Source organism: Cucumis melo, chromosome 5, assembly GCF_025177605.1.
Source record: "Cucumis melo cultivar AY chromosome 5, USDA_Cmelo_AY_1.0, whole genome shotgun sequence".
Taxonomy (NCBI): domain Eukaryota; kingdom Viridiplantae; phylum Streptophyta; class Magnoliopsida; order Cucurbitales; family Cucurbitaceae; genus Cucumis; species Cucumis melo.
In genome coordinates, this window is record NC_066861.1 from 4,081,053 (window position 1) to 4,153,141 (window position 72,089).

Sequence of the window (72,089 nt, forward strand, 5' to 3'; positions counted from 1 at the left end):
AGTAATAATAAGGAGAAAAAGTATAAAAGGTTAATTGATGGCCCAAATATAAAAACTAAATTCAAATTTGTTTTGTTTTGTTTTTATAAAAATGTGACATTTGTGTGTTGTTAGATTAGTTATAATTTTGAATTTTAGAAGAAGGATAAATATAGTTTGAGAGAGAGAGAGAGAGAGAGAGAAGAATGAAGAAGTGGGATAATGAGTGGTGTGTACTGTGTGCATCCTTACTGTATGTCTCTCTGGGAACTCCAAAATGCAACTCTAAAACAACTAATATAAATCAATTAAACAAATATTATTATTAACTCAACAACTTTGAAGTTTCTTTTGTTTGTTATATATCTTTAAAATGTTTTTATTAAGATTTTTCAAGATTGATCGATGGTGATCAAAGGTTGGTTTGCGACGGTCGATGAAGTTGGTTGTTAGAAATTTGCTGGTGGAGTCAACATAGGATGTGGTCAAAAATTGACCTAAACCCTGAAAATGTTTTTATTAAAAGATTTTTAAAGTTGATCCATAGTGGTCAGAGGTTGGTTGGCCACAATCGTCAGAGTTGGTTTTTGAAAATTTACGGTGGAGTCACCAAAAGTGTAATTGGAGAGTGACCGACGACGATCAACAAAGGCTTTCCAACCCTTAAAACAAGTATTCCGTTGAAGAATAGTAAGAGCATGTAAGATATTTTAAACCCTAATTCTAATCTCCAACTAAAACTAAACATTACTTTAAACAAGTGGTGGACTATTACAAAACACCTCCACTCCTAACCCCAAATATAGCCTAACATTTTATAACTCAACCAAGTGTTGTAAGCACTTTAATTTTGAGACTTAAAAAAAAAGTCATTTTCCCAAAAACAAAATCAACCCTCTTTCTTTCCCTCTCTCTCTCTCTCTCTAAACTTCTGAACTTCAAATCAGATAAAGAATTTTGAAAGTATTTAAATAAGGAAGGTGGGAAAAAGAGAAAAAGAAAAATTAAAGAAAGAAACATTGTAGTTTTTGGCTCTGCCTTCTTCAGGGAGTTGGGTTCTCTTCTCAAGCCAGACAAAAGAAAAAGCAAAAGCACAACACCAACAACAAAAAAGAAGGAAAAAAAAAAAAGTCTTATTTTTCACACTTAGACCAAAATCATGGAAGTTTTTGTTTAGGGTTTTCAGAAACTTACACGCTCTGTTTTTCTTGTTTTTTTCCTTTTTGTTTCTTACAATTCTTCCAATTTCAACCCTTCTCATGATTCTACGTCTTTTGTTTCTTCCTTTTTATTTTCTGAGTTTTTAGTTCTTTTTTTTCTTCATTCATTTTCTTCTTAAGAGTTTTTTTTCGTTTGTTTTTCTTTTCAAATATGGAAGAGGTTGAAGAAGCTACCAAATCAGCCATTGAGAGCTGCCATGGAGTTTTGAATCTTTTACTTCAACCTCCTCCTTCTCCTCCTCATCAACACCATTTCAAAAATTTAATGGTTGAAACTAAAGAAGCTGTTTTCAAGTTCAAGAAAGTGATTTCTCTTTTGAATTCTGATTTTAGTCATCCAAGATTTAGAAATTTCAACAAAATCCCTCTCCCTTTACCTCAAAATTCCCTATTGGATTCCCCTAATTACACTCTACATCCTCCAAACAAAAATCTTTTCAATTTCCCCCCTGGTTCTAATAGTAAAGTTTCAATTTTTTTGGGAAACCCAGATTTAGAATTGAGTCAAAATGATAAGAATACCCTTCATATCCCCAAACAATCTCCTTCTTTGAACTTTAGCTTCCCCCATCATCATCATCATCAACAACAACAACAACAACAGAGCGTTCTAGCTCATCAGAAACAAATGAAACAGCAAGCTGAAATGACGTTTCTTAGGAATAACAATGGGATGAATCTGAATTTTGATACATCTAACTGTACATTGACAATGTCATCAGCTAGATCTTTCATTTCTTCATTGAGTATGGATGGCAGCGTCATTGGCGACAGAAGCTCGTTTCATTTGATTGGACCGTCGACCACGACCACGACAACGTCGGGCAATAGCAAGAGGAAGTTTTCTGCTAGAGGAGAAGAAGGGAGCTTGAAATGTGGAAGCACTAGTAAATGCCATTGTTCAAAGAAGAGGTTGGATTGATATATCTCTCTTTTTTTTTTTCATCACAAAAATCTTTATTTTTTCTATTGCCTATTGCTTTACTAATTATTTTGATTCTTTTTTTTTTTTTTTTTTTTTCGTTTAGGAAACATAGAGTGAAGAGATCAATAAAAGTACCTGCCATAAGTAACAAACTTGCAGATATTCCTTCCGATGATTATTCATGGAGAAAATATGGGCAGAAGCCAATTAAGGGTTCTCCTCATCCAAGGTATAATTAAATCCCAAAACGTATATCATGATATTGTCTACTTTTTGCATATTCGATGAAAAAAGGTACCTGTTTACTATGTCATTAGATGAAGATGTTCATATAAGATATAACAGTTTAATTTGCTTACTTACCAACAAAAAGAAAAAGAAAAAGCTCCAATTTGTTTTGTTGTTTTTCAACAACTCAGAAACACGAAAACTTTGGGCGATCATTGAAACAAATGTATGTCTGTTTTGTTAAGATTGCTGATGAATCTGTTTGTTGCTAAAAGATACAAACTTTTATGCGATTCTTATCCATTGTTCTTATGCATTATACATATGTGATGTGATAACTGAATTTTATATTTGAAACTATAGAATGCAATGTGAATTGGTGTATATTATGCTGCTGCTGCCGCTTCTTATATAGAAATCATTTCCATTTTCGTCTCTTCGGACCAATTTCGATCTCAAAAAATTCTTCATCTTTGAGGAGCTTTGTAAAATCTGTGCAGGGGTTACTACAAATGCAGCAGCATAAGAGGTTGTCCGGCAAGAAAGCATGTCGAGCGGTGCTTAGAAGATCCGTCGATGCTTATTGTAACGTACGAAGGAGAACATAGTCACCCGAAAATGTTGACGCAATCTGCACACACTTAGCCTACAAGCTCAAATTAACCAAGATTGGGAACCTCCACTTTTTCTTCTGTTATTCAAAACCCAGTTTGGGATTGGTGTTGGTGCTTCTTTTGTACATATTTTTGGTGCTCAACATTTGAACCAAGCTCTTTAATTTGGATGAGTTTCCTTTTACAAATTAAAAATGAAGACACTGAGTCCAAAATTTGACCACAGATTTCTATAGAATAGATATTGTATAATTGTAACAGCTTCTTCTTTTGACTATTCTTTTTCTAATTTTTCCTTCTTAATCTAGCGAGATTGTGTTGAGGGATGAAAATTTGCGTTCCTTTTGTTAGAAAATCTTGGCTCTAAGTTCTCTTGGTTTCTTTGTGATGCGATCTATGAGATGTAAATATTTGATTTTGAAAAAGTTTGAACTTTTCTTGAGGAAATTTTCCTGTTAAATTTATTGAATATCCTCTTTAATTTGCCCAAGTAATGAGCTTTGGCCATTTTGCCTCATTATGCATGGTTCATATTCTATTTGTTAGAGATTCTATTTTAGGTTTGGTTGATTTTCGAACTTTCAAGTTTTGTTTAGTGTAGATTATAATAAGTGTATCGTTGATGTGTTATGAGTAATGTTGGACGTAAGAATCTAATGGTGAAATAAAAAAAAGTTACCTTATCTCAATAAATTTTAAATAGACAACAAACAAATCTAGGAGACATACAAGTACTTTGAATAAATCAGTCAAAGCAATTGGTCACTTGACACAATTGAATCACTTTGACCAGCTCGCCCATACACTTTAGAAAGGTGACAAAGAAGAGAGGACAAAACAATTGAATGAATCAGCTGCCTTAGCCTTTATAGTGAGGCCAACATGCCCCTCTTTTGGGGCTTATTTTTGGTAGGTCTCTTTACTTGAGATCTCTAATGCAACATGATCCAACCCTTGAGGATCATCTTTGTAAGTCCTGGACTTAGGCACCCCTAAGTCTTCAAAGAGTTATAATGGAAGAGTTGGAAGCTAAAATTTGTTTTGAGTTTAGAGTAGAAAATATGGAAGAAAATTCTTATTAAAAGTTGGTTGTTACCCAAGTGTTATGGTTTGTGTGTCATTGTAGCCAAGATGGCTTTGAGGTAGAAATTTTGACTAAGTATGGATGTTAAATAGAGGTTATCAAGGTGGAAAGGGGCTAAGTGTTTAACTAGGCGTTTTGAGGCAAGGCTAGGTGGCTAAAGTTGTCAAAATAACCTCTAAGGACATGAATTAGGCGGCCACAAATATCATGGGTTGAGTATGGTTGGGCGACTAACCATGTCAAGACAAGCTGTAAGAACAAAAGGTTGGACGACAAAGACACACCATAGGCGAGGAAAGCTTTGCTAGCCAGACTAATCATGCCAAGAACCTCTAAGGCAAGGCTACACAGCCAACCATGCTGCCAAGGGTTGGCAAGCTTTGCTAGGCGAGAAGAGTCACGCTAGGCATTTAAGTGAGGCAAGCAACCAAGGATATAAGGTGTGCTAGGCGAGTTGCACCACATGACTAAGACAAGAAGCAAGCGTGTAAGGGCTACACGAGATAGATCTTGCAGCTAAGAGAGGTCCAAGGTGTTCTAAGCAAGACGTGGAGTGGAATCCACGTGTCATCAAACACTTAGATTTTGGCAAGCAGGAGGTGTTAAATGCTAGGCATGCAAGGTTCATTATAAATAAGTAACTTTGGACTATCAGAACTTCCATTCTACTCATGAGATTTACTCAAATTAGTCCCAAAAGAACCGTGAGTGAGTCTTTTTGTTGAGATTAGGCATCCAGACTGAAAAGTGTTGAGGAAGAAGTTCAACTTTTGAGCTAAAGCACCAAAGGTCATTATTCAGACAAGATTGAGAAATGTTTAGTTCTTGGAACTACAAAACACATTACTTGGAATCTTAAGCTGGAATTTGGAGGTAAGATACTTAAGACAATTCTAAACAACTTTATAACAGGAAGTCTTCTAATTTGAGATAAGATTTTGAGCTATTGACCTACAAAGTTGGGTTTAGGTTCTGGACGGAAAAAGAAAATCTTGGCAAAGTTGAAAGTTGGCTGAGTGACAAGGAAGATAAGGCGAGCTGAACATGCAAGATAGACAAAAGAGGTTAGTATGGGCTTTGGAGCATGGAAGTAAAAGGGCTAGTGCACGATCAGTCGACGTGAGGCACACACCTAGGCCACATGGCATGCCCTGCGCACGTTGATGCACGTAACGCACAAGGCATGTGACCATGAGCAACAAGCCCAGGCATGAGGGTAGCACGAGGCTAGGTTAATCAAAATTTTGTGCGCACGTGTGCACCCTACCGCCCTTGCCCTGCCCACCAGCCCAGCCTATATGCCATTTTTAGGCCTTTTTAGCATTTTGGAAATTTTACTCAATGTTTGGTTAATTTTTGGATAAAAAGAACTTATTGGAGATTTAATATGATTGTTTCAGGACAAAAGGAGTTAGGAGGATTACTAAGCAAAGGGGTTCAGCCACAAGTCTTGTGAGTGACAAAATAAATTTCAATGTTTCTTTATGAACTCAAGTTTAAAGCAAATAGTTTATTTACATGTTTAAGATTTTAAATGATATTCATCTACTAATTTAGTAAATGATTTGCAAAGCATAAGTTTAATGCATGTAAGAAAATTATGAGTTTATAAGCATGACTTTAATAAAGAGTTTATGTTAAGTATGTTTTACAAGCTATTTCCAAGCATGAATTATAAAACATAAGAGTTGAATGCTAGACTCTAATAAGACTTAAAGCAAGCATGTTTTAAAACTATTAAGTGATTTGAGTAAAGCAAGAATTTAGTTAAGCATGTGTCCAAGTGAAGATTTCAAGTATGTTTTCATAAATCTATGCTCGTATGTTATATGTTACTCTCTATGACCAATTTATATGCACATGGTGTTTTCCGTTTTTGTTGTGAAGGTTGACGAGCATGTGTTCTTTGTACATTAGTGAAAGTACAATTTATTGTGTATATGGGAAAAGGTTACAGTTAGTGCCTATGATGAGAGAATTACATCATTGATGGTGAGGTGTAGTAATACCCATGTTCCATATGTATGGTCGAGTTATAGAGTAATGATCAAGTAAAGTTTAGAAAATGTATTTCAAACGTTTGTAAGTTTCAAGCTACATGTTTATGAAATGCTATTTAATTGTTTGAATGTTTCCAAAAGCTAAAACTTTATGCATAACGTATAACTATTTAGAAAAGCGTGTTTTATAAAACCGTTGCTCACTAAGTCTTCCAACTTATTCTTTCAAAATGTTTTCTTACTTTCTAAGTAGTGATCATTGTGTGAGCTTGCTCTACAGCTGCTTATTCACTATTTGTTAGTTGGGGTTATTTTATCTTTATAATTAGCACGTTTACGCTTTTAGCATGAGTTGCAAGTTGTGGGCCTAGTTTGTAAGTTGTTGTTAAGTCTGTGTTTTCGCTAAATTTCTGTCAAGAGTTGCAGTTAGTAGTACAAGTTGTTAGTAAATATTTAGCTTGTGTTGCTTCTTTCAAGCATATTAAGTCAGATTAGGTTGGTTAGGGAGTGTTGTCAGAATAGCCATGCTTGTCAACCTTCCACACCCTCTTTTGAGACCAAACTAAGAGTTAGAGAAGAGGCTCTTAGAGAAGGTGTGACAATATTTCTAAAGGATAAAGAAAATATGAATTCTTTTAAAAAAAGGATAAATGAAATCCCAAGTTCAGCTTCACTGTAGTTATAGTATAATAGTTTCATATCAAGTAAGTTCAATCTTCTTTCCTAAAAAACTTTCTAAAGACTAACTCAAGAAGTATTTGTTGGTGGGTTATTCTAACTGCTTTTAGGTGGCCTCTTTTCCAAAATACAAATTCACCGTGATCAACAAATGAAGGTCAAGTAAGTTTTCTTGGCCGATTTTGCCATCAACAATTTAATTTCAGAGATTTGGTGAAAAATAATGTAGAATTACAAATGTAATTAATACCTAAGCTTTAAAACATGTATCTATTAGTATTTAGAACATTGAAAAGTATTTAATAAGTCTTAAACTTTTAAATTTGTGTTTAATAAGCACTTGAAGCTAAAAGTATAGTCCTTGATTCTCCATTTTTCCAATAAATCCCTAATGTTGAATTTTGAGTTTAATAAGTTTTTTAGTTGTTGAATATTATTAAATAGTCATGGATATATTATACACACAATTAAAACATAGCATTTTAATAAATCCATTAATCTTTAAAAATGATAATGATGAATATGACAACAACCAATTACGAGAAACTTGATGGACCTATTAGACATTTTTTTAAAATGCAACAACTTATTAAACACAAAAAGTTAAGAAACTTGCACTCCAATAAATATCGCTTACGATAGCGTTAAAAAATGCTATTGCAGATTTTCCATAGCGTTTTCAAAATGCTGTTATAACCTATGTTATCGAAAGTCTTTAACATTTTATAGTGTTTTTTCACGGTGATAAACAATGTGTTATAAAAGGCACTTCTAATAGCTCAAAAATACTGCTGTGAAAACTCTTCATGGTATTAAGAAATACAGTATTAGAAAAACCGGTCATAGAAAGTCTTTTATAGCGATTTTGATAGCTGCAAAAAAATGCAATAAAAGACGTTCAATTACATTTAAAATCTAGGTGAGATTGCTGTATAAAACACCAGCCTAAAGTGTTGCACTTTGTATTATAGTGCCGGATGCGAGGCCCAACTCCCTTCTTATAATGTGCAGGTAGATAGACCATTTCAAAGTTCCAACCAAATAGGAAGAATCAATCATCAACAGTTTACAAGCATTTGTTATATAGCTCCACGATGGCCATGCTTCACTTTTCCATACATAAATAGACTCGTAAATTTAAAAACATTTTGATGTTGGACAAGTTTGGCAATGAAAATTGGTGGCCTCCTCACAAAACACCAATGAATGTTTCTTAAAAAAGCATTCAACAAAGGTCAAAACCAACCTATTTAATGTATAAGTAAAATAAAAGTAAGTCTCACTCGATAACTAACAAAAAAAAAAAAGGTAGTTAGGTTTAGTCGGATCTAAAACAATAGTTGCTTAATGAAGATTGTTCTTTAGTGATCCATTTATCCTTGTCCAAGACATATCACTTGGTCTAAATGTAGTTTGTATGCGGGTTGACAAGTACTTAATTTCTTCTTATGGAGACCTGTTCTTGTCATTTGTGTAAGAAACTTTAATTTATTTACTATATTTTGTGAACTTGGGCTTATTTACTTCATTGATTAATCTATTATTTTAGAGCTAGATCATAATGATTTGTAAACACTGTTTATCTTTGTATTTCTTATTTAGTGATTGAAATGAAAACCAAAGAGGTATGTAAAACTGTTGAGAATCTTGATAACTAAAATTGAAAAACCCGATCTTGTGATTGCAAACTATTTGAGATTATATACTTATTTTATTTGAATTAAAAATTTGCAAATGGTTATATATTAGATAAGACTTTTGGTAGAAGATACTTTTTTATGCTAATGCTTTCATATACTACTCTAAGAAAAAAAATATCAATTGATATACTCTATTTTAGGAGTCATATCAAATAAAATTTTAAAGAGTTTTAAATGATCGTATAAATCTTTTTAAACGAGTTAAAAAAAAAGCATAGAAGACGAGCATATATTTTAATTTTAAAAAATTAATTGTATTAATTTGATTCTCTAATTTTTTTTTTTAAATTTACATTAATCGTTGTATTTAAATATATATATATATATATATATATATAATATATATATATATATATATATATATTTATACCCTGGAAAAGTGAAACGAAAAGTCTACCTATTTGAATTGTTTTGGGCTTTAACCTTAGACAAACATTGGGCTTCGGCCTCACAGACTGTTTAGAAAATGGGCCGAGGAAGTAAAATGAGGAGCTCAATATGAGCAAGCGTGAGGCCCAAACAACTCTAAATAGCACAAAATTAAAATAGTAAAGATCAGCCATCAGGTATATACACTCACATTTTGCAAAAAATAGCAAACCACGAAATTCTTTTGAAACATACCAAACTGGGTCTGGTATTCAAAAAAATGTCTTAGATTTTTTCTAAATCCGTCCTAGGTTGGAGTCTAAATATGGTGTCGAATCCCCCCGCTCTTACTAAATAAATTTATCTTTTATCCGTATTTCAATTCAAACTAATGGTAGTTTAGGGAAAGTGTAGAGTTGATCCACGTGGAGTAGCTCACTAGATGGTGAAATATTTATTGGTTGGAACCCCAAACTAATAATGTAATTCAACTCGACTCTTTGCTTTTAGGCGAATCACCCTAACAATTACATATTAGAAGCGAAATTTTAAAGCAATCAATTAGACATGCATGGTAGAATTGTCAAATCATTCACATAAGTAAGATTTACGAATAAAATCAAGTAACACTTGTATACTTGAAGAATCACAACGTTTAAGAAGAATAAATCTGAAGGAGAAGACAAGAAATTCGATAGTGTAAACCCTGAGTTAAGCTATATCTGTTTAGCCAAGCAAACACATGATCAAAAGCATAAATCTTGAATTGTTGAACCAATGCAGTAAAGAAGTTTTAGTACTGAGCAAGAAATTAAGTCCTAATTGGATAATGACAACTCTCTTCGAATCAAATATTGTCAGGGCACCACAACCGACAAACGTCTTCGAAGCACAAGGAAACGTCACAGCGCCTACGGGCGAATGTCTTCCATTGGAGTTCAAAACACAACGGTGCATAGGATTGTGCATATTTATATTAATAGAATGATTACGTGACACTCCAACACATATCAAATTGTGACTAACTATTGTTCAACGTAAAATTAAATTTATAATAAAATTGTTATTTATACAGAGAAGAAAATTAAAAGTGAAGAGATTGTGAGAAATAACAGAGGTGAAGGTTTTTGTATGTTACAGAATAGCACATATATTTGTTTCCAATTGTGTTTACTTGCTCAGCATCTTTCCCATATTCACCAAAACAAAAATCAAAACTTTTTAAATCACACATCCAAACCAAACCAACAACTTTTTCTTTCTTAACCCAATATCCGTCAATACCAAAACTAAGATGGAATGTTATTATTTTACCTCATTAAAAAAAAAAACCTTACATAACCATTCCTTCAGATTAATCCTATTTCGGTAGATCTTTTGCGATATATGGCAAAATAAGTTTAAAAAATTAACTTCATAGCTGAACCTTATTTACTTTGGCAAAAATGGCAAAGTCAATCCCATGTGATATATTAGATATACCCGATATACACTTGTTACACATGATACATCTAATACAACTTGATACACCATCGATACATACTCGACACACTATTTATATAGCTTAATATACTATTGATATCCACTTTGATATACCCGATACACTTGTGATATACACTTGATATATGTGATGTTCTTCTAATAGGCACTTGATAGACATTTCGTATACACTTAATACACTCTTGATACACGTGAGATACACTTTGTGCACATTTGATACGCATTTGATATACACTTGGTACACGCTTGAAATACCAAATATTTGAAGTTATGATAGATTTTTCAATTTTTGCTAAAGAATTGGAAAAAGAAAAAAAATATATTTATTGTAAATGTATAAACCACAAATGTAACACATACTATTATAATTCAAACTAAGGTAATCTACATCATATACAAACTATAACCCGAGTATAGTAACCTAGGACTAATAAAATAACTCACTTTTTGTCTCAAATATCAAAGATGATAAAGATAAACTTATTTACAAAATGTTACATTGCTTTATTTACCAAAATGTCATTAAGCATATTTACTAAATTACCATTAAATTAATATTTTATCATTTCTATATTTATGTATATAAATATGTTTGTCAAGTATATTAAGTGTAGATCGGGTGTATTATGTGCATTACTTGAGTTGGACTTTTTTTTCTTGTTACATTTGCAAATTGGAAAAAGTACGTGACAAGTTTACAAATTACTAAACGCGTATTGTGATCGAGGGTAATTTATTATTTTATATTTTATTTCATTTAAGTATTATTTTTAACAGCTATATATTTTTTTTTCTTTACCAATAGAATCACAACAGGACAAAGATGAAAGATCTACCATTGATTTACACAATTTCAAATCTTACATTATTTTTCTCCCAAATCTTATTTAACTTCATATTAACTTTTTTTTTTTGTTGGAAAGGTGAAATTTATGAGAAGGATGCTTTGTAAATAACTTTTGCAGGGTTTAGATCCACGGGAGCAATAGAAGGATCAACATAAATAGCCTTAAGAAACGATTCGTCGTTCTCAAGATAAGCCTTCAAAGAAGCAACCACAAGCCCACTACAGCACTCCCTCATAAGTTTCCTTGGGCCCTTACCATTCTTACAAGCAATGTTCGTCAATAACCCAGTAATCCCGGGTGGATTGTCGTTCAAAATGTCCATATGACCATAGTCCACAGCCACAAAATGGGCACAAGTAGGCCTACATTTTTTGAAAAATGCAACATGGTTGAAGCCATCAGGGGCGCAGGGGCATGTGATCGGACTCGCCGACTTGGGACCCAGCCCAGTCCCAATGACTGTAATGGGTGCAGAAATTTTGAAGGGTTCAGAGAGAGGTGTTAGGATGTGGGGTTGGGGTTGGAAGCATTTAGTTCCGGCGACTGGGTCGATGCCGATTACAGCAGAGAAGGGGAGGGAAGGGCGAGAGATGCCTAAGGCTAAGGAGAAGGCGGTTTTTCCACCTCGGCTGTGGCCTACTAGACTTAGCTTTGAAATGTCTCCTTCCACGTTGGTTGGGAGTAATGGGTTAAGTCCTGATGGTAACCATTTTATTACTTCTGTGGCTGACTTTATTTCTTGCATTTGATTTGTAGTTGGCATCACATACAACTGAAATTATAATCAAAATTTTCAACCTTTGTTAATATATACCTTTTTTTTTTTTTTTTTTTTTCATATTAGAGCTGTGGTTTGCACTTTTGTTTATTGTTAAAATAACAGTTTGTTTTACTCTAATAACCCAATCATTTAGCCAAAAATAATAACAAAATTGAAAAAGTCAAGTGTTTTTAAGAAAAGTTTAATTATCTTTTCGGCCATTGAGTTTTAAAAAAATATGTGTTTGTCCCGTGAATTTTTAAAATACGAACTTTTTTTACTTCTCCCAAGTATTTTAGAATTGGTTCGTTTGATTCTTGAACTTTCAAAATATACATTCTTTTCCTTTTTTAAGTTTTTAAGAATAGGTTGAAAAGAACTGTGAAATATTTAAATAACCGTAAAACATTTTAAGTTTTAAAACAAGTTAAAATTATTTTAAAAAGGAATATATGCTAAAATTTTGGGACGAAACGTCAGCTACAAAGGTACAATGTGAAACAACTCATTCTTCAAAGCTTTGTGACTAATTTTATAGGAAATTTTTTTATAATTACCGTAGATAGCAATTTTAGGACTAAATTAAGTTTAGAGCAACATTTCAAAGGAATATTGCATATAAAATAAAAATCTATGAACTCTATCTTGAAACTAAAATTTATTATGTCTGTAATTGTACTTTTGCAATGTGTTCTATATATGTTAATACATTAAGTTTGATTGTCACATTGGTAACCGACCGAAATAATGTATTACTCTTTAAAAAGTAATAAAATATTATTATAGAGATCATTGAAACTAAAATTTTGTTTAATGAAAATTGAGGTATCCAAAGAGTTTTTATAAATAAAATCGAAAAATTGAGTTGAGTTGAGTCGATAATAATTATAGGAAAGTAATTTGAGAAGTTGAAACAAATAACGAAGTGAGGAATGTGAGTTGATGCGAATAACAAGATAATAAACTTCTTAAATTATTGGTAAAACAAACAATAAGTTGATTTTTTTAATCCATCTAATTCAACTCTTTCAAATTACACAAATCGTGAATGACTCGATAATATTATCATATTATTGGAAGGGGTTTGATTTTACCTGTGGGGCAGCAATAACGTAGCCATGGGAAGCTATAAGGTTGAGGAAATCAGAGTAGAAGGATCCGACACAGCTGAAGCCATGAAAGAACAAAATGACTGGATAGGAACCTGGAGTTGTGGGTGTGAAGATAAACAGTGGCTTTAAACTTGAAAATATGCCTGATTTCGTGGTGATTGAACTTACTTCAAATTTTCCTTTCTCAAAAACTTCACGTGGATCCACTGCAGATGAAACTGATTTACCTTCTTCTTTCACCACTACTCCTGCCGCCGCCATTGCTGCTCTCTGAACTAATAACCTTTGAATTTGGTAACCTTCTTCAATGCTTTTAATTCTGAAGAGAGATTCATTTATATAGCCAAAAAATCTGCTACTGCCCCACTATGGATTCCATTATTGTTATGAAAATAAAACTTCCTTTTTTTTTTTTTTTAAGAAAAAAAATTGCCCATGGCACATTTTTATTAGGAAAAAATATATTTGAATGAAAAATCTTTAAATATACAAAATATAGTCATCTAAGATTTTGAAAATGACTCAAAGTTTCTATCTACGAATGAGTGAAAGTTGTACTATCTTAGTATTAGAAAAATGAAACGGTAACTATTGAAAAGCTATTCTCTATATTTATTTTGGTTGAGTAGATTATGTTTGAATTTGATTAGACGAGGTTTTGAGAGAAATGATCACTAGAGATTAACTGTATGAATAAACAAGAAAGGACAAAATGTTCTAAGTTTTGAAATCTTTGTGAAAAAATGGAAAAATTATTTGGGTCAAAAACACAACTTTTACGATCATATAATTCGTTTTAAGTTTTTTTATTTTTATTTTTATTTTCAGGTCAACAAATGAAATTCATTTTAAATTAAAATCTTAACAAACGTTGTGTGGTTCCAGAATAAACTTAGGATTCATAAATTAAAACAATATATCATCTAATGACATGCCAAAAATACGAGTAGAATGAATATCTACTATATTAACAGGAGAATTTTTTTATTGATTATTGCAAAAGGATTGTGAAAATGTGGTAATTAATTAACAACATTGCTATTGAAAAATATATATAAATGTATTATATAAATTACACTCATCTTTATGTATTTTACATGCATGTTGTCATGAACCGTTCGTGAAACTCTTTTTTATTTCTTTAATAAAAGAAATATTTATTATTTTCATTATTATCATGTGATTGTAATTTACTATCTCTCTAAGTAAATTATAATGGACAAGTATAAAGTAAACAATACACATATATATTGGTAAAATAACTAATTATGGTCTATCAAAAGGGTAAAAGGGTTATTGTATTCTTACCATTATGATTGTGGTATTTATAAAATATAGCAAATTTTTAGATTTATTGTTAATGGATACTCACAAACTTCTATCAGTGTTTTATCATTCATTGAATATGAAATTTTGCTGTATTTTGTAAATATTTTTTAGAGTTTTTTCAAATATAGAAAAATTACACAAACTATCTGCACTCCATAGAACAAAACTACTAAAAGACAATTTTTACACTTGATTTTCCTACGAAGTATAAGTATTTTATTAAATGTTTTCTTTTTTAACAATTTTTCTATTTTTTCCAACAATTTTATTATTTAAAATAATTTTCATTAAAAAATTACATATAATAACGATAAATAAAATCTAATTATTGTTATTATTATTTTGTCTCAATCAATTGATTGAGACAAGAAATACAACACCTAAGAAAAAAAGAGATGAATTGACAAAAGTAGGCCACGTTATTTGAATAAACAGATAATATTTGTATACATTACTTCTACCTCCAATTTCTTCTTTCGTTATCGACCTTCTACCAATTGTTTAAAAAAAATAACTCAAATTTTAAAAACTAAAGCATAATTTTTAAAATATTGTTTTTTCTTTCCTTTTAAAATTTGGTTAAGAATTTAATCATTATACTTAAGAAATTTACAGATTATCATAAAACGTAAAAATATTTAAATTTCAAAGACAAAAATAAAAACGAAATGATTACTAAACAAAACCTTAACTATTGTGCATGTACATGTGATGTTAAATTTATATTGACATGTCACGATGGTTAACATTCTAGATCTAAGATTTGAAATTCAAATTTGAATCGCAATATTTCTTTTTTCTTTTTGCATCTAGCCTTTTCATGATGTTTTGTCATCTTTATACTTGTTATAAAGTTTTTCACGTTAGGTCACCCACGTTTCTAATTTTTAACTTTTAGTTTTTAGACGTTGAGTTTAGTTTCAATTTAGTTCTTAGATTTTTTTTTTTAAAAAAATAAAATTTTAACTTAGAGGACTTGAGTTTTGATTTAATTTAGTTCCTAAATTTCAAGATTTACACTTTTAATTTCGAGTTTTCCTTAAATTGCTAGTTTCATATTTAATGTTCATATCTATTAACTAAGAATATCGAATATAGTAAAATGAACTAAAATATTTACAAAATTTTAGGTTCTATCAATTATAAGTATCAATAGATTATCTGTGTCTATCAAGAAGTTCGTAAGTGCCTGTAATTAATAGAATTTAGAATTTTACTATATTTTATAAATATTTTCAACATATTCATCATTTACGATAATTTCCCGATTAACAAATTTTTTTTGAAAAAATCATGAAATTTTAATTTAAAGTGTGGAAACATTAAAATTGACCCAAACCTTAATAAGAAAAGTAGAAAAGTATTTAGTGATGAATAAAAAAAACAAGTTGGTGATATTAATTATATTATTGAAGTACCTCCTTAACATCTCAACATAAGATGGGTCCTCTTGACACAATTGGCATTTTGGAATCTTCCTTCTACAAACAATTTTGTTTGTTTTCTAAAGATAGTTTGAGTTGCAATTCTCATCTACAAGATAATGTCAATGTCATACAAATAATTCTCAACCTTACACTCTTCTTCCTAAACTACCCCTCATTTGTATTTATTTGAGAATATTGTAAACGTGAGAGAAACTTTTGACCTTAGACTCTTCTTCCTTATCTCCACTCATTTTGTTCTATTAATTAATTGTTTTCCTTTTTGGAGAATGTTGTAAACGTGAGAGAAATCATAAAAATCAGCAATTTAGTAACCAAATTTGATGTAATATCATCTTTCGTCTAGAGTAGTGTGAGTTTAATTTCATTATAGTTCCTTGAGTTTCAAAATGTGTGTTGAGAATACACGCCACCAAGTTATGTTACCCACTTGTTATGATTATATCAAGCTCCCAACTATTTGGTATAATTTCCTGCACTAGACCATAGAACACAATGTCAAACCGATTCGAACGCAATAACCAGATAACCATAAAGTAAGCGATAAAAGAACAAACGACATAAATATATATAGTGGTTCGACCAATTCAATCTACATTCACTTTGAGAACTAGCTTGGAGGGATTTTATTAAGAGCAATATCAATCAAGATACAAATTACATATATCAACTCAATTAGCAATTTGTAATTAATCAAGACAAACTCGACTATACCGTCAACCCAAACCACGATAAGAATATGAGAGATACACGTGCTGAAGTATACCTCTGAATCTAAGACCCAAATATAGAACAACCATTGCACAACTGAATAACCCACGACAGAACCCTTTCACCACCAAACCTGTCAGAAAAACGATAATGTCATTACTTACCAGCGTCGCCATTAAACCTCACCACGAGAATGTCAAAAGAACATCGTTGAACCCAACCCATCGAAAGAATACGACGTTAATAGAGATGTCCATTTAACTTGTAGGACCGAGGCGCCGCGGGGACCCGCCTCGAACGGGGCGGGCAATCTTTGATTACACGAGGAATGGGGGAGGGAGTGGAATTTTTTTTTTCCGTTGGCAACACAAGGTCGAGGATGGGGAATACATTCCTCAACCCTGACCCCGACCCGATTCCTCGCCTCGTCCCAAACATAAATATAATTAATATATATATATGTAATTAAATATAAATATAATATTTATTTGTGTACTTATTTAATAATATGTAAAAGAGAAAAAAAAACTATTTTGATATTCTTTCTTTCTTTTTTTCTCTATTCCATTTCTTTATTTTTTTTGCTCTAATTTCATTTCTATGTTGTGAACTTTTCTGAAAGAGTATATATATATATGTTGTGCCTTGATTTATGATTTGCAAACTTTTCTTTAAAAAAATATGTTGTTGTGTCTTAAAAAAAAGATTTTTGAATTTTACGGATGAATTTCTAAATGTATCTTCTAATAGTTGAACTTTTATTTTTATCAACAATGAGAAGTGGATATTTTGAATTGTTTTAAATAAGAAAATTGATAATTTTTTATCGAAAATAAAACTACAGTGGAAATGTATATACGTTTCAAGTAAATGTGGATTGGGAAATGAGATTAAACTTAAAAAAAATGAGGAATATTTTCCCACGGGGAACTCAATCTCTGTAAAATCCTTGTCTTGTTCCCCCACGGAAAAATTGGTGTGGATGAGGAATGAGATAGGGGGCGGGGACGGGGAGTGGCATCCCCGACCTTGTCCCTGTAACGACCCAACTCTATATACTAAGTTGAGGTCATTACTACTAAAAGGAATTTAATTTTTTCTTAACAAAATGAGAAAACAACAATAATTTTGAATGAAACCCTCAAATGCTCATTAAAATTATAATTAAATAAATGTATGTAAAAATAAATCTAAAATAAATTTCTAATTCAGGCACTGTCTACTTTAAAAAAAAATAGTCAAAGAATACAAAAATTCTAGAATCATAACTTTAAAGTAAAAATAGAAGTTTTCCTATGGCACGTCACGGTCACTTCTTATCATTCGCCAGATTTTCTCTACCTTTACCTCTACCTTTACCTCTACCTGTACCTAAAAGATTAAACATAGAAAGAGTGAGTATAAACATATAGTAAGGGACCTACTACTAGTCCCGCTAGACGTCTGTTAACTTTTCACTAGAGTCCTGTTAAGAAGTACCCCTAAACTAGCACGTTTCCGAACACATGCAATCTAATGATCTCGTAGGAACATCTCCGGTCTCCGGTGAACCCAAAGGAACACCTAGGACAAAATTGTTCATTGATGAACTTGAAAGAACACCTAGGACAAACTGGTCTTCAGTGAACCCGAAGGAACACTTAAGATAATCGGGTTATAAGTGATCCAGTCGAACCACTCATATACATGACATCTCATAAACTTGATAATCCCATCGGACCACAGAATCATAAAAAAGTGGTGATCTCGAGGGACACCCATATGTGTACGACTCTAATGGATAAAGTTAACAGAACACCCTATCCGTAGCATGTAGCACATCATAATATCATAAACATGAAATGAATAATAATAATAACGTTCTTAATCATGAGATTAATATTTCATGCATCAACATTAACATAATCAGTCATCATCAACATAACTCAGTCATGACTATCAGTCATCAATACATTATGCATTTTAGCTACATCAATGCATAATAGGGGAAATCACATGCAGACTTTTAATTTTAGTACGAGGGTCTAGTAGAAGAATCTCTTACATGGAGATTAGCTTAACAAAAAATATTCCTAACAACAATAACCAAGTTTTTCCAAACAATCAAGTTCTAAAGACAGACAATTGATTTATAATTTTATTAACCAATATCTACCAAAATTTAATTGAGGTTTCCAATGTATCGACAAATAGGGTTGAAACCAACTCAACCTTAGGCAGAATTTCTCAAGTAACTACTTCCAACATTCAACTAAAAATCCTTAAAAAAAAAATAATCCAACTTAAATTCAAAATTAGGTTATTTATTGTCCAAAATTAATATTTGTTGGGCAATACCTAAAACTCAATCAAAACTTACCAAAAATAGGTGGAAAAATGACCAACACATAGGCTGGCGGCTCGACTTAAGGAAAATGACTCGGGTGGCTAAGTAAATGACTAGTTGGCTTAGTGAAGAAGAAATCAGCTCGAAATGGGTGGCGGCTCGCGTGCGGTTCGTAAAGGATGAAGGCGCACGCGACTCGACTTACACAAGGACAAAGCTCGGGTTGCTGATAGAGCTTGGACGCAACGAAGACTCGACTCGACATTTGGTTGCGAGAGAAGAACCGACTCGAGTTCATGCAGACGATCAGTGACTGGAGTGAACAGCTCGTCGACTGCACGACGTTGATTGGAACTAAGGGGCGAACAGAGACGTTTACGATTGAAGAAGCTCGGCTCGACGGCCGACGATGGAGAAGACTCAAAACGGAGGAGAATGAAGGAGGAAGACGACAGAAGTGGCGACGTGCGACGAAGGCGATCGGAGCACAACGACAGACGACGACCTTGAATGGCGGCGACTAGGGTTTTGTGGAGCTAAAATTAGGGTTTTTTTTTTTTTTTTTTTTTGTCTTGGAGAAGAAAAAGATGAATAGTAATGGACATGCTCCTCGAGATCTATTTAAAGAAAATAATAATAATATAATAATAATTATTTTTCTTTTCTTTTTCCAAAACAAATCCCAAATCTTCTCTTTTCATTTAATACCAATTCGATTTTTATCTTATCTTTCTCTTCTCCAAAAAATAATATCAAATATTTATCTTTCCTCAATCACGTCAACTTTTATTTTCCTAAAATAATATATATCCTTAAATAATTATATTATCTTCGTAATATAATTATCTTAAAACTTCATAACTTAATTATATAATCATATAAATATAATTGCATATAATCTCCCCTCTTTAAATCAACCAATAACAGTCAACTTAAATATCTTTCAAAACCAAAAGTTCCAAATTTCAAATAATTAATTAAATATTTTCCCTAAAATATCTAATTAATTTTAATTTCTACAAAAATCAAATAATTCTCAATAATATCTCAATTTATCTCCAATTAACACCTCAATAATTCCAACATAACTAAAATTATTTCAAGATAATTAGAAATTAAAAATCACCTTATTTTGGGGCGTTATACCGCTACCTCGTGGAGATCTCTAGACGTTACTGCCCAAAAACCCGAGACCCAAATTTTCGAAAACGCAAAAGCCTTCTCTCTTCCCCAAAAAACGCCAAGAGCGCCGAACTTGAACTCACCATCGAACGCCTTCAATGGAGCGTCGTAATCTCTCTCTTTCTCCTTTGGTGACTGTTGGTTGCCCCTCTCTCATTCCTTCTTTTCTTTTCTCTACTAAAACCTAAAAGAAGAAGATATGGATATTTGCAAAAAAGCCGTTGAGACATAATTACAATTCTACTCTCAACATAAAACCCAATTTTAACCACTTAAATATTGGTCATTTTTCTATAATGTGTTACAATTTGAGTTTGGTTTCAATTTATTCTTTGATTTATACTTCCAACTTTGATTCATTTTTCATTTTTAATGTTAATGTTTATTCATTAATTTAAACAATTATATAATTTTAATTAATCATGTTTCACTATTTCATCGTTATTAAAATTAATATTTTACTACATAATTATTTTAAATAAGTTAATATATACATACGCCAATGATTGTGCGTATTTAATGAAAAATCAATATAGAAGGTGTAGAATCTTAAAACCTATGGATCGAATTGAAACACACTCAAATACTAAAAGAAATTTCCAACAATTCAAAACTTAAAGATTATGGTCATGTTTACTTGAATCTGGTGGTAATAAACTAATAGTAGTTTAAAAATAGGACTCATTTTATTACATTTAGTGTTGTTTACTTGTGTCTTGCAATCTTACTAACACGTGAGACCCACATCTAAATCTATAAATAAAAAATGCAAATCGATCAGCGAATGAAGGTTGATCAATTTGATTGAATCTAAAAATTACATCATACCATTACCACTATCGTCATAGTTATGGTCATGATTATTATTATGCTTATAATTGTTTAAAAGAAAAAAAACTATGAAATTTGACACATTCAATTTGCCATTACTGTTATAAACTTAACAAAATATCTAATATTTAGTAAATACAATCGAAAGCAATCCAATCATGTGCATGTGATTTGATCTATTTATAAAATTTCATTACGAATACATTAGTTTTGATGCATAATAAATTTAAACTAAATCCAAAACAGAAACCAATCGTACTCCATAGCATCAGCTCGTGTGTATGCTATTAATATCCAATGGGAAGGAGTTGGGGTGAGCCTACGAGACTTCAAACTGAGGCTATGGGCCGCTGGCCCAGTTTTCATTAAACTTTTTGTTAGGTCCCCAAAAGTTGGATATCAAATCCATACCCCCACGTTGAAATCTTTTGAAATTACCGCTCCCTCCCCTGAAAATCAATATTAATTAAGAAAGGAATAACAAAAGTTTAAACGACATGGAAAAGTAAATTTATTTTAACAAAAATTGTTAAAATAGAAAAAAATGACAAAATAATGTAATTTTCTTTTTAGTGATTTTTCAAATATAGTTTTTTTTCTTTCTATTTTTAGAAAAATCTCCCAAAATTCAAACTACAGACAAATTAAAAAGTATTACATCCATACCTAAGTTGTATTCTTATATATATATATATCATTTTTTCATTTCTTCAATGTTAAGATAACTCTTTTTAAAATTGAATAAATAATAGATAACTAAATCAATAGTACTCTCTGGTTTAGACACGATTTCTCGAGAACTCTCGGGTTTACCAGAATTCTTCCATTTTATACCCTCTCCAACAATCCAACCGAAACTCGAATTTGTGACAAACTTTGCCTTTTGATTCAAAGCTTTGTTTCTCTGTTTTTCTTGTATTTGGCGTTTCTAAAATGTGGAATCATCAGCGGAAGTATGATGTGGAGGGCGGAGCAACACCGCTGTACCCCACGATGTTGGAGAGTCCACAGCTCCGATGGGCTTTCATTCGGAAGATTTACTCTATTATTACCATACAACTGCTCGCCACCGTTGCCGTTGCCGCTACTGTTGTTTACGTCCGACCAATTTCTACTTTCTTTAACTCAACTGGGGCGGGCCTGGCTTTATACATCATTCTCATTCTTACGCCTTTTATAAGTTAGGGTTTTTCCTTTGCTACTGAAATTGATGATCTTTTTTCTTTTTAAAGGGTTTTACTGATTTCTGTTTTGGGTTTTTGTTTGGAATTCTCCACAGCGATGATACCACTGTCTTGCTACTACCAGAAGCATCCCGTCAATCTTCTTCTTTTGGGTATTTTCACGATATCTTTTGCGTTCGCGATTGGGTTGACTTGCGCGTATACAAGCGGTGAGTTAGAGTATTCTTCAATTTGACCCTTTTTGTTCAGTTAATATTTATTATTAGCTTCTGCTTTTAGGTGAGTTGAGATTAGAGTATAAGTTCTTGCCTTTTTGGTTGAGTGACGCTTTGTAAATTTTTTTATTCTTGAATAGCTTCACAAGTATGCTGTATATAGTAAATGCCCTTGTTGTTGTCGTTTTTTTTTTCTTCTTTTTGCGTTTAGTGTCTTTTGCATTCCGCCTTTAGGAGTAAGGAATTGGTATTAAATAACATAGATTCCATCTTAAGCCAATCCTCAGTGATAGGGGTATCTATCTATCTTAGGAAAAGTGTGAGTTGCTTGTCATGCTCCCCGAAATGGTGCCTCCTTCGAGTTCACCATTCTTGAATTGGATCTTAATGTTATGTTTGGACAGAATGGGACTCGATGGACCTCTTTACTATGTTATATTACATAGATTCCATTTCAAAATTAATTACCAATGAGAGGAGTACATAATCTATCTTATCTTATCTTATGAAGAGTGAGGTGCTTTTTTTTCACTCTCAACATAATGGCTGTAAATTTAGTTTCGGTGTAAGTTTTTGGTTCAGTTCTAGTTTCTCTGAAAAATTAAGTATTGTCTTTTGGAATATGATGTTTTGTACTTGGTTTGCAAATGCCAAATAGTTCCTTGTGTCTGAGCTTTGAACAAATCATAAACAGGGAAAGTCATTCTTGAGGCTGCAGCTCTAACTGCTGTGGTTGTGGTGAGTCTCACTCTGTACACGTTTTGGGCTGCCAAAAGAGGCCATGACTTCAGCTTTCTTGGTCCATTTCTATTTGGTGCTCTGATTGTCCTCCTGATATTTGGTCTGATTCAGGTATGCTCATTATCATAACCCTCAGTTCAAATATGATATGAATATACTTTGAAATTAGTTTCTCATTAACATAATTTGAACTTCATTTATTGGGTGCAGGCCTTCTTTCCATTGGGTCGGACCTCTATTATGGTTTATGGATGTCTAGCGTCCATCATTTTCTGTGGATACATCGTCTACGACACAGACAATCTCATAAAAAGATACTCATACGACGAGTACATATGGGCATCCATTGCCTTGTATTTGGACATCATCAACCTTTTCCTCTCCCTACTGTCGATCTTCCGAGCAGCTGACAATTGAAGGGGGTTTTGGTGACAATTGAAGGGGGTTTTGGTTTGCTATGTAGTTAGACGTTCCCCGGATTTTCCCCTTGTGAAACAGGATCATTGTTATTAATAAATGGTGTGGTATGCTTCATATCTGTCTTCCTCTATGGTTAATAGACCATTATGACAAGAATCAAATTGTAAGGTTTCTATTGCTATTGACCAGGAGAGGGATTGAATCTCCCGCCAATTGTAAGTTGTTGTACCTAAACATAATAGTATTCCGAAATGCACATACTTTCTTTCTACTTCCCTATGCAAATGCACGTACGTTCTTACTTGCTACTTCTCTTCTATGTGCCTGTGTTGACGTATCACACGAATCCAATCTAAATGGAATTTGATCTGTATCTTTTTGTATTTTTATGGTGGTCTAAGTCATTCTCAAAGCATTTACCATAAAAAGAATGGTTGTTAATAAAGCGTGCCAACTCAAAAAGGAATAGATTGACGAAACGAAATTAAAATGAAAAGTCAAGGAAGATTGTCTAGATTGTCTTCTGTCAAATAATATTAGTTGGTTTGAATTTACATCTTCTCGAGAGTATTTTCAACCATAACAGGGGTTTCAATTAGTTGCTGCGTTGTACTTGTGATAAAATTTTGCATCTTAAACCTCTGGCATGTTGGATTCAAGAAATGTTCAACTTTCACAAATCTGATATCACAATCCTCAGGCTCTTCTTGAGAATTAGACTAACCAATTCAATGGTATTTATTGTGATTCAGATCTCCCCTGCCCTCCCCCTCTTTACCTGTGTCCACTCTTCCTAGGACAAGTCAGAGTACTAGAACCAACCACCTTGAACTAAACTACGAACTATCTAAGTCACAAGAGAGATAATACATTAAAACATTCCTAATATCTGCCCTTTGAATCAGCTACCAGTGAAAGAAGCTTTGAAACGCCTTGTGTCCACTGATCATACTCTCTCTGGCTCCTGCACTCAAACTCTACTATGCCTCGCATTTCTGTCTTCAATCCAAAGTAACGCCGCTGCTCCCCTCCCTCGAACAAGTGTCGTCCTGGCCATGCGGGTACATTCCTGCATACACCCAACACCACATCTGCGGTGCCAGAAACATATATCAACACCAAGGTCCAACTCTAATACCTAAGTTGTTACTAAGACAGTAAAAAGACTCACTCTTTTTCTTCTTTGTGATTGTTCCTGCAACATGTCTGCTCTTCATCTTCAACATCACCTGTCCGGTGCGGTGAATGTAAACAGACACTATTTTCCAGTGAAGATCCCCTGCATTATCAATCCAAACCCATCAAATGACTGTCTTGAACTTCCATTTTGTTGTTTCGACATCAAGAGAATTAGGTACCTTTTCGAGTGCGCTTGAGGAGCTCGGTGCCTCTCGCGAGGAAATCTTGAGTGTGAGCAAAGAGGAAATTCTCAGGTTGATGATGCTCTGGATCTTGGTTATGACCATCGTTGGAATGATGAATGTGGCCTTTGCTACTACCATTAGTACCCATCGGTATTCCTTTCTCTACTGGTAATACTGATGAGATATTCCATACTTCCTTTAGTGCTCTTGCTTTCAGTGTTGCTGCTCCTCGTAGAGCTACAAAATGATGGTGTTTCAATTTTTTAGTTTTTACAGTCACTTCCCCTGTTTTGGGGTTTTGTAGTTACAAATCTTTATTATTCATGGAAGTAAAGACTATGTTAAATGTTATTTCTAGTTCGTGAAAATTCATAAAAGTAACCCTTTGGTTTCCGAAATTTAGTCTGTAACGATTTAATTTTATATTAGTTTAGTTCTTTTGAACTTTACTATCTAATAATTTAATCCCTATATTTTAAAATTGGTTTATAGTTGCTATCATAGAAATGAATGTCCAGATTTAGCGATATTTTTTGTCTAAATGAATCAATAAACTAATTAGAGGTCTAATAAATTTGTAATATATATAAGTTCACTTTGTTAAAATTGTTTCATGAGGTTTTCACAGCAAGTTATTGTGTTAAGGACTACATTGTTATAAATTAAACTTCAAAAGCTAAATTGTTCGAGATTAAAAGTATTTTTCGTATGGAAGATTAAGGTCTTACCCGTGGCTGCTGCAGCAGTGAGAGTAGAGATATCATCATGAGATCTAACATTCACAGCAGAGCTAATAACCGAAGCAAGATGATCTCTTTCAGCCCCCATTGCCTCTGCTGCCTCCACACACTGAGCAGCCACCAAGGTGGCGGCAGAGGCCACAGCCATATCAGTCTTAGCCGTGTGCTCGTTCTTCTTTGACGAAGAAGAGGCAGCTTGGAAAGCTGCAATGGCCGCCACAGCGGCAGCCACTGCAGCAACCGAAACGGCAGCATGTAGTTGGGCATTGTGGGCTCTATGTTCTTCCTTTTTCTTCTCTTTTCTGTCCTTGAGCCACCTTCCCACCGTTTTTGATCCCCCGCCGGTAGTTCCCCCAACATTGCCAGCACTGGCACGGCCATTCGTGAAAAGGGGTTGAATGCTGTGATTGGCTCGAAAGAACTATAGAGGAGGATTGAAGAAATCAGTTATAGGGTGGTCTTATCTTTGATAGGTAGTTGTATGTTGAGTTGCAGTCATGATGTCATGCAGCAAATTTTCTTTATCTCTTGTAAAAATTTAGAACTTATATTTTAATATTATATGGTATTTAAGAATTTAGAAAAGAAAAGAATTAGAATTAAAAAGAAAAGCAATGGTTAAGGTAGTAATGGATGAATAAAGGGAGGGCACAGCAAGCAAAGCAAGAGAGGGGCAGAAGTTTGCCGGCTGCCAATATATATGAAGATTAGAAAGAGACGGATGCGGTAAAAGTAGAATCACATGAATTACTCTTTCCTTTTTTCTTTTACTGCTGCTTCTGCATAAGAGCCTCGGCGATAACTACTTTTAATTACCCATGTCCAAGCTAACTTTATAATTTTAACCTATATTTAACTTATTACTTAACCAACATTTCAAAACTATCATCTTTACAAAATATAGTGTAATATTACGACCTATTTATAATAGGTTGTTGTAGATCAAGATAGACTACTATTTATTTATTTACATTATATTATAATAAATACATATAGTTGTTTATTTTGATATATTGTAGACTATCACAAATACATTAGAATTTTTTGTTATATTTGTAATAGTTCCGTTTAAAATATTTTTTTCACATTGTCGTATCAATTTTGTAGATTTTAGAATATCAAAATTATTTGAAAATTTTATAGGATGTCAAAATTTTAGATTATGCCAACATCAATATCTATCCGTATTTTTAGCGGCAGATCTGAAATATTTTAATTCATTTTGTTATATTATTGCAACAAAATAAATATTTTTTCAAATGGCATTTTTTTTTTGTCTTTTAATTTATATAAATCAAACCAAGTTGTTTCTTCATATATTTAAATTAGTTAAAAAAAATAAAAGAAGGGGGAAAAAATAGTTTAAAAATAAAGCTATATACTTTCAAATTTCAAAAATTGACTTTAAAAAAAACTTCATTTTGAGTGTTGTTGAAGTTTAATTTATAATCTTAATTTTTGTTGGGATAAGGGGAGATTCAACAAATTATGATAAAAATTTACAAGTGTAAGAACAAAAAAGAAAAAAAAAAAAAGAGAAAGTAAAATAACAAAATTTATGTAAATTCAAACCAAAATTCTATATATTATTTAAAAGTATTATCTAAAAAATTGGAAATAAAAATTGAAAAAAGAAAAGCTGCAAAAAAGCAAGAGAGCACAGGCGAGCTGCCTTAGAACACACTACAAAGCAGAGTGCCGAACAAAAGGCTGCCAAAAACAGAGAAAAACAGAGTCATTGTCTCCTACATTCCAAATTTTGTTCTTTACCTTAACAACGTCGTCAAACTCATCGGACGGTGACACCGGCGGACTGTCCGTTTCCGTCAATGACCCACCGTTCAACGGCCCACTACTATGCGAAAGCCTCCCGGACGTCAACGGCGACACTTCCTGTAGAGCAACACAAAACCAAAATTTCAGAAAGAAGTAACCCAAAAACCAAATCCAAATTCAAATAGAAATTTAGCTTAATTTGATTGTGATTGAATTTTATGACCTCTCTAACGGACTGTGACATAATGCGATCAAGCACAAGTTGAGAAGTAGCGGAAGAAGAGAAAGAGAAGTGATTTCCATTGGCGTGAGGAAGAGGAAACTCTTCGAATTCTCCAGTGACGTCTTCGGGTATAGAAGACGTAGTACACGAAGAGCTACTAGCAGATTTTGGAGGCAAAGGCATTGAAGGAGAAGGAGCGGCTAAAGCTTTAGAAACTTCAAGAGCAGAGGCACTCCATGAACGAGAGAGGAACTCCATTGGAGCTCTTGGGCTTTCTGGTAAGTGAGTTCTAGAAGGTTTAAATGAGTAAGAATCATCCATTGAAGAGTAAAATAGTGAGAGAATAAGAATGAAGAAAAACAGAGTAAGTGAGGATTTGGTTTGTGGTGAGTTTGGGTTTTATGCTATGTGTGTTTGGGTTTTAATGTTTGTTAAAATCATGAAGAAGATGGTCAAATTGGGAATACAATGTGGGGTATAGGTTAGTCAAATTTTGCATGTGGCCTTTAAAGGAAAAAAAAAAAAAAAAAAAAGAGAGGATAGATAGAATGAGAAGGAAAAATAAATAAGTAAATAAAGATAAAGGTTTTCACTCTCAAAGCTAAGCTTTACTTTGTTTATGAGATTGAAAAAGTATTGGTTTTATTTCAAAAGTTATTATTAAAACTATGTTTGAGCTTCAAATTTATTAGAATTTTAATGTAAATTAACTCAAAAAAGTATGATGAGATCTAAAACCAAGATTGGGACCGCAACACTATTTTAGATCTTAATTTCTTTTCCAATAGATTGTATTCGATAGTTTTAAAATGTTTAGAATACTCAAAAGTAATATCAAAACATAAATCTTTCTTATAGATTAGAAGAAAGTTAAAATGATTATGAAAAAAATTGGGTGCATCATGAATTACACTCATCTTTTTAGGGTATTTCTAAGCGTTTAATCATAAATCTAGTCATTGGTTTTAAAAAAATATATTGTTATTAGCAGAGAAGGAATGAATGACATATTGAAGAAATAATTGAGGGATTATGAAAAAGAGCTTTAGTTAGTTGGTATTCATAGCCTTCTTCCTTTAGAAAAAGAAAAAGAGAAAGAGAAGCTAATGGCCAAATGCACACATCCCTAAGAGTCTTTCTCAAAATGAGCTTTGGCCAAGTCAAAAAGTCAAGTGGCTCCCTCTATAGTATATATATATATAATATCACTTCTACACTAACATTATATTAAATTTCTATCATATATCTCTCACCTTTAATCATATATTCTTTCCTTCTAAGGTTTCATTTCCATTTTTAACTCATATTTACAGTTATTATAATGATAGAAAAGGGCATTATGGGATAATTTTATCCCACCTATCATTACCATTATTGTTAAGAAAATGATACTAAATTGAAGATTAGGATAACACATACATCACTTTAAGTCTTTTGCATTGTTTTGTATAAGTTTGTTTTTGTTTTTATTTTTCCTTTTCATAACATAATGAAATTGGTAACAAGATTTAAAAAAAATATATAGAGAGAGAGATAGATAGTCCCATCACTGGTTTGTTAGAAAAAGTGGCTAATAATCAATCTAATATGTCCTTTACATTCCCTCAAATAAAGGAGGTTTGGACAAGGAATTCCAACTAGCAATGCAATGAGAATCCTTTGGAAGAATGGCTAGATTTCTTTTCTCTCTTTTTTTTTTTTTTTCAATAAGATGTTGGTGGTCAAAATTAACCTAATTTCACCAAATTTCACGTGAAGAATGCTATCTCATAAAAGAATCTTTCTAGATCAAAGAATGACCTGAAAGGATATGCTAAAGTCACAATTACACGAACGACTTTGTTCTCCTAATGAAAAATTATGACAAAAAGTGATTAATATCATTAATAGGATTGGAACGCCTTAAATCTATTATACGATGCTTTGAATGATCAAACATGGAAGAATTCAGATCTGACATATTTAATTATTTGTGGCTCATTTATGATCATAACTTTAGGATTTGTAGAAGTGCACCGTATAAATTTCCTCATGGTAGATAAAATTGTGTTCTCCCTCTACTCTATGGATACTATCAGTGGTACTGCATATAAGTCTTATATATGTCAACCTCAATTTGAATAATGATATGAGTAATATTGTGTATTTGTTAAGTACTTGAAATTCTTTTTCTTCTTTTTCTTGTTCAGCCAGCAAAGTTAATGTAAAAATTATTGAATATCTAATTGGTTCTATTTTTTTTTTTCCAACATAATGTGATAAAGGAGAGAAAAAAAATAAAATGGAAAGCATGTTTTCCAAGTGGAATGAAAGAGAAGAAAAAGGTGATGAGTTTAAGCAAAGTAATACTTATTGAGAAGAACCCAGATGAGGATTTGGGAGATTAGTGAGAAAGTAATCTACTTTAAGCAAACTAATTAAAGCATCATTGTATTAGAAAAAGGTAGAACTCAATCACCCTATTATATCAAACAAAAAAACAATTTTCTTTTATCAAATATCAATTACTCCATCATCCAAAACAATTCACTCATGTTTCAGTAGTACTATGCATCATTAATTAATATTGATATAGTTGAACTAACATGCAAACGTGTTTATTTATTTCATTACTTAAAAAACACTATTTGTAAGAATTAAAAGATAATTAATTAATTTAATTATTAGTTAATGATTTTTTGACCCAATTTATGTAAGATTTATGTCATTGAACTAGCAACCACTTTTTTTTTTTTTTTTTTTTTTTTTTTATGATTTTCACTAAATGTGATATGATGAGCTGTAAAATGATCACTTTTATAGATTGTTGTAGAATAAATTTCAAAGAAGAGGGAATGACTTTAATGTATAGGTCACAAGATGGAATGATTGAAGGTGTATACAATATATATAACCTATATCTATATGCTAGGTTGCAACATGAGAAATGGGTTGCCAACAACATTTGCTTAAATATATAAATAACCAATACTTTTCTTCTTTTTCAATAAATAAATAAATAAAATAAAATAAAATAAAATATAAAAGGTACTCTATTCTTTCCGTTGGTCTTCTACAAGTACTTTTTGGAATGAATGTTCATTTGAATTTTAGATGAAAATTAAAACCTTAAACAAGTGTAGTTTAATCTTAGAATAGGTAACTGTCACGCTATTTCAAGTATTATGAAAGTTATAGATGTAGATGGAGATTTTGGTAACTTCGTGTCTATCAATATCTTTTTGAAATAAAGTAAAAGAATAATAATGTTGATATAATGTTAAAGTTGATGAATGAAAGTGGATTTTCATTAAAATGAGTGAAACTCCATTGTTTTCTTTTTGGAAATGTCCCGAGATCCCAAAATCAATCATTTATTTTCTTATCCTTTTCTCTTCCAATGTTTGAAATGAATAAAGCCCTATGTGTATATAGTAGAAGACCTAACCTAACCCACAAACCCATTTTCAAGCTTTGAATTGAACTTCAACACAAACAACATCCCTTCAACCTCTGCCACAAAATTGGCCCACCCCTAAAAAGAAAAAGGGTCCTGATTCGTGTATATATATATATTCAATGAAGTCATCACAACGTATCTATTTCAATTATTTAATATTTTAGTAGGTTCCAAAACCGTAAAAAAGTAACATATATAAAAGATAAACTTCATGTTTGATCACTTAAAGTATTAGACAACATATTCAAAAGAGAAGTTGGAGTTGGAGTTGGGTTGGGGTGAATAATTTTAGATGAGTAGAGATGGTGTGGAGTGCATAGTTTGAGGGGTCATAGATTGTGATAGGTGTTGGCAATGTCAAAAGGGAAAATGTTGTAAGGTTGAGACAAAAATGGGGGTGATCCCACACATCAGCCTTTGAATGACAAAGCTATTGAGGATTGAGGATGGAGAGAGTGACCTATGCTATAATCCGCGTGCCTCTTTGTACCATCTTCATCATCATCAGATCGATCATCCTTCTCCTCTCTGTTTTTCATCCCCACACCACTTTTCATTTTTTTCTGCCCTTCATCCATCAAACTTATCTTTTATAATCATATTCAAACCATTAGCACATGAAAGAAAGTAAAAATTAAATTCAAGCTCTAACAGTCTAGGTTAATAAAAGTTTATCATCGACATATTTTTCTGTATTTACAATTCTTTAACATTGTTACTATATACTTAATTATTACTCTTAATCAATATTTAAAATACCGTTGTTGATCGTAAGGTAGATAGGTCTTACATTTTAAAGAAAATATCTATAAAACATCGATGTTGATCGTAAGGTTGAGGTCTTAAATTTTAAAGAAATATCTATAAAACATCGATGTTGATAAAAATTTTTTAAAAATTAGGAAAGCATGATTGTGAACTAGAAAACGTACATTTTATGGCTTTTAAGCAAGTTAAGATGTTTAATATTTATATTATAATTATATTAGTGACATTTTGTATTTTGTTTTTTTATGTTTCGTGACGATATAATGAAAAATATTGATTTACTTTCTATGTGGAAATATCGAGATGTGGATGGAAATTAATACAATTACGCAATTACCCCTTCGTTTTAATTCTCTAATTCTCTCTCTTTACTGAAAGTGGTTTTGTTTCTTAGTTGTGTGCTTTTGAACAAAAAGGGAACACCTTTATTCCTTTTGCCTCATTTTCTCTATGGTCATTTAGACAAGTCTTACTATTCTATTGTTTTGTTGCTCTTTTATGTTATTACACATTTTGTTTATAGGCAATGGCTGTGGCTATGACAGACTATAGGCCCATGTAAAAATAAAATAAAATGACAGTCCATAATTGAGTTGCGAAAATCCCCAAAAAGAATTTTCTTTATGACTTCCCTTGTGTCATAATTCCCATCAAGACTTTGATCAATTAGACATTCTTTTTGTCTTCTTATAGATTCTTTAGGTGGGATTTAATTATTATTTCTTGGTGGTATATTTTGCTTGACAGAACTTGGAATGAATGAACACTGTCGTTGATTTCTTGAACATTTTCCCTTCAACCCATTTTCAAAATGTTCATTTTGAAAGAGAGAAAGAAAACAGAAGCTCTGAAATGGCAGAATTTGCTTAGTCATATCATAGGGTTAGAATGTTACAATTATTTATGATATGATATGTAACATTCCATTTTGAGATTATAGTTGTGAAACTGTTCAGCCCACAGAACTATATGGTTGGTTATGTGTTTATGAAAAGAAGTTGCAACAACAATGGCAATATTTGATGAAAATTTGGAATCACAAGGCCATGGTTTTACTATTGGGGTTGGAAGAAAGGAATTGTACTGTCTCTTCTCATAGTTTCACTTTACAAGAACAAAAAGACAAAAGAAGAATAGTATAGAAAAGGAGTTATATTGAAGCAAAAACGGGTTTTAGTTTGAGGGAATGGTTGATGACGTCTCAATGAAATGAGAAAGAGAAGAATAGTGTATACAAAAGAAGCCAAAATTAATTCTGAAACACTGTCCATATTATCGGAATTAAAAGACACATTCTCAGATTCCAATCTCTGAATGAAACACCACAAATAGATGTCACAAGGCGTGGTAAAAACACCAGCCTTTTCTTTTTCTTCTTTTTCTTCTTTTATTTTTTTACTATTACAACGGATATATAAATACAAAAGATAGGAAGATTTATACGTTGATACCATGAAAATCATCAAAAGAAATAATCTTCTATTACAAATCCTGTTTGTTGAAGACCATATATATAAAATATAAACAACATACAAAACTTTATGTATCGTGCTAAGGATGACCTCACGAACCGGCCAAAAAACAAAGTTTTTCTTGTGGTTCTCAGTAGGAAGATGAATTGGATACTGGGAAGGTTAGTTGATTTTTGAAGGACAAAAGTGATTATAATGCTTTAAGAAAGTTAATAGTTCTTTGAGATAAATGAGAATCAGATGTAGAGTTGACTGCAAGAAGACAAATAATTGAGGCAAGAAAAAATGATCCAGAATTGTGTAATCAATTACACCAGAAACTGAACTGCAGTAAAGTTAAGATTGGGGTTGGAACTTTATATAATTCCACATGTTAGTTCATAAAATCTATCTATCATTTACTCTAATTCCACATTTAAGAGAGTCTAGTGATGATGTTTTTGTATTTGTAGGCCCAGTTTGTATCTTCTTTTTTACTTTGTTTAGTGATACTTTGGATTTTTAGATTTAGCCAAATTTCATAAAAGAAAACAATGTTTTTTAGTTGGTTCTTGAAAACACAAGTGACTTTAGACTGTCGTTAATTATCAAAAACTAAACACCAAAAATAAAAAAATAGGGCGGTAGAGTTCTGTTTTTTGAAACAGTAAGTTGTTTACCAAAATCTACAACTTGAAAAAGTTTTGAGCACTCTTCAAATTTTGAAAACTAGAAAACTAGAAAGGTATTTTTCGAAGAAAACAAACTTTCAAAAGTGATATCGAAAAGGGGAAATTAAAGAAGGAACTTGAAAAAGAAAACTCAAAAGAAGATAATTATGAAGCAGGACCCAATAAATAAAATTTTCAAGAAGGAAAAGAGGAATTAGCCCTTGACCAAATTTTGTATTAGTTAAACGTCTGTTTTTTTTTTTTTTTTTTTTCTTAATATTTGTTGGAATGTTTTTATCCAAACACTCAGGATGATCGAGCGCAAGATTTGTTATCCAGTCAAACAAAACCAATTTCCTAGGAAGCAACATCCTTGAAATCTAAATTGTATATGTATTTTATGTTATTTACAATTATAGACTTAGGGTTTAAAAAGATGTCATACATCAACTGTTTTGACTCTATTGACACCTCTCAAATATGTATTATTATATCATTTGATATTTCTCCCTAATAAAAAATTCTCTATCTATGTAAGTTGCGAACACACTACTATGAGCCACTAAATCTCTATGACCTATTCTTACCACTTATGTTTTCTCACTCTATTTTCTATTTCATATCGATTACCTATTTTTATATTTGTGGTCTTATAAAACCCTCCTGAGAAAAGTAGGGTAAGATAAAGGGAGTATAGGTTGATTCTTGTTCAAATCTAGTCCTTTTTGCATCAAAATCAGGTAACAAAAAATACACAATATTCCATGACATCAAAATTTGGATGCCTTGGGATGAATGTCTCTTGTCTTTGGCTCAAAATAGACCTGCTTTATCAAAAGGTCTTGTCTTTAGAGCTGGCCTAGTGGTTATAGATGTCTACAACTTTCACAGTAACTCTCCAATTCTTTCAACTAGTTTTTTCATTTCAGTTTTGACTTTATAGTACTAGTGGCATAGGTGAGAGTTAAGAAAGTTAAAGACTTTATAGACCCCGCATTTACTTGAATATGCTACAATTCCTCTGATATTATGTATAGAAATAAAGTTTGACAGAGATTTTGATGCCAGGATTGTTCCCTTTCATCATAATTGGAAAGGTTAACTAATCATCTTATTGATAGCAATAACAAAAATATATAGAATATCAATGTAATGACATTCTAGATGGAAGTGATGAACTGGAAGCAAATCCCATGTTAGAATAGCTTCCTCTAATTTAGATGGTAGTTGAAATGTACAGGATATTCTGAAAGCTACAGAAAAAGAAAGAAAAAGTAGATCTAGTGTATGAAAAGAGAAGTAAATATGTGAGTATGAAACTCAGATTGAAGGAATTTGTCTAGAAAATTACCAGTTTCAGTTACGTAATCTATGCTGATTACCTACCAATGAAGTTGAATAGTTCCATTCACCTATTGTTGGACTTGGAGACATTGTGGCATGCATGCATCCACAGAATGCAGCTTTCTTGTTCTTATTCTTGCTTCTAATGCTACCATAAAGATAATCCTGCAGTCGAATTTTAGGTCGTTCGATCGTCTTCGTTTTCGTCTTCGTTTCTTTTTCTTCATCTTGTTTCAGTAGAAGAAACTGTAATCTCTGCACTTCGAGTTGCAGCTGCCCAATTTTTTTGGAGCCTCTTCTTGCTTGTGCTGATATTATTCTTTTGCGGACATTTCCACCTTCATCAGATACAATGGTGGACGCTCCATCGGAAGATAGGGTGCCATCTTGTACATTCTTCATCAATTTGCAATTGGCATTAAACAGCTTCATAACAGCAGCCTCGACTTCTTCAAGTTGCTCTTTCATGGTGTCATATTCTCCTGTATTATTCCTTCTACTCTGCTTTGTAAGCACAATCCGTGTTAAATCTTGAACAGTTATTTGAAGGTTCGTCAATTTCTGCATATCAGAATCAAGCCTTTCAAGAAGCTTCCTCTCTTTTCGTCTGTGGAGAGGCACTGACAATCTACTTGAGGTCTCTAATATGTCCACTCCCACCTCTTTCTCAAATAATGAGTCGGTAGAGCGACGTTTATTCTGCTCCTTTACTACTTCAAATCTGTTACAGTTAGTTGAGGAAGTGGCCATGTTCTGAGATTTGCAAACCATGAGATCAATGCTCCCATCCTCATCAGTTGCCTCCCATAATTCCAGCATTTGATTGTAAGCATCCAGATTCTCTTCTCTCTTGTCAACCCCATTAGAGCATTTGGCCATTTGATCAAGAATGATGTCCTTTGTCAATACTTCACCACTAACTTCAAAGACTTTTGTCTTTGATCTCTGCAATTCATTTCCAAGTTCAATCTCTCTTCTTGGAGTTGTAGGCCTTGTTTGGTCATTTTCTCTGACCAAACTATTTCCACAAGCCACTTCCTCGACTCTTCTTGTCACCATCTCTTGTTTCCCAGCAGAGTTCAAGTTTTCTAGAGTTTCAAGTTTCACCTTTTCTATTACAGCCATTTCCACAGCTTGAATCCTCCTATGCAAATCCTTCAATTCAAATGATCCATTGTGCAGTGTTGAAATCAGATCGTGATATCTTTGCTGATAGCCTTCAGAATACTGATGATTTACTGAATGAGTGTCCTGAAAACAGAGAGTATAAGTTGCATACCAAGAAATAAAACAATATAGTGCATAGAAGTATATGAGATCATAGCGAGTGACATGATAGAATAGAATAAAGTTGCAACGATATCTTGTTATAGTTGACTAATTATTGGAATTAAAAAGCACAAACTTTAAATCCAAACTAACAGTTAAATATTACTTTGAAGATTAAACTGAAAAGAACGTATATACTTTTCAAATTTGTAAGAAACTCCAGGTTTTCTCAAGCAATTAGCAAATTCTCCAAACAAAATGAAGGGGTATAGCAATCCAAAATTTATAAGCTTATAAATGATTATCTTTACCTCTTGTTTCTCATATTTACGTGTTTTTCTGCTCAGAAGAGTATGATTCTCCAGATAGGATACAGAATCGTTCAAAGATGTGACCGCTGATGTATATTTGGCCAAATGGACTCCTAGTTCTCCATTTAGATCGGTTATGTTATTAATTCTCTCTCTCGTAGTATCAGTCTTCACATCTCTGTAATTACTTCTATTTTCGAGGTCCACATACACTTGATCAAGCTCAAGAAGCTTTTGCTTGAATACTATTTCATGAACATTAGAGATTTGGAGCTCACCAAATAGTTCATCAGCCTGAGTCTCACATCTCTCAACCTCCATTCTCTTCTTCACTAGCTCACACCTCAAACTTTTCTCCCTATGTTTATGCCGCTTAATATCTTCTTGAACTTTTCCAAGTTCCTCTTTCAAAGTACAGTTTCGCTCCCGCTGGGATGCTATCTCTCTGACTAGATGTTTGCTATCACCAGAAAGCTTCACAATTACACTCTCTTTCTCTTCGACAATCGCTTTAGCCTCGTCACACACAATGGTAAGTTCTTTCACCCTCTTATGCAATTCTGACTTCTCATTCTGCATCATGATCAGAATCTGTTCTGCTTCCAAAAGCTCTTGCTCCGACCTCTCTAATGACTTCCTGAGATGCAAGTTTTTCAATTGCACATCTTCCAGATTGCCTTCCAACAATCTTACTTTCTCTTCAAGATCATTGTTCAAACAGTGAAGCTTTTCCACATTTTCAGCAAGTTGTTTTCGTTCCAAGTTTGCATCAGAAAGTGAACTCTCTAGAAGGGTGTTTTTCTCTGTCTGTCTCTCTAAGTTTTCAGTTGCCATTTGCAATTGAGAAGACAAGAAGGCCCTCTCAGTCACAAGAGTGGATTTCTCTTCTGAAAGAAGTTGACAGCATTCTTCCAATACCTTTACTTTCGTCTGTTCGCTTTCTAATTCAATGTGTAAATCTGACATAGCATTCTCTAGAAGAGTATTTTTCTCACTGTGTTCTTCCATGTCTTTCAATTTCTCCAAGAGAGCTGATTTTTCTCTCTTCTCCACTTCAATTGTCTCTATCATCTTTGAATTCTCATCACGTAGTTCTTTCACAGATGATCCAAAGTTCTCGGGAGCAAAGCCAACAAACTCAATCTGCTCCAACATAATCAAATTCTTCTGTTTCAGATCGCTAAGCTCATCTTTTAGACATAAAATCTCTTTCTCAAGAGCATTCTTTTGGTTGAGTTGAAACTCAAGGTTTGCTTCAAGTTTTTCCAAATTTGTAGTCATGTTTGACATCTCATCCCGCAAACAATTTATCGACACCTTTGAAGACAAGTTAAGATCCTTCAAGCTCTTTTTCTCCTCCTCAATCTTCTGAACTTCATCCTCTAGCACTTGATTTCGAGTTTCCATCTCCTTCAAAGTCTTTATCTGAATTTGTCTATCTTCAGCCATTAATCTGATTTCTTCCTGAGATTTTGAATGCAGTTCTTGCAATGTTCTGAAAGCAGTATTGTTCTCTACATATCGCAAACGTTCATCCTGCATGGAAGTCCAAAGCCTTCCTAACTCTTTCTGCTTCTCAATTAATTCTACACTTTGTGAACCAATCTTCTGCACCATAGACTCCATCTCAGATTGAAGAATTTGATTTGACCTTTGTAAATGAAGGCACCTTTCTTCAGCACCCTTCAACTTTGCAAACCCATTATCCTTTTCATCTTGTAGCCTTTCTAGCTCCTCCTGTGCATTAGAGATTTGATGTTCCAGACCAGCAATCTTCTCTGTACATAAATGATGTTTGAGACCAGCAGCTTTTGTTTCTTTCACCAATTGTGCAAGCGCTTCCCTAATAGTTAGAACTTCAATCTGAGCTTCATCAGATTGCACCTTGTACCTTCTAGCATCCTCTTCTGCATGAACTACTCTTTCCTCTAAGTTCACAATTATATCAGAAGATTCTCTGTATTGGAGAAGAGCAGCTTCTCTTTGAGATTCAACTCTTGAAATTTCCCATTTTAGTCTTTCAACTTCAGTTTCAGCTTTACTTGCTCTCTCGGTATTTTCAACGTTCTTTTGAACGCACAAGATGCTGTCTTGTAAAGTAGATAACTTATCTAAACATTGCTGGTATCTTAAAAGACTTGTTTCTCTTTCAGTCTCTAGCTTTGCAAGAGACTCTTTCAATATCAGAACCTCAGTCTCTGCCTTACCAGCTCTTTCATTTAAACCCCTCGAATCTTCTTGCGTTCGAGAGACTTCGGACTCTAATTTAGACAACCGCTGTAAACTGCTGTTATATTGAACCAAACCTACTTCCTTTTCAGCTTCTAATTTAGCAAGGGAATTCTTTAAGGATATAATTTCAGTCTCAGCTCTGTCCACCCTTTCAGACTCAACATATACTTGATTCTTAAGATCATGGCTCTCGTTACTTTGTATTTTCTTTTCCTTCAGATCGAGATCGTGAAAATTGAGACCTTTTCTCGACTTCCGATCTTCAGAATTTGAAAGGCTCTTAGTTGCCCCTGAATTAAACAACTCATTGAGATGCTTCAACCATTTCTCCCTTGTCATCAAATTGGAGCCTTTGCTGGAAGCTTGGTTTTTATCCCCAGTGCCAGCATGAAATGTAGGTGACTCGAAAGCATCTCGTTCCATGGCGTCAAAATCGATTGAGGTGCAAACATGGGACAATTTCTCAGGTGTACGAAAATTGACATCAGAAGCAGAACCAACAGAACCATCATCGAGATTGCCAATGGATATATGATTAGGAAAAGCTTCCGCCATTGTTCGATGAGCCTGGTGAATCACCACGGTTGCATGATCGTATCTTTCAGCCAACGCACGGTACGCTCGATAAAACTCTTCCACCAGTTTCATAAGCTCTGGACGCTTCTTGTAATACATCTCAGCCCTCTTTGCAAAGGAATCTGCATCTTCTTCAATAACCTTGATCATCTGCTTGATTTTCTCATCCATATCTGTCAAGAACATAGAGTAATTGAAATGAGTACTCATAAATAGAGCAAAAACTGCCAAAAACAAAGGCCATAGGACCAAAAAAAATAGGACAGAAAATTGCACTACCAGAAACAAGAAAAAAGTACCTGAAAGACTCTCTTGAAGCCATTTAGAAGTCTTTGGGCTAATGTGGCTATCCCACCACCATGAATAAGAGCGTCTTGAATCTGAAGCTGAGGGAGTTTCCATGGTTGGATTCAACCCAGAAGGAAATTTTGACCCAAAATCTTGAAAATGTGAATCATCAAGCCATTCTCTCTGGCTTTCTTGTTATCCGAAGCAAAGTTCTTTAAAAAAGAAATGAAACCCCAGAAGTTAGATTTTTCCATACTCAATTAAGGAGAAATCTTGAAGATGAAAGAAAAAAGAGAATGATAAGCACTACCAATCGAACATGATGAGAGTTATGTTCATTAATCTTCTTCAACTCAGTGGTTTGTGCAAACCTGAATGATTAACACCAAAATTTTCACACAAAATAAGAAACAAGGAAAGAAAATTCAAGAGAGCATACATTATAACGGTACTACAAAAAAAAAAATGAAAGAATCAAAGAACTTACCAAAGAGATTCTTTTTCTTCTTTAGAAAAAACAAAAAAAAAAAAAAAAAAAAAGAAGAAGAAGAAGAAGAAGAAGAGGGGCTTGTTTTTTATTCTGAAATAGTTACTATTGCTTTTGCTTTAGCTTCAATTCCACCATGTTTACTGGTTAACTCAGTGCCTGTCTTCAATGTTCTTTTATGTTCTTCTCTCTCTTCTGGGGTTTTTCTTTTCTTGCTTTTTAGGCAGTCTAGTGCTCAAATTTTCAGCTTTTACGAACTGTTTATGTTCAAAAATGAAAGAAAAATACCACCGTTAAGGAAAAAAAAAAAGAAAAAAAAAAAGATTACATGAGATAGAGAGAGAAGAGAAGCAACATGCCTGCTTTTATTACTTTAAAGAAAGTAAAGAATTGATTTTTTTTATTTTTTTCCTTTTGTGATATTTAAAAATGTAAATCAGTTCCTTCAGATTTACTCAATTTTTATTTGTTGAAGAGAGAAAAGAAAAGAAAAAAAAAAGGTAAGATTTTGGGAATAGTTTGACATTTGATTGTGGGGTGCAATGGTTCAATACGTTAGACTTTAGAGGTAGAATTATTACTCTCTTCCAAACTTCAAAATTGTGTCTTTTTTTTTTTTTTTTCCTTTTATGTCTCTATATTTCACTTTTAAAAGATTAATTCTAGTTTGTTAATTCTAATACTTTTAATTTTAATTTATTTTGTATTTTTAAAACAATATTTTTTTTTATCCATATTGATATCTATACTTTTAAATTATTTATTTTGATCTACTTCTAAAATGTTATTATTTTTATTTATTCATTTAGTTGACAAAAATGATAATTTTTTAAAAAATTTCAAATATCAAAATGAAAAAAGAAAAAAATAGCATTCAAGTGTATTAATAATTATGAGATTTATGGTTTAAATTTTTTAATTCCAATTATTTTAATAAAAAATTGTATTAATTTTTTTTCCACATGTGATATAAAGAGAGGGAACAAAATTAAGATTTTGTGGCTAAAAAAATTAAAGAAAAATTCATTGGGTTCTTAGAGTTTGACTTTTTTTTCTTTTATTTTAGTAATTTTCATGATTTGAGTCTCCATAATTTTAGGGAGAAAAAATATTTAAAAATGAGAATATTAAAGTTGCCTTATTTATTTTGTTGTAAGATTTTATATCCATTAATTGAGTATAATTAGTAAAGGAAATTAAACTCTAGACTAACCAAAGGCCAAATATTTGTAATTTGCCATATTAGTATTTATATTTTTTTTTTTTCAAATTGAACATTTTTTTTTCTGGTGAGTAGTTTTGATTTGAAAAATAAACATTTACATACTTATTTATTAATTGATACTTAAAAGTTTCTTTGAAAAAATCTTTAGAATGAGTTTTTGTTTTTTAAATAAAATCTTTAGAATGAGTTTTTTGTTTTTTGAATAAAATCTTAAAGAAGAAATATAAAATATGATGAATAATGAATTGAGCATTAATAGTATATAGGGAAATGGAGAGAGGGCATATGGAGGTATTTATATCACCAAATCTTCTCTCAATCTAATATAATAAATAAATCATCTTTAATAGCATGGAATGGAATGGAATGGCATGGCATGTGTGTGGAATAATTTATATATCTTTTGTTATAAACCAAAAGATATTATAATATTTGACATCTTTTTTTAGTATGCCTTTAAATAAGGTGTATAATTCAAACAACTTCACTTTTTTTTTTTTTTTTTGTGAGTTTGGATTCAAATTTTTAAATTTTGATTGATTTAATCCAACCTGAATTTTTAATATTATTAAAAACATATATGTTTTAATTTATAAATATTATAATTCATATATATTGTTATTGAGAGAATAAGGGCTCTCTCTTAATGGAATATGTCGCCACGTACCCGAGACGATGCGGAGCGGCCGACATCCTTAAAAAGGTTTATTTTTTTAAAAGAAAAGAGGAGTCGCCACTAATCTTTTTTACGGTGTGATTGGACACCAAAATAAAGTGAATCATTTTAAATAAAATAAAAACTAGTCTACGAAAAAAATTAGAGTTGAGTTCGAAAGTCATTTGTATACGGGGAAGGTGTTAGCACCCCATAACACCCGTTTTAGAAAACGGTGGCCAAATTTAATGTCTTGAATAAAATTTATTTTTTTAAAAAAAAACTATGTCTTATTTCATTTCATTGCTCACCACTCCAATATTTGGAGCAATGACCCCATAAAATAAGTGGGATACACCTATTAATTAGACTATATTGGGGGAAAATTCCTCACTTTAAGATAATGAGAAATTGTTACAATTTCTCAAATTCTATCATAGGCTAGTCTTCGAATAATGTTTTTTTTTAAACATTGATTAAATATATTTTCTCTTGGGATCAAGTCTCGGACTCCCTAACATATTGATCCCTCACCTCAAGAATCTAGAAATAACAGACTCCCAGAAATTTCTAGATTTCGTAGGATTTTTTTATCGAAATCAGCGTGGTTATTATAAAAAATGTAGATTAGGAAACCTTATGAAATATCTATTTAATTTTGAGTTTTAAAATAAATAATTTTAAAACAAAAAAAAGGAAAAAGATTCTAAATGGTTTAAAGAGAAAAAATTAAAAAAAAAATCAAAACTAAATACAATTATGGTTAAAAGTATTTTAAAATTTTTCAAGAAATTTTTAATGAAAGTCAAATAGAAATAACAAATATACCACACAATAAATTAGGTAAATAATTTAGGATATCAATGTATGCATATATTAAATATAACAATAATAATAAAAAATAAGTTAAAAGAAAAGGAAAAGAAAAGATACATAATAACGATAAAGAAAATAAGAGAAAAAAATGAAAAAAAATGAAAAAAAACTAAATGAAATAATAAACAAATGAATATGTAAAAAAGAAATTAAATAAACAAGTGATGAAAAGAGGACATAGGATGATAGTAAGTTAAAAGAGATAAAAAAAATTATGAAATGAAACAATGATAATGGTATAAGAATAAAAATAATAAAAAGTTTTAAAAAATCATAAATATAAAAAAACTAAATAAAGAAATAAATAAAGTTATATATAGAAAATAAAAAAACAAACAGAAGGTTATATATATATAATAATAATAATAATAAAATTACAAATAAAATTAAATTTAAATAAGTAAATAAATAAATAAATAAAAGAAACAAGGGTGACGGTAAGGTTTGCCGCCACCCTAAAAGAAAAAAATATAATAATAATAATAATAAAAAAATTGTTTATAACTTTTTCTTTTTCTCTGTTGTTTTAAAGAGAAGAAGAATGTTAAAAAACCTTTTTTTTAGCATGATGATAAAAAGGTAGTAAAAATGAAAAAGGATATTTTCCTTATACATTTTTTTCTTTCTCTCTACATTTGAAAAGAGAAGAACAAAAATAAGGATTCAATCTCGAAGAAAATTACTTGTTGTATGAGGTGCGGATTATTGGGAGTAAACCCTACCTAATGCAACCTCCAACTAAGTTTTTTTTCCTTATGGGATTAGAATTAGGGTAAAAAAAAAAGACGATATGAAGATAAAAATAAAAACAATAAAGCGAAAAAGCTAATGACCCACCTTTTTGCAGAGGAATACGTTTCTTCAATTTCTCTCTAAACACTTTTTTTTCCGTAGAGATTCTCTCTAAAACAATTTTTTTTCTCAAGAATTTCTCTAAAACAATTTCTTCTCTCCCACTTTCCAAATGACAAAGAACCCTATTTATAGACCCGGGGTGTGCCACAAATTAGGAAAATTTAATAAGTATAAAATAAAATTAGATATTATATAACTTTATTAATTTTCCTTTTCCTAAAATAGTAAAAATATGATATTGAAAGATTTTTCCAAAATAATTTTTTTTTTTGCTTTTTTCCTAAAGTGATAAAGATAATTCAAATATGGTATTAAATTTTTTTGTATAAAATAAATTATCTTGCTTTTCCTAATATGATAAATCAAAAGAGATTTTATATAAATAAATTAAATTGTTTTTTTTTTCCTAAAGTGATAAGTCAGAAAAATGATTTGAAATTTTTTTTAAATAATAGATATTCTCATTAATGACTTTATTTTCCATTTTAATAAAAAGATAAGAAAAAACATAAGATTTCATATTATTACAAAAAGATTTTACCTTTTTCTTTTTTAACAAAATAAATTATTGAAATATTTTAACCGTTGCTACAATTAATAATTTAAAGAATAATAAAAAAATGTAGAATAAAATTAGGTAGCTACAATGTAACGCCCAACAAATTCGATATTTCCTTTTTGTTTTGTCCATTGTCATCAATATCAAGTGTGGTTATGGGAATTTTTAAACTTATTGGAAGAACCTTGTCACTTTATTTCTCGAGTAATTAAGGTTGAGAATCTTTATTTGGCTTATGATAATAAGTATTTTTGGAAATAATTGGGGAAGTTTTATAAAACTAAGGTTGGTTGGTTAAGGGAGAAATGTGGGGACTAGTTGGGGTTAATTAGGTAAATTTCAAAAGATTTGGAGATATAGGAGGTGGTTGTTTTCTAATTAATTAAAGGAATTGGAAAAAAAAAAAAGATAAATTTTCTCTTTAAAGCAGCCTCGGGACGCGCATAAGAAAATCGAAAAAAAAAAAAAGAAAAGAAGAAAGAAAACAATTAAGCCGCCGCCGAAACCCTAGCCGCCTACGCACGCCGCCGCACGCCGCCGCACGCCACCGCACGCCACCGCACGCCACCGCCGCCAGCTGCAAAATAACCCTCGGAGCCGGCCGTAGTAGAGCCGAACCACCATCCCAGCCGCGCCGCGTCTGCAAGCCGAATCCGGAGCCGCTCCTCATCCGCGCAGCCGAGCGCCGTATCTACAGCCAGCCACGCCGCGCCGCGTAGATCCGACGCAGCACAGCCGGAACTCGCCGAGACAGCCGAAGCCAACCAGCCGCGCGCCTGCAAGTCGAAACCGAGCCGCCGCCGAGCTTCCAGCCGCGTCGGAAAAATCGAGCAAGCCGATCTGTGCAGCCGAAGCTCGCCGCGCCGCGTCGATCTGAGAAGTTCAGCCAGCCGCGCCGCTCCGATCGAGCCGAAGGAAGCCGCTTCGATCCGCGCACAGCCGTCTCCCGCAGCCGCCACTCGAAGCCGATCCGCCGCGCGTGCCTCCAGCCGACGAACGAACCCGGAGCCGCTCCACGCCCGCGCGCCCGAAGCCGAAACCGAAGCCGCGCCGCGTCCAGCCCTCTCCGCGTGTGAGCCGCGTCCGCGTGGGAAGCCGCGCCGCGTGTTTCCGCGAAGCCGAGCCGCATCTCCTCCCTGTTGCAAGCCGAGCCGCACGCGTAGCCTCCTGTACCGAGCCGAGCCGCGCCTGCGCCAAGCCGAGCCGGTCCCTGTCTTCTTCCAGCCGAGCCGCCAAGACCAAATTGGCTCCATCCACCTAGATTTTGGTAATTTAATTAATTATTGTGGCATTTCCCAGTAAGACTCCATGCTTCGGACGTCAATTAAATTAAATTGGGACTAAAATTTAGTTATTTTCCTTAAGGGACGTCTTGGACCAAGTAAGTGCTGCAGCGCGGGAATTCTTCAGCAGGGGGGCTCGAGCACTGCAACCTCTCTAGGATAAGTTATTTCAAATGAGTCTTGAACCGATAGTCGTTGGCGACCTAATTACGAATTTTGGCATATCAAACAGTTAGGACTTCGTCGCTTGGAAAGCGTACTGCCTCGCGGTTAGGACTCGACAAGTAGATCTCCAGGTAAGAGATTCTACTACTAGCTTCATGTTTAGAAGTATGAGACCATGTATGCCCCGATTTTTCATGTTAAGGATTAGACTGTACGTTGTCTGAGATAAACGTTAGTATGATGTAAATGACGATATAGTTATGCTATAATCTATTATGTGTGGCAAGAGCTGTTATGGTTACGACGAATGTCGGGACGGAGAGTGTAGAGATGATTTATGTGACATGTTATATGCTGATGCCATGTGTATGTATACTGCAATTGGGGTACCTGTTAGCTTAATCTGTTAGAGTCGTACCTGCATGGGTGTCCTTCGGGATCACCACCTATTGAGGACTGTGTGGTCCGACGGGACACCAGTCTAGCATGGATATAGATATGACTCGAGTGACTCGACGGGGTCCTCGCATCCCGACTGTCCTAGGTGTCCCCCGGGGCACCGAAGACCAGAGCTACGTTCCTACGGGAGCGCATGATTGCACGTGTTCGGGAACGTGCCAGAGATTGGGTACCAGTTATCAGGACTCTAACAGGAAGTTAACAGGCACCTAGTGGGACTAGTAGTGGGTCCCTTACTGAGTATTTTTATACTCACTCTCTCCATTTTATGTTTTCAGGTAGAGGACGAGGCAAGGGCAAGGGCAAGCTGGCGAGCGACCCGAAGTGAGACCGTGAAGGGCCATAGGGACTACCGCTTCCGCTTATTCTTATTTCAGATTTTCGCATTTGAATTTGAGTACTTTTCATCACTTACCATCTTTTATGTAGATAGGGCCCGAGTAGGACTTCAGAACGCTTTTACATTTTTGCATGACAACCTTGTTTGAATTTCATAAATGAAATTTCTTAAACCGTATGCGTTTTAAAATTTTTATGACTTAAACCACTTGTTCTATATTTGGTAATGACTTCGATTCAGTATAAGGAGTTGGGTCGTTACATACAAACTATATTTATAGGATCTAATTCTCAAATTTAAATAGGATGTACTGAAATTTAAAGGAAAATTATTGAATATGACAAAACTACAGAAAATATTTACAAAATACAACAAACTTTCAGATTCTATCAACACATTGATAAAAGTCTATCAATGTCAAACCCTAAATACATTGATAGACACTGAAAGAAGTATATCGATATCTATTATTAATAGAACACAAGAATAAGAAGATTATGTTATGTATTTTTCTTTCGAATTATAAAGACACCACCAATTAGAACCTCTGTAACTTTGATTAATTTGTGGTTTTTTGGTTGGGGGAAACAAATTAGGATTGGAAATAATCTTTTTAGAGAGGAAATTTTTGTATTTAGTAATTCACCAATTACCTTCACATTCACCTTCCTATCTTTTGTAGGTTACAGAATAAGAAGAAGTGGGCGATTTGTAGATGAGAGAAAACGTGGGAGAGTTGTGAGGTAATGGAAGTTATCTCCTTTCCATTTAATTTAATTTAATTTAATTATATTGAATTAAATTAATTCAATTTATAATAAATCGATATAATATTTACGGTCCGTTCATGAAATTAGCTATTTTTTAAATATTCCAGATTTGTCCTTATTTTATTGTTTTTCTTCTCTTCTTTGGCTGTGAATCTTTCTTTCAATCTTTTTTCTTCTTTTTCTTTTTGTTTTTTCCAAACTCTTATTTAGTTTAAGATTGTGTATCAAAATATAAAGCATATAATTTTTTTCAAACTTTTATTTGGTTGTTCAAAGTGTATTAAATATAAAAGACTTAACAAAAAATGTCATTCAGATTTGGGTAATCAAATATAAATGATCGTGTAAAAAAAAAAAAGTTAAATCAAACGATCGTATACAAAAAATCCTAAAAAAATTATTTAGATTGGGGTAGCCAAATCTAAATTATCGTGTACAAAATAAAAGTAAACAATCGTGTAGACAAATCTAAACAATCGTGTACCAAAAAATTGTTTAGCCTATTCTAAACGATCGTGTACCAAATCTTGAAAAAGAAATCGTTTACATTTGACTACCCAAATTTAAACGATCTAAACGAGTAACCAAATTAAACGATTGTGTACATAAAATTGAAAAAAATAAATTGTTTGTTACACGATCGTGTACATCAAAATTGAAAAAATAAATCGTTTAGATTTGGCTATTTAAGTCTAAACAATCAAATCTAAACGATTGTGTATCAAACAATAGCCAAATCTAAACGATCATGTAACAAAATATAGTACGCGCGTTGGTGACGAGGCATTTTTAGTATTTTTCATTGTGAGCCTATAAGTTTTTTCTATTTTTGGAATTGTTCTATACAGTATAAATATCTTGGCGCTTTATTATATTTTTTAAAAGACCCCTTAATTAAATGGGGCTTTTTCAAAAATATAAAAAAACGGCAAAATATTTACGATCTATAGAACAATTTTGAAAACGGAAAAAGTCCAGAGGCCCACCGCGTAAAATACAAAAAATGTTCCGACAACAACGCCGTCAACAACGCGCGCGTAATATATTTACGATCATTTAGATTTGGTTATTGTTTGGTACGCGATCATTTAGATATGACCACAATTTATCTTTTCAATTTCATCGTTTAATTTGGTTACACGATCGTTTAATTTGGTTATTGTTTAGATTTTGGGACCTAAATCTAAATGATTTTTTTTTTAATTTGGTACACTATTTTTTAATTCTTTTGGTACAAGATCGTTTAAATTTCTCTAAACGATGATTTATTTTTTTTACACGATTGTTTCTTTTTTTTACATGATCGTTTACATTTAGCTACTTCAATCAAAATGATTTTTTTTAAGATTTTTATACACGATCTTTTATTTTTTTAGACGATCGTTTAATTTAGTTACATTTAAATTTGGTTACAGGATCGTTTAGATTTAAAACCCGAATCTAAATGATTTTTTTTAAAACTTGGTACACGATTTTTTTAATTCTTTTGGTACATGATCGTTTATATTTCTCTAAACAATGATTTATGGTTTTTACACGATCGTTTACTTTTTTGACACGATCATTTACATTTAGCTACTCCAATTCAAATAATTTTTTTTCAAGATCCTTTATACACGATCTTTTATTTTTCTTACACGATCGTTTACTTTTTTTAAAACGATCGTTTACATTTGGCTACTCCAATCTAAATGATTTTTTTTCAAGATTCTTTATACACGATCTTTTATTTTTTGACACGGTTATTTACTTTTTTACACGATAGTTTACATTTGACTATTTCAATCTAGATGATTTTTTTTCAAGATTTTTTATGCACGATGTTTTAGATTTTACTATTTTTTTGTACAAAGTCATTTAGGTTTGGTTAACCAAATGTAAACGACGTAAAAAAGAAGAAAGACGATGGAAAGAAATCACAACGAAAAAAAAGAAAAGAAAAAGTAGAAAGACGATGGAAAGAAATCGAAAAAATAAGAGGAAAATAAGGAAGATGGATTAAACGATGTAAATAAAAAATTGAAAAACAATAAAAATGATGTAAAGAAATCGCAGAAAAAAAGAAGAGGAAAGAAGAAAGACGATAAAAGAAATTGCAGAAGGAAGATGAAAGAAATCGTAGGAGGAAGACGATTTGCGATTTCATCGCGAGGAAGAAAAGAAAGATGGAAAGGGTATAATATTTAAAAAATGACTAACTTTATGGGCTTTGTTACACGGATCGTAAATAGTTTAGTATTTTGTTACATTTACGAAAGTTTCCTTAATCAAATCATATTTAATTAATATTTCATTTAATTCGTATTTAAATGAATATATCTTATCCAATCTATAGTTTTAATTCAATTTATTAATTAAAATGAATTAAATAATTAATTAATTATCATATTAATTAATTATCAAATTAAATATTTTATATTTAATTTAATCCATATTTGGATCATATTCAAATAAATATTTTTTCATAGCCTTTAGTTTCTATGTACATCATATACGCGTTAATAGTAACTTATAATTTTAATATATGAATCTAATTCTCATTAAATTAATATTTATTCTCTAGTAAATCCCTTTCTTACCAATTTCAAAATTAAATTTATTTTATAAAGTTTATTTAAAATATATTTTATTTTCTAATGTATCATCAAACATTATATTATTTTCTTAAGTGAATTTGAACCATTCAAATTTCATCTAAGATGTAATAATCTTATTATCCTTTACAAGTTAGGAATGTGACCTAATGGACATGTAACTTCAACGATATGAGATTAATTAACTAACTCATTAACTACATGAATCAATATTCGTTAACTGTTTATACACTTCGCTAAAGACTCACAACTGAACTCTTTTTACTATATATATATTTATGTGTCCACAAATATGAACCAATAACAAGTTACCTCTCACAAGTATCTGTAACATCAGGTAGGTTGAATTATCGTTTTATCTCTAGGTTGCTTCTTAGTCTTTAAATATCGACGCTCCTCCAATAAACAACTAGTTTATGATCCAACTAGTAAACAGAAATCCTTCTCGTGCTATAGAAAGAGTAGAACCGTTCATTCAAGTTTAGGATACAACATTTAAAGGAACACTCATGTACTTATCCTTAAGTCAGGAATGCGTTAATTACAATTTGTGTAACTATGTTTCCAGCTCCCTATTTGGTCTTGTCACCAAAATTGTAGGCTTATTAAATCGAAAGTCTAGTCACTCTCACCCATATACAAATCAAAGAATAATCTCTCGCGAATGGAAATTCATAATATACTCAAGGTTAAGACTAAGCTATCGTTGGATATGACAAAAGCTATACCGTTGGTAGGGAAAATTGTTAAAAATCACTAAAATCTCAGACAACAAAGATATATAATTTGTAAACTCAAACTTAATTAATCGAGAAACTAACAAGACGTAGTAAAGAGAGAGTTAGGGGTCAAACTCAATAAAATTTTGTTTAGGGTATCAAGTCTTTAATCAAAGAATCAAGAATTCTAATTTGAAAAGGGGATTTTATGGAATCAATGGGAAGTAAAGAAAGTAAGTAATTCTTTTTTGTTTTTATAAAATTTAGGCACAAATGATATAATTTTTTCTCCCTCGATAATAAAAGTAGAAATGGGTATAGTAACCAATCTCTCTATCTATGAAAAAATAGTAACTGCAATCAAAATCAACCCACACCTGATTAGTTTAAGAAACTAATTAACCTCAGTTAATGAACAACAATGGTATCAAAATTCATACTAAACTTATTAAACGTTTTTTCAACTTAGTGGTTTTCATGTATTCTTTAGGTTTACATTAAGATTTTAGGTTTCAATATTATGACATTAAAAGTTAGGACGCCTGTCTTAAAATGATTGATATAATAATTGAGTTCAAATTGGATTATTCAATAAAAAAAAAATTAAAAGGAAAGACATGCTTAAAATCAATTCAAGAATGACCAATCAATCTTGTTTCAAAATTATGCTTAGTGCCTTTTAGAAATTAAAGAAAGTTTCACACTATCGTGATAATCAAGTCATTCAAATAAAAACTCATCCAAAAACAATATTAGAATTCAATTAAAGACAATTGAAAATAATGTAATTAAAATATAAAATTTTCAAGAAAGATGAATTAAAAACTCATTCCCAAGATGATACCTTTTAGTTCTTCATTGATCTTGGTATAGCATCAAGAGAAAAGTTGAACACAAAAGACATCTTCAAAGAATGAAAGAGAGAAATTTTATGGATAAAGTTGGAGAGAAAAGTTACAAATCAAAGTGCACTTAACTGTTTAGGATTGAATGTGGGAGTTGAGTTATGAAGAAATTACAAAAAAAAAGGGAGTTTATAATGAATTGAAGGGTTGAAGTGCGCAAAGGTGTGCACGTTGATACGACCATAAAGTCCGTAGCTTCATGGTGCTACGGTTGGGCACTATGGTGCTGTGCATAACCGTTTTCGACTCGGTGACGCTCTTTATAGGGACACAATGCTGAGGCGTGCAAACAAGTGCATGTTTTTGTGGCCATAAAGTTCATAGCATCGTGGTACTATGGTTGGGTGTTACGGCGTTGTGCATAATTGTCTTCGACATCGCAATGATAATTTTTATGGAGATGCAACAATGAGTTAGGAACCACGACTCTACCTAAAATTAGAGCTTTTGGGTCTAGGATGCGTGGAGAAGTATCTGTTCGTAGTAGTAGGGTTGAGAAATCAGTAGGTATAGTGAACTTGATGCTGACATACTTTGTTCGTAGATTTGAAGTTCATTAAAGCTCAAAGTAAGATTTTATTCTACTTTTGTATCATTGCTTACAAAAGATCGAAAAACTTGTTGTGTGTGAGTTGGAAGAGAAAAGAAACATGAGATTGAGACAAAAGCAATAGAAATATATGAAGAAGAGAAATGTGCAAACATTGATGAGAGAAAAGAAAAAAAATGTGAGTTTGAAAATTTGTGATAATCGTGAACCTATATGATTTATTTATTAGGGCATATTTGTCTTTTTCTTATTGTTTCTTTTATTTACCATACCTGTATAAACTTCATTAATATATATTGTGTTAGTTATTTTTCGATTAATAAGAAAACCTTACTTTCTTTCTATATTTTCACTATGATAACCAGAGAGTTTGTTTTCTAATAGTTGAGGGCTTCCACCAAGTTTGCTTAGTTTCTCCTTTGAATTTTTGCAGGAAGTAAAAGAATTAAAAGCAAAGCTCAATGAGGTCAAAGTTCTTTTCATAGTCATGAATTGAATTGAGATTGGACAACCTAGGGAATTCTTGACATAGTTTTCTTCTCATGACTTCAAGATTGCTTTATAAGACTTTAATTTGGATTTGAGGATGAATCCTTCAAAAGAAGGAGAGAATATGAACTGACCAAACATCAAATTATTGATTAGATTTTATTTAATAATTTTGTTGTAGTTTTAGTACTATTTCCCAATTCTATCATTTGTAATGACATTTAACTAAAAGTAATTTAGTCTTTTTTATCATGTACTAGGATTTTTTTGGGAGATTATTTAAGCCTTGCCTTTAAATATTTTTTAAGTAGATAACAATCAATCAAGTTTTAGCTTTTGTGCTTGTTTCAAGTTTAGCTAGAGGGCATCTTGAATTTGCAAGTCATGTTTCAAGTTGCATGCCAAAATATTCAAGTAAGTCTAATCATCTTATCTTGTGGAGTGCTTGAATCTTGGGTGAGGAATTTGTTCATTGTCTAAGATATTTGATCTTAAGACAATCTATGTCTAACTCAATAATCCTTAGGGTTGAAATCGAGAGTTTCAATGCTTGGGAATTAGGGGTTTTCATCCCTAAAGAATTTCTAATTCCAAATCGCTACGAATTTCATATCAAGCAGTTTCTAATAACAAACCAAACACTCCCTATATAATTAGAATTCATGTAGGTTGAGAATATGAAATTGATATTTGTACAAATGATAATTACGTAGAATTGAAATACTACGTGGGTGGTGTTGAGAGAAACCTCCCACTTCTACCACATAAAATAAACAAAAAAAAAATAATAGAGAAATTAAGAGAAAACAATAAAAACCAAAAATACAAGAATTTACTTGGAAAACTCCTAACTTGGAGAAAAACTCGAGACAAAAAATAAATCCACTGTGTGAAAAATTGATACAATCATAAAGAATAATTTTCTCTCTCGACCCCAATTACAAAAACACTCTCTCAAGTATTTGGCCACTCACACCTATTTTCTACTCTCTGGCTAAAGAATACAAAAGAAATTTAGTTAGAGTTAACACACTAAAGCTTAAATCGCTTCTAACTAAGATAGCTGAAAAAGTTAAAAAAAGATACAAATTTTCTCACGTTCAATAAGGTTGGCGGACCAGATAATCCATTGACCAATAGATGAGGTTGGGATCTTATTGTTGGTACCATAGTTTTTGTAGCTCCACTTTGTCTTTTAGCTAAGACGTATATGGCCTCCATGTTGCGATTACTTTTGCCTTACTCTTCTAAAAAATCGAAAACTAAAAAAGTGAAAATGATTACAAGCATAGAGGTGATTTTTTTAAAAAAAAAAAAAAAAAAAAAAAAATTAATTTTTTAACAACATAAAAAGGGATTTGATATAATAGTTTCCTTTAGAAATATGTATGTGTTTGTAGGCATGCTTAGGTTTGTTTGTTTTGTAGTGTAATAAAATAGTGAAAAGAAAAAAGAAATATGGAGAATGGGATTTGGAAATTCCAAGAAATAGAAAACATATATATATGTGTGTGTGAGAGAGAGAGAGAGAGTAAGTGAGTGTAGGTTCTTTCACAACAGACAACATAATCATGTTAGCTTACATTATTCTCATTATTCATTATAAAACACAACACACACCAACATTCACTCAATGTCCAAATGCTATATATTACTATTAATTATATTGTTCCAACTTTTCCTTCTCAATTTTATTATCGCTTTTCATAAATTATTACATCACACTCTTTTCCCATTTTCTTATTTTTAATTAGTTAACTATATTTAGATTAATATTTCAACTTTTATATTTTCATTAAAGATATATCTGTATATATATGCATCAAATACTATCTTTTTGCAGGAAAAAATCATTGAAACCCATTTCTAAAATAATAATTGGTAAATATCAATTTATCACTAGTTTGAAGTTGCCATGGATGAAAATTTAAAAGAATAAACTTGTATTGTCAAATATTTAAATTAAAAAAATAAGTATTTCACATTTTTAAATAAGATAAAAGGTTTCTAAGGGGAAATATCGTGACCCCATTGATTATATTTTGTTGACGCATTTTTTTAGGGAAATTTTCATAAATATAACAAACTACTAAAATATTTATGGCTTGTCTAACAAAATCGTTTAGCCAAATGTAAACGATTGTGTACCAAAGAATCTTAAAGAAAATAAACGATCGTATAAACAAATCTAAATGTGTACCAAATTTTGAAAAAAATATCGTTTAGATTACGGGTAGCAAAATCTAAACAATCCAAATCTAAATGATTAAATCTAAACGATCTTGTAACCAAATTACATGATAGAATTGAAAAAATAAATCGTTTAAATTTGGCTATCCAAATCTAAACAATCCTGTACCAAACAATAGCCAAATCTAAACGATCGTATACCAAATATAGTACGCCATCGTTGACAGGTATTTTCCATTGTAGACCTGTGGACTTTTTCCGTTTTCGAAATTGTTCTATATTGTGCAAATATTTTATCGTTTTGTTATATTATTTTTTAAAAGATCTCTATTTTTTATGATTTCTTAATTTTTCTATAATAAAAATGCGAATATTATGCATCCTTATGGTCAATGACAAATTCATAAATTTTATGTGCTCAAATTTACTTGGTTAATTGAGTGAATATTGCGGATGGAATATAAAGATTTTGTTTTCATGAAGAACCTTTTTTAGATTTTTTTATGTTTTTAGAGAATCTAAATTTAAAATAAATTTTAGGATACAGTGTTAAGTTCTATGAAAGTAAAAAATTGTAAAGGTTGTTTTAAATGATTTTATAAAATTTAGCCAAATCTATACAGGGTAAATACTGATACACTCTCATCAATGTTTATCACACTAGCTTATCATTGATGGATGGTAAAATTTTGCTATGTTTAGTAGATATTTTTAGTAATTTAATTTGTCATTTTTCAAAATATAATGATATAAGATCTTAAAAAAACAAAACATAAACTAATTAATAATATTTTATTTCTAATCCAATATCCACCATTTGCTCGAGGTTTTCAGAGAGACGTGTTTTGTGGAGTTAAACTTGTGTTTATATTATATTTGTGTTGATTTGATGTGATGTGGTTCAACCTATAGAACTTGATTCTTTTATTTTATTTTCTCTCAATTGAATATGTATGAATGATTCGAGGAAGTGAAGTTTGTGATGTTTATATTATATTAGGACTTTAAATCAAATAATAATATTTAATTAGATCAAAATAATTAATTTGATGTGATGATTAAAGCACTTTGCATCATCTAAATATGTCAATTTATATCTTCATTTTCAAGTTAGGACACATGTCGACCTTAATTAACTTAATTATCCCAAATTTAATTATTTATAATTCCGTCATAAATTTGAGAAACTATATAACAATTTGTGATTGGTCCAAAAATTTTCATTCAACCTCTACCTAAACCATGTTATTAAAATCATTGTTTAAATTTTTTAATATGAAATACTGACAAGCTAAAAATAAATATGAAATACAATTATGATTTTGTTGAATTTTTTACTTTTCAATTTCTTGTTTTTAAATATTATACCAAACAAATTAATAATACTCTTGATCAACTAGTGAAGAACTTAGCTTATGTTTAGATTGACAAGTTATAAGCCCTATTTGAAGAAAAGCAAATGCAAACCATTTTTCTTCATTTAAAGTGAAGGATCTTACCTCGAATTTTATAATAATGTGAAATAACGTGATATATTGAAACATGTAAATAGTTCTTTTAAGTTTGGAATAAGAATTTTTCTTTCATATCTCTTTCTTTCTTTTTGATATTGAGATGAGTTAAAAATAAGTATCAAATATATATGTTATACATCTTCGTAGTTCAAAGCTGTTATTTTATTTGAATTAGTCGTTGTATCCTACTTTGACATCGTGGTAATCCACTTAGAGACCATATAATGCGAAGAAATGACCATATGGCGATGAGGAAGGTGATTGGATGCATTGAGATGTCCGCATTCGAGTCAACCGCCTGAGCAACAAAAATTGAACCTAGATTTTTCCAAGGGATGCTGATGCTGATACGGGTCGTCATAGTAGTCTATGCGTGGGAATAGTTCAATGTCCCGACGGAAGAAATAAATTTAGACTAATGTGTTAAGATTCTCTTCCCTAGGTATGCGAGACACTGAGGCAATATTGTGAAGGTTAAGGCGAGCTGCCAAGCGATGAGGTGTTAAAGCAGGCGTTAAGAGTTGTGTTAGACGTTGAGAGCCTAAAGTTTTAGGTTTAGTATTGGTTTAAGAATAAGCTTGTATTTGTATTAAGTTTTGTTAAAGGTTTGAATAAAAGTTATTAAGTTTCCTCGAGTTTAAGTGCTATCGAAGTTTATCGCCTTGCATGCTCTTAAGTTGTTAATTAAAGTCTAAGTTAAGTTGAATTTTAAGATCACCCCAGCGTTTTGGCATTTCACTTAGAAGTTCCAAGACTGTAGAAGTCATGTTGCATCTACATTCATAAAGCGAGAAGATGGTGTTACGGGTGGGGGCGTGACAAGTACTTAGGCCGAATGCAGTCATCCTTTACGGCTAAGTTATCCACCATAAATGAGCATTTGATGGCTTCGTTAAGGTATGCTTGTTTTTAAGATTCCCTATTTTTTTGTTTTTATTTTAATTAAGGAGTAATTGGCATTTTTATTGCTTTGTTAATAAGGAAAGGCGGTTGAGTCTCAACAGTATTACGTCGGTGGTGAAGGTCCATCATTTAATGCACTGGAGGTTGACAATAGAGTGGATAATGTATTTGTTGATGTCTTTGCTTCAGATATTGATAACCAACACGTTGATGGCGTAACAAGAACATCCATTTGTGAAGACCCCAAAGATGGTATCAGTCGTACCGTTTATCGACATATCTTCGGGGGGTAAGAATGTCCAACCACCTCATGTCCAAGTCCTGTAAGAGCTGAAATAAGAGGTATATTGAATTACAAATTGTATTAGTTTATAGTCATTTTAGTAATAACACTAAGAGTATGCTCGTTTCTGATTGCCCAGCCTATCGATTTTGACATAGAGGTCATGCCGCCTTTCGATTTTATGGATGTTGTACCTAAGGAAAGGACGACAAGGAAGAGAGGGTTACTGTAGAAGTTGCAGAGTCTAGTTATTGAATAAGCACAAGGGAAGAAGAGAAGGAAGAGAGTTTGTCGTACAATCCTATTTGCAAGATCCCTGTTAAGTTCGATAAACAAGTTTTCCACATACTTCGTGAACCCGAGGAGAGCAAAGGAGTTGAGGAAGACTATGAGAAGCTCGAGGGCGCTACTATGGTTCATGAATTTCTTAATGCTGACCACATTCACGAACGATGAGGTATGCATTTCAAATTTTGTACGTGTTTCATTATGTTAGTTATCTTGGTCATTAATAAGTTACTATTCACTATTTGCAAACGATTAACACATTGTTCATGTTCACTAAAAGAAAATTACAGGGCAATGTTGATCCATCACACATGAAGAAAAACTTCACTATAGCCAACCATACCATTACCCTAATTCTTCTAATTAAATTGTTAGTCATAACTTATTACTAATGTGTGTTTTGGTATATCCTACTGTGTAGAATTTTCTAATGCGTAGCCTAGGATTGTACAAGGAGATTAAGAGGGGCACTCGTCCAATTGATGTTGAGTACACTTGGATCAAAGATGGCACCATCTTGAAATACGTGATTCGAGAACTATTGGACTACGATAAGGCGTGGATGGATGTCAACTATATCTACATTCCTTACAACATCAAGAGATGTCACTAGATTTTGATCGTGTTGGACATGGTCGAAGGACGAATCATGGTATAGAATTCGTTAATTGATTTGACGTCGGATCTGGAGCTGGCTAAGGACTCGATAACATAAGGTATGTATTCCTAATTCTCCTGAACCGCAGTGGCGTTTTCACGTTAAAGCCCAACCTGCATGAGACACCGTGGCCACTATATCACATTCGGGATACACTATAACATATTGGTTTGGATGATTGTGGGATTTATTGTTGTGAATATTTTGGATATGATGGAACTCGCTCATCTTTTTGAACCCCGACCCATATAATATCCCCTTGTTTCGTAGACAATTAACAATATAACTATGGACCAATAAAGCCTTCTTGTAGTCTAAAACATTTATTCAACTAGAAGAAGATTCACAAAAGCTTGTTTATTAAATGTCGATTAGAAGGAGTTGGACAGATGTAACCAATGAGGAAGTTGATAATAATATTAATACCAAACACAATGAATGGAATAAACAAAACAAGTCAACCAACAACAGAAGGCTTTAGGATATTAAAACTCGGGCCAAAGTTTTCTCCAAATGCCCTAGGATGAAAAACATAAGAGTACTTTAGGTTATTAAATATCAGGGCAAAGTTGCCATGAGATTCTCCGGGATAAAAAATAGAAGGCTTTATGCTATTAGAACTTGAACTAAAATTGCCCCAAGATCCCCAAAGTGAAAAACATAAGACTTTAGGTTATTAAATCTCGGACCAAAGTTGTCCCAACGATATCCCTTGGGATGAAAAACATAAGGCTTTAGATTATTAAAACTTGGAGTAAATTTTCCCCAAAATTTGCACCGTTTGATGACAACCAACTTGAACAACTATTCTTGGTGGAAAGATGACTCTATCGAAAAATTCTTTTGTAGTTTTCATTCAAAACATGGCAAACCAGGAAGATAGGTTCGACATAACTGGCTAACCAAGATGTGACGTTGCAGGCACTAAAGCATAAGGTGTATGGGTCGATGTTCCTAACCTACAAGTAACGAGTGCATTTGAACACGAGATTTCATAGTAACCGAACTCGTCACACATGTAACTTTCTTCGTGTAAATTGAGACGAGGGTTTAAATGACCGTCTATGATCTCCAACTCATGGTAGACAATTGGTTGCACTACCTTCATTCTAGACTTCAAATCAGCTAGCTTAATTAGGGACTCCCTAATGAATCTCATTTTGACGTTATTTCTCTATGTTCGGAGAACTATTCTTGGTGCATACCTCTAATGTAGTCCAAGAAAGCGGTGACAAGCAATGCATGGACGTCCTTTAAAACTACGTTGATACACTTCACGATATTAGTAGTCATCTTATCGTAACACGTACCACTTTGGCATACACGGGTCCATCTCAACAACCCTACTTTGGTCAGATATCTTTGAACTCTCCTATACGGAGCCAACTTGTTTTAGTAATACTGAAATACTGACTCATGACATGATTTGGCGACTAAAATAAAATTTGCACACATGTTATCATTATTGAATTTATTTGTCAAGTTCAAACTCAAATAATGGATACATAGTGCATGGAAATTATCTAGAAAGACTAATGCAATAGATTTGACAATACTCTATACGTTCGAAAAATATGAAATATAGGAGTAAGAAAAATAAGAGAAAGCCCAAATAATTGTAAAAGTTTTTTGGAAGTTGGAGGTGAAACTTCTTGAGCAAGCCATTTCATTTTTAATATAATAATAATATTTTTGGTTATGAGGCCATTTTCATTACAATTGAAAAGTTAAACCTAGGAGCATTGTACTATGTTCATAAAAACTCGGGACAAAGCTCCGACACACGAAATTACATGAAATCTCGGTGACGATCTCTACCAAGATTGCGCTACTTCTTAAATGTAAAACCTAAATTGTGTCATTTTCCCAAAGCAAAGAGAATAATAAAGGAAAAGACTCTGAAAAGAATACAAAGAAATTGCTTATTGATGTACATTATATTCCGTCTTGTGAAGTTAGAGAATATATACTTAGTGCAGTATACTAAATAATAATTTAATAACAAGGGTTTATTTGTTTCACACTCGACTCTTATTTATCTAAACCAACATATTTATTTTGCAATATTATGAGATACCCAGGTTTTCTGGAGATTCTCGAGCATCCTCATATGCGTGGATGGAAGGCATATGGAGAGTTTTAGATGCTCTTTTGGTTTTTCAGATTTTTGAGTTGAGGGCATTCCCTTTACATTTTTGTCTTTTTTTTTTTTTATTTTACACACATGCATACACATACATACATATATGAATTAGCTTTTTTTATTACATGTCTGAACTGTCGATTTTTCATGACTTTTTGAATAGAATCTTGGTGTGTACTCTTTTACAAGTATTATGCCAAAGTTTACGCAATTTTTTCAAATCTTCTCCAAATTTTCAAATATTAGACCAATTTTTCAAATGTTGAGGGTGATCATTGTGTTAAAATTTGAGAAGATTAAGTAAGCTTTAGAAAGATATCTGATCCTAGTCTTCATCATATCGAGATTGCAGAAAAAAGTTCAATAATTTGGATGCACAATGTAAAAAGTTAAAGTTATATCCGAATCTTGCAAGTCGTTTCAGTTAAAATTCAAGAACTATTTCAACAAACTCTAAAAAATGAAAAAAAAAAAAAAACTAATTGTGAAGGATGAAAATTTTTTAAGCCAACTTTTCACCCATTTTCCCGTAGAAAGGAAAAAGAAAAAGGTGAGAATGGAAAACTTGCTTTGGAAAGTCTATCACAAGTGAGGAATAAAATAAAGGGTAAGAAGAAGGAAAACAAAATGAGAAATTCAATTGAGTTATAGATTATTAATTAAGATTTTGAAAAAGCAAGAATTTGTGGAGATGAAGACATGTAATTTCGTGTGCCATAAGATTGTTGACCATCAATACTCAAGCACGTGGCTCAATTTGATCTATATAAAATTATATACTTTTTGACCATATAATATTATGAATAGAATTTATTATATGTGAAACTAGCTTGGTCACTTTAATCTATAGAGTGCTACTCATGTGTTCATCTTAGCACCATATATACTACCAAGCGCATTCATTATTGCTTAGTCAAGGCATTAATGTCTAACATAAATATAGCTCACACCCATCCTATTCATCATAAACATTTTCTCTATATCCTCCTCAATTTTAATTCAATTTCTAATTTTGTGATAAAACTTGTCCAATTTAATATATCTCACAAATAATCTATTACCATTTGCTTTTTTTATTATTTTTTTTTATTCTACTTCTTTGTACCTTTCCATCTATTAAAGACTGCCTTTTTGTCAATTGCAAGAATACTAATTATGTTGTTCATGACTTTGTTTAGTGCACTCAAAGATTTCATTTTTTAGGATAAGGCCCAAAGACCATCCTCCATGGTAGATTGTGCTTTGTTTGATGATTTATTGGCTTCTAAGTTAATTTGTTGTCTTACTAAATGTGTAATAAAAAAAAACTATGCTTTTTTAATATCTTTGGTTCGTTTTGTACATTAAGTAGAGTTAATATGTTGAAGTTAGAAAGTCTGTGTGTAGGCTATAGTGTTGTAAGACTGAGTTATTTGACAAATGTGAATATTAGAGAATACTAGAAAAATATAATTATTTGATAAGTATGAAATGGAGAGGAAGATGGAAAATGATGTTCCACCATAAATGTGAAAAAGTAAAGAAAGAGGTTATTCCAAAAATGTGAAAAATAGAAAATGATGGAAAAATGAAGTTGCACGACGAATGTACAAAATTCAATAGCGTATTAATAAATTGAGTTGTTTATCACCAACTTAACAAGTTGGTGGCCTAAACAACCCCTTCAAAAATTGTTATTTATGAGATATATAAATACATACATTAATTTTCTTAATTTCATTTGCATAAATGACCTATTTTTAGATAGTTAATGTCATTTGCTTAATTATTTTTAAATATTGAAGGATAACTCTATGCTATTAATGTAAGATCAATGTATTTAGAGCGTGTTAATTATCAAGAGTACTCTCTTATGATTTTATTGAAGTAAAATCGAGTAGGTCATCTGTACAGCAATAGTGCTCTCACATGTTAGACCTCTTTCTTTCTTGATCACATTCACGCCCCTCCTCCCTCCCCTGCATTTGTATGAGTTTGCATCAACTTATCTAATAAAATAGTGATTTCACGATCTAGGTCTCTTCCTTCTTCTCTTTCTCACGTTCTTGTTTTCTCCCTGAATCTTACACTTCTCGTACTCTTGCATCCACACTCACCCTTAACAATTCTCCTCACTCTCTCATTTTCACTCGTGTTTTTTTGATCCTACACCTAATACGTGAAGGGTCATATAGATCATTCACAAGAGTTCTAACAATAGCAAACCATCATCTTTTATTATTTTATAAAATTAAATAACCACATAATATTTAGGTTATCCATACAAAAACAATTCCTATATTTTTCTAATTTTATTATTTCTTTTAAGTTAAATACCGTTTAAGTTCAATCTTAATCTTTATACTTTTGATAAATCTTAAATTTAGTTTCTCGATCTTATTTTTTCATTAAAATTAATTAAAATATTTTGATGTAAAGAAAAAAAAATATGTTAATATATTTTTAAAATGTACAATGAAAATGCTAATAAAAAATTAAAAAAAAAATTAAACAAACAATAATAAAATATAGAAATGAAAATGATATTTTAATTGTTATTTATGTATGTATGTATGTATGTTAGTGGGTTATTGTTCCCATGTCTTGGGGAAACTTTTATTTTAGTACATCTCTCCTATGCACAAAACAAAAATAATGATACGCACAGTTGTCTTCCCCAAATATTGGGGTTTCGAACTATACAATGCTTCTTTTTTGTCTTTGTTACTGTTTTCTTCCTTTTTTCTTCTTTAACTTTTTAAATTTGTTCATTAATACTTAAAATGATATTTATTTATTCTTACTATTATTTTTTTTTATTTTTTTTTATTTTAAAAGTTACTGTGAACAATAATTTCTATTTACTCTATCAACTTTGTTTTGTATCCTTCAATTTGTTTTTGCTTTTTTGAATTTGTAATAATTTAATTAATAATTTTAAAAAATTTAAAATTAAATATCAATTTTTTATTAGTTTATGACGTAGATTTTGTATTTTATGAATAGAGTCTCTAATTAGTTTGTTTATTTATGTCAAAAGAAAAAAAAATCTCACTAAATTTTAACACCAACTTCTACGATAAAAACTAAGTATGTGTTTGATTGTTTATGAAAAGAAATGTTTTTCAAGAATATATTTTTTTAATATTTTTATAAAATGAGTTTAAAATCTAAAAATTTACTAGATTTGATTAAATCTCTTTATAAGTGTTTATCTCTAAATGTTTGTTTGATTTGTTCTACACTAATAATGTTTATATTTATATCAAATTACCCTAAATAACTATTAAACGTTATAAACTAATTTCTTAAAGAAATATATGTTTTGACTTTTTAAAAAAATATATATTTTGAAAGTACTCACAAGTTATCTTGAAAATATTTTTTTTTTTCTACTTGAAATTATTAAAATTAAAACTGACTTTTAGTTTCTTTCTTTCTTTTTTTCTAATGAATTTTTTTTGTTGTATTTTTGATGTACAGATATCTTGAAATGTAAATACATAATCATAAAAAGTATGGTTGATCTCCAACAATGAAATAAAAACAAGATCAATAATTTTTTCTAGACAATATTTATGTACTTTGGTTAGTCTCTAGACTATCGGGATCGATCAAGACCAGTTCGGGGCAAGGGTACTTCTAGAATCAATCAATCGAGTAGGGGTTGGATCTTGGATCGAAAGCTCGACCCATTAGGACAGGTCTTTTCTTTACCACCGTTGAGAGTATAACGATTGGATTGAGACCCGCTTGACGAACTGCTCAATTAGAGCTGACGACTGATTGAGCAGGATCTGGAGAGCTATCAGCCTCCTTTTTAGGGGAAATGAAGAAAAAGCTATGGCAAGGGTCTGAAGGACTTGATAATACTAACAAAACATAAAAAGTGTGCAATTCAATCATGTTTCTCGTTCATCTGAACCATCATATTCTTCGTTTGGCATCTCATAATTTCTTGTATAGATTGGTAATAAATAAAAAAGAGAACATATAATAACACAATCATATTGTAACTATTGATAAATCACATCACAGTTAGCCTATCATATCCTCTCGTTAGCCGATAAATCAAAATTCACTTGTAGTATAGACAAACATTCATTCTAATAAAGTTTTAAATCGTTCCACAAAATATAGTAGGCTTAGTTCCATCAGTAGACTATGAAACTAAATTGTGACAGAATTATTTTTAAATTATAGTTAAACACATATATCGAATTTATATTATAGTTCAATAAGAAACAACTACGTCCAAAATAAATTAGAAAGAAAATTAATTGATGATCGGTATAACGATAAGAGGTTCTTACAAATAAATTCACTAAAATTCTCGTATAAAAAAGAACTAAGAAACAGTAGCGTAATCAATTAGAAAGAAAACTACTTAAAATTAGAACTTATGTACCATGAACTTCAATTTCCAATGCATTTGCTTGGTTTTTAATAGGTTGTTTAAATGAATAAATTTTTGTATATAGATTATTTACATAAGGAAAAACAAATTACAAAGTAAAGTAATAGTTAGAAATTGTGATGATAGTGTTGGGACTTAGGAATAGAGTAAAGTAAGATGCGGTGGCCCCTAAAGACATTGACTTCTTTTGTCAGATGTCTCTTCTTTTTCGTAGCCCTTTCTCAATCTTCTTAATGGGCCTATTTATGAACTTCAATTGGGCTCTCATTGATCTACAAAAAAAAGCCCATTGGGCTAAAAATTTAACTCAACCACAACCGGAGAAACTACACATTAGGTTTCCGATGAACCAACGGCAACGTTTCTCGTTCTCCCTCTACCAAACCCATGTCAAGCTTCTTGGTTTCGACCTAAATTCCCTCAACCAAAATTCCTCTTCTGATTCAGTTTCTTTCTCTCGCAAAGGCTATGCCGTTTCCTGTACAGAGATCGTCGGCGTTGTGGTCTTCCGTGACCTGAAGCCTAACAGGTTTCTCAAATTCTCCGTTGACGATGGTACTGCATGTGTTGGTTGTATCCTGTGGCTAAATCATCTCACATCGTCTTATTTTGCTTCACGCCATCACCCAGATGTTCGAATTCTGGCAGATATGGCGACCCATTTCGCAGCCCAAATTAGGGTTGGGATTGTTGTTAGGGTTCGAGGGAAATTGAGCAGCTATAGGGGAATGGTGCAGATTACAGTGTCAGATGTTGTGGTTGAAGACGACCCAAATGCTGAAATTCTGCATTGGTTGGATTCTATGAGGTTGGCTATGAAGTGTTATGACCTCTCCCCTATACCCACTTAGCTGTAGATTCCAATGGCTTTAAAATGCTATCTCTCGTTTTCTGATCTCCCTTTTTTCTTTTTTCCTTTCTGAAATGCTGAAAAGATTCCACTTTTTGTTGTTTACTGTACATAATTTTGCTCAACAGCTTGGCCTTCGAAATGATTGTTTAATAATATTGAAATTAAGTTGCTACTACCGACTCTGTTTACTGTTTAGTTTGATGAGAATTGGTAATGTTCTATGAGGAACCTCCAATTGATGTTTTTCTTTTTCTGATCAAATAGATGGTTGGATTGTGAGTACTGAGTGAAACCATTTGAAGCTGCATATATTATTATATATATATATATCAACCCATACCATAGCTGAGACAAATTTACCCATCTATTACATCAAGTAGCAATGTAGATGTTTGTTTATAGAACATGATTGGTAGATGTATGGGCCTTTACCTAAAGTTCTAGGTTTGTTTTTTTCTAGCATTTTTCTTTTGGGGGGGGAGGTGTTCTGTGGGAGTTGATTCTTTTTAGGTGAAAGATCATTTTGAGAAAAAGATATGGGTTGTAGGGATTTTCTTGTTCCTAACAGGATGGGTACAGGATGAACAATAGAAAGTCAAAATTAGAAACAAACAAGTCAATATTGATTGGAAAGAATGGCTTATGAACACTGATTAAAGGTAAGTTCAAACTGCAAAGTTGAATCCTCTGTTACTGCATACCCCAAAATCTCTCCACTTTTGACCAAAGTCAATTCATAATTCTGTGTCACTGAGATTTCATTTCACTATGGCTTCTTCTGTTCTATTGCAACCTATGGATGAATATGCTTGGCTTTCTTAGATGCTCTTTCATTCCTTAGCTATTCTTGGAGCTAATTCTCTGAACAAATAGCATTTTCTTATTGGTGTTGTGAAAGATTACTGTTTTATATATTTTGTGCATAAAGTTCAAAATAGTGGAAGTTTCCCATATATGCAACTGCTATGTCTATACTTTTTCTTTTTCCTTTTCTTGAACTGATTCCTCTGCTTTTAGAAATAGGGATGCCAAACTAATTCAACCACCCTGAAAACTTGATCACTTTTTAGCTAAATTGTAAATTGTAACAAAAATCAATGTAATTGGAATGAGATTTAATGAATGGATGAATTGGAATAGGTCTAAATTGTAAATATAATTGGATTGTTTTTGTTTCTGGTTACCTAGAATTATGAATATGTTACATTTTTTTGTTAATGTTACTATTACCATTATTCGTTGATCCTCAAGGTAACGGTGAAGATAAAGGTAACAATAAATATGGCACATTCATAATTTCCATACTATTACAAAACAGAACCTGCATTTTTCAACTGTAATTAGATTGGACACCTTCCATTTGTCAATTAGATGACATTGTTTGATAATCAATTTCGATTACGGAATGCAAATAAATAGTGACAAATGTAATCAACCGGGGTTACCTTTTACATTGCCATTGATGGATTGTCTTTACCTAGGGTAAACGTGGCCTTATTGATTAACACACGTGAATAGTAAAACATTACAATAGTCGAATAATTCTGAGTAGGATATCCATTTTTGTATGTAAACAATGATTGAATCATTGGTTAAAATTTCTGTTAGTATGAACTGAAGTTAGATATGTATTTCTTTTAGTTGGTGAAGCTAGATTTGACTTGAAAGATAATCCAGATCTAGTTTGCACTTTTTGATACTGATTTATATGCATTGAACCTCATTTCTAATGCCAAATTCAATTTTTGTCATAATTTTGTAACCTAGAAAAATAAAACAATGAAGAAAAGAACAGTATTTTGCTTTGAATTTAAATGCCATTCAAGCGATAGGCTCAGGTGGCTATGAAACAAAGAGGTCGAGCTGGTTCTATCTATGTTGATTGCTACGATGAAAAACCAATAACAAATTCCAAAGGGTATCAATTTTTTTTCCTTTTTAATTACGCCTACTCGGCCACTCTTATTAGAAAAATAAATATAATGCAACAAAGTAGAAGGCCCACTCTTAGAGTTTTTCGGCTAACTTGAATTAAATAACACTTTATTTTATGTATAAATACAGAGGTCTATGTGGTTAGGATGTTTTCGATAGGGGAGATTATCGGTGGGATGGAGGCGGTTTTGTGCAAAAATTGCCACCGAAAACCGACTAAGTTGATTTACAAGAGGAGAGACCTACCATCGACTCATCAACAGTTTGAAAAGATCGGTTGAATCGCTGGTCGTTTCGGTTTTTTTTGGTTGAGATGAAGAATGAAGTGAAATTTCGAGGCTAATCTTAGTGTTTTCCAGGCAAAAATTTCGAGGCTAATCTCGATGTTTCCCGGTTGAGATGAAGATCACGAAGCTTTAGAGATTGAGTTCTTGGGTTTAGGGTTTTTTAAAAAAAAACTAAATGTGGGCTTTTAGTTTCATTTTTTAATAGGATAATTGCAAATATAGCAATTATATTCAAAATAATGAAGCATACAACAACATTTTAAAAAATTTGCAAATATAGCAAAATCTCAAAATCTATCAATGATGGGAGTCTATCACTGATAAACCATGTAACAAATGTTGTGATAAACCATTGTGATAAACCATAAGAATCTATCAATGATATAACTCTATCACCGATAAACCTTGCTATATTTGCAATTTTTTAAAAATTTTGTTACATATTTAATAATTATTATAAAAATTGCTACCCATTATAATTACTCTTTTTTAATAATATAATAATATATATTTATAATATTTTTAAATTTTGGTTGGGCTCGGTCGGCAAGGATATAAATTCAATCAGGTCGGTTTGGTTTTCCAAAAATCTCTCCCTTAAACCGGCTGCCAAGAGTGTGTTTGTTCGGTTTCGATCGTTCAAATCAGTTTCTTAGTGTCAATGCTCACCTCTAGTTTTCGAATGCTTCTACTCCTTTGGTTCTATGAATCCCAACTGACATTGCTGCAATAAGAAATTCGCATAGGAGTGGAAAAGAAAGCAAATGTTGTTCTCTTCGGAGCCAAAATATTTCTATAAATAAATCAAACTTATGAAGAGCGATTGAATCACAAGACTATTTCCATATCCAACTTATGAGATCCACCTTCTAATAGAACAAACAGGATTCATTTTACCTTCTATTGAAACGAGATGGAGAAAGATCAAAAGAGTTTAGTTAATCAAGTCTACTTAAGAAAGGTAAGATTAGCTTAGTAATTACCCCTTAGCCTGTGTCTTAATTATATAATAACTAATTAGTAATTAATAAGCTATAGGAAGACAAAGAAATACATAGTTATTTGAAGTTTTTATTACCAAATTCCTAACTTGCTACATTAAGCTAAAAATTTCACAGTTATTAGTAGAGATTGGTCGCTCCCAACTTGGAACCAATAAATGATGTCTAAAAAATTGTACATCCAAATCAAATGATTGATTCATTCAACCATTTGAAAAAATAATATATCTCTTACTTACACATGAGTCATCAAATTCCATTATCTTGCATATAAGAATAGAGAAGGTTGGTATATTAATTTAGTAGTTTCTAAAGATTTTATATATTAATTTATTTTGTTGTTGTTGAATGTAAACCAATGGAAAATCATAGAGAGATTATATTTGTCATAAAATAAGCACAAAAAGAAATGAAGTTAGTGAGTTAATGAGTAGCCAAAAATTGACTTTGTAAAGCATAAATTTTCAAAGAAATTAAAGATCTTTTCTCCATCTGAAGGAATATATTGATCATAATGAGTCAACCTTTTGGATAAAAGTAATTAATGTAATAATGAAAGCATAGAAAAGGAATCATACCAAAATGATGAAATTAGAAGTTCATAAAGAGTTGCTTTGAAAGTTTTCTGTTTATTACTTCAGTACTATTGTTGAGTACAGATAAAAACTCAAAAGACTTGATCAAGGCACAAGAAAATAAGCAAGAAGCTTTGTCTAAGAGATTTACACAATCAGATGAAACACAAACAGTCAGGATGAAGATAAAGAGAGAATAGATCAGATTAAAAGAGTAGTTTAAGAGGGAGAGAATTTGATGCATATATATCGAGTTTAAGTGGCTTGACAATTTTGCCAAGCTTTATTAATTAATGAGAAGAAGTTTTTGCATAAAGAATTAACTTCACATTAGGTATACTAATGTTATCACACTTTTCAATTTTTGCATATACATCAGATGGGAAGGTAAAAGACTCGCATAGCCAAAGAGAAAGACAAGAGCAATGGCCAACTGTTGATTCAACTTTATCTAACGGTAGGAAACTGCCATCTTTTAACATTTACGAATTAACTTAGAAAAGATGAAAAGTAATAAAGAAATAAAATTTGAAAATGACAATAATATTTAAGCATGTGCAGTTTTATTAAAAGTTGAGATTAAGATATATCTTCTTCTTATACTGATCAAAGTACTAGTCAAATATCATAATTCCACCACTTCTCTCTCTTTCATTTTTTTTTTGGACCACCCTATCTCACTCTCGATGAATTAAATTGCAAAAAATCAAATGTCACAATTATATAAACAGTTGAATACCCACTCGAAAAAAACAAAAAAAAAAAAAAAAGAAGAAGACATTCATAATATAACAATCCCATAGTTGTGAAGTGAGGATGGAACAATATTGATTTATCGATCATCAACATCCTACCCTCTGTTTAGTGTTATTTTATTTATATATTACTTTATTTTTAGAACATATTATTAATCACACATCTCTTTTAAGTTGTAACTCCACAAGAAAAAAAAGTATATCTACATAAATTGAATACACGATCAATCTAAACATAGAGTATTTATATATTGTGTACACAAAAGTTACACAAAGATAGAAGTAACCTAAAATGCTATCTAGTATTAACTTGAACTCTATCATATATTCATTTATTTAGTTGAAAATCTTAGAAAAATATATAGTTAAGTTGGAGTTTGTATGTAGTAATATTTGATATAGGTATGGTCATGATTGTGGTGTTTGTATGTAGTAATATTTGATTGCTAAAATCTCTTTTTCTTCGAAAAAGGATGGATTCAATTTTGTATGGCATTTAATTATTTGGGGTCTATTGGAATTTAAGTTCTCGATGGGGATTTTGTTTTCCCTCCTTTCTCTTTTTAGATCACTTTTCTTTAAATTCAAACTTTTATGAATACATATGTAAAATTATAAATAACATACATAATTTAACTGACATCAAGTTTAATTTTAATATTAGTACTTTGCATATTATAAAAAGAACGAGAAAATACTAGTAGAGACGAAAAAGAATTCATAATGTATATATGTGTAGTTAATTAATTCAACTAGAGGGATGTTTGAAGATTGACTAGATGACACAAAAAACAAAAAAATCGAACATCAACCAAATCCAATTTGTGTACAATTTTTGAATTGGGTTATCCGATTCATTTCAATTGATCACTTGTGTTGTTCTTAAACAAATGAAACTTATATATGCTGAGTTTGATTATTGAATTCATCTAAAATAACCAAAACCCACATCTAAATTATATTATTAAATTTAGTTTTCTTTTACATACGATAATTAAAGTTATTGTATATATATATTTGGATTGTCTATCCTCACAAAAAAAATTTTATATTTGAAAACTAATTTAAAAGGAAAAATCTTAGTTTCTAACTTCTTTTCAATATAAAAAACAATTAAGTAATTTTTTAACGTAGAAATATCTTATTTGATTTGAACAAAAATTTAGATAAAAGATTTAAAAAGGCTAACTAAAGAATACATGAATTTATTTTAAGAGTAGTGATTGATATATACTATGTCTCGAAGAAGTTAAAGATTCAAATATTTCCTAAACATGTATGGTAATGAAACTAAAGAAAAATTGTAATGATGGGATGGTCACCAATCAAAACTTGGTTCAATTGACCATATACAGAACTAGGCCTAGAAGGAAGCAAACAAAGAGTTTACCACATGAAACACTGTTTGTGTAGTAATACATAAAAGAAAGAAGGAGATCATAAAAAGCCACTTTTGAAGTAATAGAGAAATAAGCCTAGAATTGTGGCTTCATTTAGGTGGGTCACTAAAACTCAAATTATATA

At 31.9% G+C, this 72,089-nt stretch overlaps 6 protein-coding genes across 6 annotated transcripts; 3 read left to right on the plus strand and 3 right to left on the minus strand.

Moving 5' to 3' along the window:
• Nucleotides 1-806: 806 nt before the first annotated feature.
• On the plus strand, nt 807-3,218 carry LOC103491249 (probable WRKY transcription factor 21). Its single transcript, XM_008451121.3, has 3 exons — nt 807-2,111; nt 2,228-2,353; nt 2,853-3,218. The coding sequence occupies exons 1-3, from the start codon at nt 1,351-1,353 to the stop codon at nt 2,995-2,997; spliced, it is 1,032 nt and encodes a 343-aa protein (XP_008449343.1). The 5' UTR covers nt 807-1,350; the 3' UTR covers nt 2,998-3,218.
• Nucleotides 3,219-11,112: 7,894 nt separating this feature from the next.
• LOC103491250 (chlorophyllase-1-like) lies at nt 11,113-13,422 on the minus strand. The gene is made up of 2 exons (XM_051085245.1): nt 13,000-13,422; nt 11,113-11,917 (listed from the first exon to the last, which is right to left on the minus strand). Exons 1-2 carry the CDS (start codon nt 13,276-13,278, stop codon nt 11,228-11,230), a joined length of 969 nt encoding a protein of 322 aa, XP_050941202.1. The 5' UTR covers nt 13,279-13,422; the 3' UTR covers nt 11,113-11,227.
• An 8,136-nt stretch (nt 13,423-21,558) lies between these two features.
• Nucleotides 21,559-23,672, plus strand: LOC103491248 (protein LIFEGUARD 2-like). Its single transcript, XM_008451120.3, has 4 exons — nt 21,559-22,021; nt 22,121-22,234; nt 22,935-23,092; nt 23,192-23,672. The coding sequence occupies exons 1-4, from the start codon at nt 21,775-21,777 to the stop codon at nt 23,396-23,398; spliced, it is 726 nt and encodes a 241-aa protein (XP_008449342.1). The 5' UTR covers nt 21,559-21,774; the 3' UTR covers nt 23,399-23,672.
• Nucleotides 23,673-23,891: 219 nt separating this feature from the next.
• LOC103491247 (VAN3-binding protein-like) lies at nt 23,892-27,946 on the minus strand. Its single transcript, XM_008451119.3, has 6 exons — nt 27,505-27,946; nt 27,276-27,398; nt 25,494-25,926; nt 24,760-25,002; nt 24,573-24,680; nt 23,892-24,492 (listed from the first exon to the last, which is right to left on the minus strand). Exons 1-6 carry the CDS (start codon nt 27,823-27,825, stop codon nt 24,284-24,286), a joined length of 1,437 nt encoding a protein of 478 aa, XP_008449341.1. The 5' UTR covers nt 27,826-27,946; the 3' UTR covers nt 23,892-24,283.
• A 6,973-nt stretch (nt 27,947-34,919) lies between these two features.
• Nucleotides 34,920-40,638, minus strand: LOC103491246 (protein NETWORKED 1D-like). The gene is made up of 5 exons (XM_008451118.2): nt 40,341-40,638; nt 40,164-40,224; nt 39,865-40,065; nt 36,758-39,738; nt 34,920-36,428 (listed from the first exon to the last, which is right to left on the minus strand). The coding sequence occupies exons 3-5, from the start codon at nt 39,965-39,967 to the stop codon at nt 35,190-35,192; spliced, it is 4,323 nt and encodes a 1,440-aa protein (XP_008449340.2). The 5' UTR covers nt 39,968-40,065; nt 40,164-40,224; nt 40,341-40,638; the 3' UTR covers nt 34,920-35,189.
• Nucleotides 40,639-65,202: 24,564 nt separating this feature from the next.
• On the plus strand, nt 65,203-66,187 carry LOC103491245 (CST complex subunit STN1). The gene has a single exon (XM_008451117.3). It carries the CDS (start codon nt 65,354-65,356, stop codon nt 66,008-66,010), a length of 657 nt encoding a protein of 218 aa, XP_008449339.1. The 5' UTR covers nt 65,203-65,353; the 3' UTR covers nt 66,011-66,187.
• Nucleotides 66,188-72,089: the final 5,902 nt, after the last annotated feature.

Bases quoted from the DNA above. Each gene is read 5' to 3' on its own strand.
- LOC103491249 (XM_008451121.3), top strand. From the start codon at position 1,351: ATGGAAGAGGTTGAAGAAGCTACCAAATCAGCCATTGAGAGCTGCCAT. The intron at 2,112-2,227 runs GTTGGATTGATA...TTTTTCGTTTAG, and splicing joins TGCCATTGTTCAAAGAAGAG to GAAACATAGAGTGAAGAGAT. The intron at 2,354-2,852 runs GTATAATTAAAT...AAATCTGTGCAG, and splicing joins AAGGGTTCTCCTCATCCAAG to GGGTTACTACAAATGCAGCA.
- LOC103491250 (XM_051085245.1), bottom strand. From the start codon at position 13,278: ATGGCGGCGGCAGGAGTAGTGGTGAAAGAAGAAGGTAAATCAGTTTCA. The intron at 11,918-12,999 runs GTAAAATCAAAC...TTATAATTTCAG, and splicing joins ACGTTATTGCTGCCCCACAG to TTGTATGTGATGCCAACTAC.
- LOC103491248 (XM_008451120.3), top strand. From the start codon at position 21,775: ATGTGGAATCATCAGCGGAAGTATGATGTGGAGGGCGGAGCAACACCG. The intron at 22,022-22,120 runs GTTAGGGTTTTT...AATTCTCCACAG, and splicing joins CATTCTTACGCCTTTTATAA to CGATGATACCACTGTCTTGC. The intron at 23,093-23,191 runs GTATGCTCATTA...TATTGGGTGCAG, and splicing joins TGATATTTGGTCTGATTCAG to GCCTTCTTTCCATTGGGTCG.
- LOC103491247 (XM_008451119.3), bottom strand. From the start codon at position 27,825: ATGGATGATTCTTACTCATTTAAACCTTCTAGAACTCACTTACCAGAA. The intron at 25,927-27,275 runs GTAAAGAACAAA...CCTCCTCTATAG, and splicing joins AGTTTGACGACGTTGTTAAG to TTCTTTCGAGCCAATCACAG. The intron at 25,003-25,493 runs GTAAGACCTTAA...ATCATTTTGTAG, and splicing joins CACTGCTGCAGCAGCCACGG to CTCTACGAGGAGCAGCAACA.
- LOC103491246 (XM_008451118.2), bottom strand. From the start codon at position 39,967: ATGGAAACTCCCTCAGCTTCAGATTCAAGACGCTCTTATTCATGGTGG. The intron at 39,739-39,864 runs GTACTTTTTTCT...TGTTCTTGACAG, and splicing joins GCTTCAAGAGAGTCTTTCAG to ATATGGATGAGAAAATCAAG. The intron at 36,429-36,757 runs GTAAAGATAATC...CTCTGTTTTCAG, and splicing joins GTAAATATGAGAAACAAGAG to GACACTCATTCAGTAAATCA.
- LOC103491245 (XM_008451117.3), top strand. From the start codon at position 65,354: ATGTCTCTTCTTTTTCGTAGCCCTTTCTCAATCTTCTTAATGGGCCTA.